Genomic DNA, 72,089 nt, shown 5'->3' on the forward strand with positions numbered 1-72,089 from the left:
AAGGGCAATACACAATTTCCACTCACGAATATGTAAGAACGCAAAAACACATTGGAAATACTCACAAAGCATTGTATTTGTTAAAACAACCACTTATGGCATGACTTGAGTACAAAAGCTTTTAGACAATTCTATTTTCGAAGTCATTTTAAAACATTTGAGTCGAGACTCATTTTATAACCTTTCTCACATCATTTCATTTCATTGGCACTAATGGCCATAATTATAAGATCATTCTTGGCACGTTGGCCATATTCAGTGTTTCATGCTCACCTTATCAATTTCAAATATCATTATCATCATTAACAACAAATACAATTCAAATAAAGGTGTGTAGTACACATGTGAGCAATTTAGAGTCTAAGGCATATAGAGATATTTCACAAAATTTGGCATATTAGCCTTCATTTGAACTTGACTTAAAGTCGAAACATTATTAATGCAAAACCCATATTTTAACACATCCTCAATTGGTAACATAACATGTATAAAGCATTTGGGATGCTTGTTGAACATATATCTTTCAATCCAATCTTACTCGGAATAGACAGTTTCATAATGAATCACTCCGGACTTACATAATTTACATGAATATCGTGGGATTCAATTCTAAGAGAAGAGTTTAGCCAACATACCTCAATCCTTCTCTTAATGATACTACAACGATCTACTATACTAAGCAACTTCAATCTACAATGATAACATCCAATGGAACCAATATTAGTAACAAATTCCATAGTTTAGGCCATTTATGCATTTTATCAAATACCTAGTAGGCATGAATCTCTACATCTCTTACCCATAAAATTAGTTCATCCAATTACTACTATTTACTAATAATTTATCCCACCATCATTCTTGAATAATCCATAACTCCAAACATCACATACACGACCATCCATCCACACCCAACCAACAAAATTCCATCAATTAATCATCTTTCAATCTCTACAATGGATATGTATTTAAATTGGGAACTTATGGCTTCCAATCACCATACCATAAGTTCCAATACTTAATTCATACTCATATTCCCATAATATATCCATACATGTAAGTCTAAGGGTGTAGGATTACCTTTTGGAAGAAATCTTGCAAAACCCTCCTTTGAGTTCTTGAAGAACTTTCTTAAAGATCTATGTATTTTATGGAGGATTGAGTTAGTTTTAGGATGGAATTGATGGAATGAAACATAAAATTAGTAGGGATTACTCACCTTGAAGATGGGGGGGAGTTGGAGGTCTTGAGAGAGTAAAGGAAAACCCCAAAGTTCGGTCAAGAAAAATGGGATAAAATGAACCCCGAATGAGTATATAGCGTTTCGGGCGTCACAGGCAGCGTGGGGCGCTACCTGTGGCCCAATTTCCAGAACCTCAAAAATCCCAGCGCCAGGGCTAGCACCCCACGCTACCCTGGGCGCTGGCGATGGGAAATCGTTTCTATTTCGCCCGAAAATGGGCATAACTCTCTCATACGATGTCCGAATTCGATGATTCTTTTTGCTACGGCTCCGTAATTTTAATACGGATCTAATGCTTAAATAAAAACTAAATTTTGATCTCGTTTGCTAAATGTGATACCACATATACACGAAGCAACGACATCGTTGAAACATTATTGATGTCAAAATAATGCGGTTCCACACCATAGGTCTCCTTTGATACTCGAATATGTTATTCCCGAATACGGTTGTCGCACTTTAAAATATTAAATTATTAGGAAATTTTAACAGGGCCTTACATTCTCCCCCGCTTAAGATCATTCATTCTCGAATGAGGAGTAGTGTCCGTCCCAAACACTTAACATAATTTATCTCTTTTCTCACATACCTCAAGTCCCCAAATTGACTAACTCTCAAATTGATTTTCAGAAATTTTGGCAGAGTCTTCCTTGTATTTGGGCCTAACCACCTGCCAGAGTAACACCAAAACCACCATAACATCACTTCCATAACTCGACAAAGCATAGCAATATATATCAACAATATTTAAAACAATATTACATACATCATACTCTTAGTTTGGACTATTTCCTTCAAAATTTTATAAGGCCTAATGTGACTACACATACTTTACCTTCCTTAGCAATTCACCCAATATATTCATAGAGAAAATCTTTAGAATAGCCCGTTCACTTTCTTCAACTCTAAATCCCTACGTCAAACACCCAAACTAAACCTTTGGAGACCTCCAATAATCACTCTAAGATGTGCTAGCTTGAATATGACCATAAAACTTCATATCTATTATATTTGATCACTGGATGATGATGCTTCTTTGGCATGTTTGAGCCTTCAACCCCCACTGGTTTCTATAATTATGAACAATGAGGTTCAATATTGGCTAAAATAATTCAAAATCCATCAAGGTACTGAGCACAACATTTCAGGAGGTTATATCTTAAGAAACATAAAGGTTACTACCAATAGTGCTGACATTGTTAATCATTATAATGACATCATTGATTCGACACATGAGGCATAGAGTTCCCTAGAGGCATAAATGATCATCTTGCCATATTTCATCATTAGTGAAACATCTATATCAGATTTCTCTTTCATATGACCTCATAGGAATTGAGTTCTACAAAATATTCCTTGATACAGTTACAATCTTATTAGTACTTGCAACTTGTCTTTTTTTTCCCCAAATTTTCCAACAAAAGACATTACTAGGTCAGTTTTCTTATGGGACCATCTGTTTCAAATGAATAACATCTACTAGCTTGCGCGCACACCCTGATAACATCAACCTGCATGGCATTGCCTCAATATGTAAAGTAACATCGTTCTCATACCTTTCTTAGCCACCATCTTTTCTCCTTATAAGTCTTATAGGATTTTAATAAACCACTCTACTTCCCTCGTGAACATTCTCACGATCCCTCTTTACTGCGAAATACTTCCCAAAACACATATCAACACCCTTCATATATATATTTATTTCAACAAAATCATTGGCCCAAACATGGACTTTTCTAAAACTTGAGATCCTCCTAAATTCTTCAACGACGCCTTCTTGTTCTCCTGATAAGTGTAGGAGTTAGTCCACCTAATTCCATCCTTGATGAGTAACTCACCTTATTCCCAGTATTGTAGTCACCAATAGTGTTTCCTGGTATTGCAGCGTAAGAGCTATCATGTTAAACATGTTTGGTTCGTAACAAGTGTTCATCATCTCTTAATCTATTTTGAACATTTTCCCTTGGGTCTAGATAATATGTTAGTACTATATTTCCTTTGTGACTAGAGCATTCACTCCCATCCCATTTTGCCCTTAATTCATAGTTGACAACCTTATTATGCCACACACGTGTTTGCCTCCCAAGAATTCGTAGTATCATTGTGCCTGGTTTGTTGAGTTTATCACACTACCACTTCATCACCAGTAGTCTCACTTTCCAATGTAATATGTAGACATGAACTCCCTCTATATCTTTTAGTTGATATTCAGTGTTACTCAAGTTGACTGCATTACAGTTGATCTTGTATATCTTCTATTAACACTTGTGCTCTAGGCGAGTCCATTATTCTGATACGAACTATTTTGCGATAACCATCTTGTTCATTCTTTTTCAATTCTTCTCACCTCATTCTTCCTAGTTAGTGAATAACCATGTGTTCTTCCATATATTACGTGTTCTTTTCCCTTAGTTGGGAATTCATCATGCTCGCCTCTCGATACTTGTTGGGATATCTGTGGGAAAGTGTGTTCATTCGTGTATCACTTAACACTTCCTTTCTTGTAAGATTCGTAAGAGACTCTCCATCAAGTCCCGATGCACTCTTGGGTTATTATAACATCACATTCATCTCTCCCACTCGTTCTGTCATTCTTAAAGACTTGGAATATATTTAGCTAAATCGCAAATCCGTGATTAACTCATTCTAAGAACTCGCAAGCCTTTCACATTTGACCTGTAGTTCTTCCTTGGGTTCCATTGTCCCTGACTTTCTAACAAGTATAAAAATCTTTTTGCAAACCTTACTCTTAGTTTCTAGTATTGTTGACCATGTCATGTCTATTGTCACGTACGAAGAATTTACATTTCTTAACCTTCCACATTATTTTTGTACTAGTGGTTTATCATCTGCATATCCTCTCAGAGAATCATACTACACATGTCTTCAACTAAATATCCAAACATCATAGTTACACGACCCAACTCTCGTTTTATTGAACTTAAGTAGCCTCACAATGGCCCTTCCCTCCCCACTTGGGGTAAATGTTTCACATTTTGACACAACTTTTGAATTTAGCAATTTGAGGAACACAAGTCCCACATCTCTAGTCCTCATGTATATGATTGACTATTAGGGAGATTTAAGTCCCCATGGTATTAACCTCATATGTCCTCTACTCTTATTCAGCCACATAGGCTTGGGATCCAAATCCCTCTTGTTAATATCCTTTTTGGAGTGTAACACCACTTCACACATTCTTGGGATTTTTATAATATTTATAGTGCTAGGGTCTTCTTATTGTGGGTTCAATTGACTCTCCTTTCATAACTTTTTGTCTCCCGTGAGAGACCTACACATTTATCATTACTCTCCAGGCCATGCCTTTCATATATCACGTGCCTATGTAACAAATTTGCATCTTAGAATCATACACATGGTTCCTACACTATCCACATGTACTAGTTAAGCTTAGGTCTCATTTATCACGTCAATGCCTCTTTGGAGGTGGGTAATCACTTCTAGCACTCTTCTCATATAAAGTATGCTCATGGTACTATATACTTGTCTTATATAGCCATACTATTCATTCAATATGATACATGTGCCATCTGTTTAATATTCAGGCCTTTACCTGTTTGTCATGTCACATGACAACATTACTTGGAATAAACCAAAAGAGCATTTAAACTTACCTTGAACCTCAACTCACAAGTCGGAGGAAGAACAGTTTCACAACAAGTTTCATCGCACGATTCAGAATATCAAAGAAGGGTATTATTCCTAAATGTCTAAGTAGCCTCCAACCTATAGATGTGGTCGACAACACACCGATAAGAAGGACTCTGTTAGACACGGCTCCGAGATATCCTAGGACACTTTAAAATCTTAGGCACTGATACCAAGTTTGTCACGCCCCAAAACTGAGGAGCGCGACCGACGCTCAACCGAGTGAACTCGACCGAGCAAGCCTGTTAGATTTCATTCTATTCAAATACATCCACGAATGGAGATAATACATATTTTCATTAATTATACAAAATGGTGTTCACGTCTACAATACCAATTCATTTCCAATAGCTTCATCATTTTTAATGTCTCGAATGGACAAGTAATACAACTACAACATAACATATTTTGTCTTTCCCAGCACCAATACACAATCCACACTATGTCTACGGAGCCTCTATGGATAAAGAAGAGTACAATGATAATGCCGGCAACAAGGCCCCGGCTATACCTTAAACGGAATACACAAGGTACAAAAGATACATGACCCCGGAATGAAGTGGGGCTCACCAAGTTAGTTGGGAAGAAGGTGCACTGCTATTATTGATCAATGTCTCCTGTTGTGGAACCACCCGCATCCATTGAAAGATGCAGCGCCCCCGGCAAAAGGGATGTTAGTATTGTCGAATAGCACTAGTATGTACATCTAAACACCCTCTCAATAGAATGACAAATAATACAACAAAATTATCATGATATCAAAGGAAGCTTTAATCAATATCAAACCTTAATTTAGGATCAAGACACTGTTCAAATAGATTTCCATATCTCACATTGGGAGATTTTTAATATCAATATACCATTATCCACAATACCATTATTCACAATAGCATTATTCACAATACCATTATTCTCAAAACCAATACCCCCGTACTCTTAGCACGGAGTCTGATCACGACCCGATCGGCTAGGCTATCTCATTAGAGACATCAACCACAATTTCTCTCAATATCAATACCACCGTCTTTAACACGATGTCCGATCACGACCCGATCGGCTAGGCTATCCATTAGGGACATCAACCACAATTACCATCAATACTAATACCTCCTTAAATTTAGTACGGAGTCCGATCATGACTCGATCGGCTAGGCCTTCTTATTTGAAGACATCAACCAAAATCTCAATTTCAATTACAATTTCCAGCACAATCACCACCATGTGTGCGGCATGATGTCCGATCACGACCCGATCGGCTAGACTGTCTTATTTGAGACATCAACCCTTTTATATCAATCAATCTTATCCCAATTAAGAAGAATAATTTTATCACATCAATCTCATCCCAAATAAGGGGAATAATTCTCAAAAATAACATAGGTACAAATGTATTTACCTCATCATCTTCCACATTGTATAAATCTCCACTAGTATTTTCAACCAATAATAACAATAATATTTCCTTGGCTCTTTTGTCCATTCACAAGATTTTTTATTCAAGGCGCGGTGGCCATATTTGTTATTCCACACTTTTATTTCTTCTCTTTCATATATCATCATCATCATAAATATCAACATACATATAATATTCCGGAAATCATAACTTTAAGGTCATTTGAAATGACCAATTTAAGCACTATAGATTTCTTTCCGAGAAGTGGAGTAAAACGATTGGCAATTGATGCGCAAGTTTAAATCATCAGCAAATAACACACCATTTATTCTTGACATATTTTCTCCTACAAAGGGCAATACACAATTTTCACTCACGAATATGTAAGAACGCAAAAACACATTGGAAATACTCACAAAGCATTGTATTTGTTAAAACAACCACTTATGGCATGACTTGAGTACAAAAGCTTTTAGACAATTCTATTTTCGAAGTCATTTTAAAACATTTGAGTCGAGACTCATTTTATAACCTTTCTCACATCATTTCATTTCATTGGCACTAATGGCCATAATTATAAGATCATTCTTGGCACGTTGGCCATATTCAGTGTTTCATGCTCACCTTATCAATTTCAAATATCATTATCATCATTAACAACAAATACAATTCAAATAAAGGTGTGTAGTACACATGTGAGCAATTTAGAGTCTAAGGCACATAGAGATATTTCACAAAATTTGGCATATTAGCCTTCATTTGAACTTGACTTAAAGTCGAAATATTATTAATGCAAAACCCATATTTTAACACATCCTCAATTGGTAACATAACATGTATAAAGCATTTGGGATGCTTGTTGAACATATATCTTTCAATCCAATCTTACTCGGAATAGACAGTTTCATAATGAATCACTCCGGACTTACATAATTTACATGAATATCGTGGGATTCAATTCTAAGAGAAGAGTTTAGCCAACATACCTCAATCCTTCTCTTAATGATACTACAACGATCTACTATACTAAGCAACTTCAATCTACAATGATAACATCCAATGGAACCAATATTAGTAACAAATTCCATAGTTTAGGCCATTTATGCATTTTATCAAATACCTAGTAGGCATGAATCTCTACATCTCTTACCCATAAAATTAGTTCATCCAATTACTACTATTTACTAATAATTTATCCCACCATCATTCTTGAACAATCCATAACTCCAAACATCATATACACGACCATCCATCCACACCCAACCAACAAAATTCCATCAATTAATCATCTTTCAATCTCTACAATGGATATGTATTTAAATTGGGAACTTATGGCTTCCAATCACCATACCATAAGTTCTAATACTTAATTCATACTCATATTCCCATAATATATCCATACATGTAAGTCTAAGGGTGTAGGATTACCTTTTGAAAGAAATCTTGCAAAACCCTCCTTTGAGTTCTTGAAGAACTTTCTTAAAGATCTATGTATTTTATGGAGGATTGAGTTAGTTTTAGGATGGAATTGATGGAATGAAACATAAAATTAGTAGGGATTACTCACCTTGAAGATGGGGGGAGTTGGAGGTCTTGAGAGAGTGGAGGAAAACCCCAAAGTTCGGTCAAGAAAAATAGGATAAAATAAACCCCGAATGAGTATATAGCGTTTCGGGCGTCACATGCCGCATGGGGCTCTACCTGTGGCCCAATTTTCAGAACCTCAAAAATCCCAGCGCTAGGGCTAGCGCCCCACGCTACCCTGGGCGCTGGCGATGGGAAATCGTTTCTATTTCGCCCGAAAATGGACCTAACTCTCTCATACGATGTCCGAATTCGATGATTCTTTTTGCTACGGCTCCGTAATTTCAATACGGATCTAATGCTTAAATAAAAACTGAATTTTGATCTCGTTTGCTAAATGTGATACCACATATACACGAAGCAACGACGTCGTTAAAACACTATTGATGACAAAATAATGTGGTTCCACACCATAGGTCTCCTTTGATACTCGAATATGTTATTCCCGAATATCGTTGTCGCACTTTAAAATATTAAATTATTAGGAAATTTTAATGGGGCCTTACAGTTCGCTGACAAAAATGCCACTCGGGAGGTTCTGCGGCCACACAATTCCATGTGTGTTCTGCAGATTTCTTCAGTTGGTAGGAGATGGGATTCTGCAACCGATATTTTAGGATTGCGGCTGCGAAGCAACTTTTGCGGCCGCATAATTCTTGTGTGGTCCGCACTTCAGCAAGGTTTCAGGACTTGATCTTTTTTACACTCTCTGAACTTGGAATCATTTGTCAATGCAGACCCTGTTTTGCGGCCGCACAATTCATGTACGGTCCGTACATTGGTCAAAATCATGTTGGGTTCTTTCGTTTGGTTTGCGGCCGCTAATGGAATTCTACGGCCCGCAATTACTTCTGCAGACCATACTTCTTTGCTTCTGCGCCCTTTATTGCATTGTGCTTCGAAATACTCCTTTTTGAGTCGAATTTCATCATAGGAGACCAAACTTCCAACATTCCTGCAATTTGCATAATTTCATTAGTTTCAGAAACATAAATCAACACTTTCGGACTAAAAAAATGTAAAAAGGAGCTAATAAGTAGTCAAAATCCCCACTTATCAATCACCCGCGAGTATATGTATAGTAAGTTCATTCAGTGATTTGAGGACTTCGAAATGGTTCTTGGCACGTTTGAGGACGAATGTTTGTTTAAGAGGGGGAGAATGTGATGACCCAAATGGTTATTTTAAGGATTAGTATCACGTTCGGTGGCTTAAGGTCTCGAGCAGCTTTGTATTATGTGTTATGACGTGTGTGTGTGATTGATTTTGGATTTCGGATGATTCGGGATTGATTTGGAAGAAGGATTCTTGTTTTAGAAGCTTAAGAGGTAAGAGTTGACCGGAGTTTGACTTTTATGTAGGCGACTCCAAAATGGCATCTTGATGGTTCCAATAGTTTCGTATAGTGATTTTGGTCTAAGGAGCATGTCCGGATGTTGATTTGGAGGTCCGTAGGTCGTTTCGACATGAATTGGCGAAAGTTGGAAAAAAAGGAAGATTTTGGAAAGTTTGACCAGGAGTTGACTTTATTGATGTTGGGGTCAGATCCTCGTTTTGGAAGTTGGAAAGGTCCATACTGTTATTTATGACTTGTGTGCAAAATTTGAAGTCAATTGGAGTTGGTTTGGTATGAATCGACATTAGTTTTGGAATTCAGAAGTTCATAAGTTTCTTAGGCTTGAATCAATACGCGATTTGTGATTCTAGTGTTGTTAGAGGCAATTTAAGGCTTCGAGCAAGTTTGTATCATGTTTTGGGACTTGTTAGTATACTTTGTTGGGGTCCCACAGGGCTCGGGTGAGTTTCGTATGGGTTTGGATAGTACCACGCTATTATTTGATATTTCGGCGTCGTTTCTTTTGGCATAAAGGGTACCATATTATGCAAAAGACCTTTGATTTGTGATTCGATTGAACCATCAGTTCCATATCGTAATTACAGAACCATAGCAACAAGCATTGTCGCATTTCGAGTCCGTATAAAAGACGACAAATTGCAGGTGTCAAATGCAATTTAAAAGCCTCAGGTGTCAAATGCGATTTATAAGTCTCAGGTGTCAAATGCGACTTGCTTGGAGAGGTTTCTAAAAATGGGGGTTTCACCATTTTTATCATATTTTGAGTTGTAGACTTCGAATTTTGAGCGATTGTTTAGGGGTTCTTCACGTGTTCGATTGGAGTAAGTGTTCTATATCCGAAATTGATTACATTTCATGATTTCATACTTATTTATATCATTAAATTAGTGAATCGAATGGAAGAAAATGGCAAATTTTGTAAAAATCTTTCAAAATGTAAAATGAGGATTTGAAGGGCGATTTGATGTCAAAAATTGATAATTTTGGTATGGTTGAACTCGTATCAGAATGGGTATCCGGATTTTATGAATTTTGTCGGGTTCCGAGGTGCGAGCCCGGGGTTGACTTTTTAGTTTTTGTTAAAGATTGAATCTTTATTATCCGGAATTATTTTCTATGAGTTTTATTTATGATTTGAAGTTATTTTGGCTAGATTTGAGCCGTCCAGAGGTTGTTTCACTCGAGAAGGCCATTTTAGAGTAACAGTCTAGCTTCTTTGAGATAAGTATCTTGCCTAACTTTGTGTGGGGAAAACTACCCCTTAGGATTTGAGTCATTTGTGCTAATTGTGTTATGTGAAGGTTGTGTACGCGAGGTGACGAGTACGTACTCGGGCTTATTTATGAAAATTTGACCATTTAGGGCTCTTAGGTTCTTGTGTTAACTCCTCCATTTACTAAATTCACCCTTACGTGTCTTATTTGAAATTGATTGATTCATGTTCTACCCTTGTTGCCAATTAAACTCTTATATGCCTAAATTGAAGTTGTTGCCTCTTTATTGCCTTGTTGTCTTTCCCGTAGTTGCTTAACCTTAATTGAAGTTATTATTATTTCTTCCGTAATTTCTTAACCTTAATTGAAGTTATTATTATTTCTTCCTTAATTCCTTAGCCTTAATTGACGTTTTGTTATCCCTTTCATTATTGACATATTCTTACTTGGGGTCATTAATTCATGTTATATCTCTTATCGTCGAATTGCACTCTTGTGGAATCATTGTTACACATTATCTCTCCCTTGATGAGCTATTCTTGTTAAGACCATTATTCCATGTTGTGTCTTTCTTTATGAGCTTGTTCTTCCGTTTCTTTGTGTTCTGAAGTTCTTTAGTTGATTTACTTATTGTACTCTTGTGTTATCGTTGTTGTTGTTGTTGTACCCAGTGTTGTTGAGCCGGGGGCTATGCGTGACTGTGGTATTGAAACTGTTTTGAGAAAATGTTGTGGCATATGGGCACATGTTGTAAAAGTTATTTTATTGTGTTGTTATGTTTTGGCACACATGGTATTGTTGAGAGGATTGTCAGGGTGTTCGCACGTGAGTTATCTGTGTTGTTGTTATTATTGATATTTGCACATGCGACATGACAAGGCGGGTTATATATGTGGGTTTGCACATGTGGCGAGACGAGGTAGGAATATTATTGTGCGCTTACAGCAAGACAAGGCATGCATTTACCTTATTATTGCGCACATGACAAGACAAGGTAGGTTATGTCGAAGAATAATTTGTGATGACTTGTAATGGCCTGGGGGAATTATTATTGTTGATATTTGTGTAGCGGTGTGCCTACTTTATGTGAGTTATACCTTGTACATTTTCTGGTGATCGTTTCTTATATGCCATTCATTGTCTGTACTCTTACTTGTTGACTTGAATTGGGATATCACTTGCACAAGCATACACATAATTAATCACCCATATCGGTTTAAGAAGAGGAATACTGATGTTATTGACCATTTACATGTAATCCCATTTACTTCCCTTCTGTGTGAGAGTTGTTCTATTGGCACGTGAGTTGTCTGTGTGGTCATGAATCATTATTATTGTTGGCACATGTAACGACCCAACCGGTCGTTTTGCCTTCTAGAATCCTGTTTCCCTAAATAAGACTCCCCGTATGTGCTTTTACTATTTTATGACTTGTGGGGATGGTTAGTTTGGTATTTGGAAAGGTTCGGGTTGAAATCGAAACACTTGGTTCTTTAGTTGGCTTTAAAAGGCTAAGTTTGACTTCGGTCAACATTTTTAGAAAACGACCCCAGAATCGGGATTTGATGGTTCCAATAGGTTCGTATGATGATTTTGGACTTGGGCGTATGTTCGAATCTGGTTTTGGACAACCCGGGAGCGTCTCGACGCTTAATAGTGAAAGTTAGCTATTTAAAGGTTTTAAGGTTCTTTAAATTTGGTTTGGAGTAGACTTTGGAGTAATCGAGGGTCGTTTGAAATTTTGAGCCTGTGAATAGTTCTGTATGATGATTTAAGACTTGCACGCAAAATTTGGAGTCATTCCGAGTAGTTTAAGTATGTTTCGGCGCGTTCGGAGTAAGTTTGAAGAATTTGAAATTCCTAAGTTGAATCAATTTGGTTTGAGGCATAATTCTTAGTTTTGATATTGTTTTACATGTTCCGAGGGTTCGAGCGAGTCCGTTTTAAGAATTCAAACTTGTTGGTATATTCGGGTGAGGCCCCGGGGGCCTCGGGTGTCAAACGGACGAGGCTCGGACCAAGTTTGGACTTTGTATCAATGGCTGAAGCTTCCAACTTCTGGTGTAACCGCACCTGCGCATGGACAGTCGCAGGTGCAAGCTCGTAGAATCAATCTTCTTGCCACAAAAACGGCCATAGGGGGATGCCCAGTGACCGCAGAAGAGGGGAAATGGACCGCACCTGCGAAGGCACCGGTTCAACGAAGGGCATCGCATGAGCAGACAAGGTCGAAAGTGCGGCGCAAGCACCGCAGAAGCGGTCACGCAAAAGCGAGACGCTGATCGCAGAAGCGGACAATCCAGCTAAGGGGAAGCCCACATCTGCGAGGTCCCTTCCGCATATGCGGAGCTGCAGAAGCGGGTGTTGAGCCGCAGAAGTGAAAATCGCTGGGCAGAATGTCTTAAAACAGGGATCAGCAATTTTTTAGCCCATTTTCTCCATTCTTGGGCGATTTTGGAGCTTCTTGAGAGGGGTGTTCACCTAGCAACTTGGAGGTAAGTTAATTCTACCTATTGTGAGTTAAATACATAGATTATGGGTAGATTATAACATGTAAATTGTGGAAATTAAGGGTCTAGATGATAAACCTAGGTTTTGATAAAAATGAGATTTTAACCATGCAAATGGTTATGGAATGGCATGAAAATTGTATATTTGAGTTCTTAAGGTTATGAGTGACGATTTCCTCTGAAACATTTCCGGAATTTGGGCACGTGGGCCCAAAGCGAATTTTAAGAATTTTACCAATTTGGGTTGGATAATTAATCTAATACTCTAATTTCGAATTGTTAAGCATGTATTAATTATTTTATACAACATTTGGCTAGTTTCGGAATTTTCGGCACCAAGTTGAGGCTTTAACGCGAAAATTGTGATCGGGAAGTGAACTTTGAGATGAGGTAAGTCTCTTGTCTAACCTTGTAAGAGGGAATTTATCCCATAGTTGTTGTAAATAAATAGTTGCTTCTAATTGTGGGGGCTACGTACGTACGAGGTGACGAAAGTCCGTGCGTAACTACTATTATGCTATTGTTCGGGTAGTTTTCATGAACTATTTGGAATTCTTGCACTATACTCGTTAAATTAAAATGCCTAATTTTATTAATATATGTTGGAGAAAGTGTGAAGGACTGCTAATAAAATTCGTATCATTTCTGTATAAAACCTCATTAATATGTAATTCAAATGTTTATAAAATATTCCTTCCCTTCTTTTGGAGCGGGCCAAACGCCTCGGCAGTAGATAGATGCATCTATGGATCATGCCGCACGTCCCTCGGCAGTGTATACAATACTCTGAATCTGGCAGTATGACCTGAGCATAAATCGTGCTTAATAATAACAATTACACGATGCAGCTTGTGAAGATAAGTGATTTATTAAAAATTATAGAATTCTGAAAGAGTTATTTATTTCCGCTTGCTAAGAAAATTATTGATATTCACATAAACCATGTTTATTTAAATATTTTTATTTTAATATTATTGACCCATAGTGAGTGTCAAAGGCAACCTTTCGTCACTACTTCTTCGAGATTAGACTTGATACTTACTGGGTACACGTTGTTTACGTACTCATGCTACACTTGCTGAACATTCTATGCAGGACCTGAGACAGGTGCGATAGGTGGTCCTACCAGCACGTACCCCTGATATCCCGAGGCTTAGCGGTGAGTTGCTTCCTGAGTCGTTTTGCAACCCTAGTCTCTCTCTCTCTCTCTCTCTCTCTCTCTCTCTCTCTCTCTCTCTCCCCCTCTCTCTTTTGTACCTTGTATTCTGTCTATTTCATATTCAAACAGTGGTTAGAAGTTTGTATAATTTACTAGATGCTCATATACTTGTGACACCAGGTCTTGGCACAGATGCTCAGAACTACTAGATGCTTAGAACTTTTTTTTATATTTTCTTAAATCTTGCAAGTAAGAAGAGTTTAATTACTCGGAAATTTATTAAAAGAAGAAATATATGTTTAATTCACTAGTTGGCTTGCCTAGGTGTGATATTGGGCGCCATCATGACCTATAGGTGAAATTGGGTCGTGACAACATGGTATCAGAGCACTAGGTTCATGTAGGTCTCATAAGTTATGAGAAGGCCTAATAGAGTCTTGCGAAACGATACAGAGAAATCTGTACTTATCTTCGAGAGGCTATAGGGTGTTAGGAAACTACCTTTCTTCATCTCCTATCGTGCAGTTGATGTAGTACTAACTTTTCTCTTATTCTCTCACAGATGGTGAGAACGTGCTCCATTGAGGTTCCAGACCGGGGAAGAGCTGCTCCCCCTGTTGTTAGAGGTTGAGGCTAAGGCAGAGCGAGGGCTCCAGCTCATGGTAAGGGATGAGGACGTCCAAGGGTTACTCCGGTTATGCCACAGTGGGTCTAGCAGAGGATCCTATCATTGAGGAGCAGGGCGAGGTACCCGCAGTAGAGAAAGTTCCAGTGGATTTCACATCTGTACCGGGATTTCAGGAAGTCATGGGTAGTATGCTCCGGTTCATGGATACTATGACTCATGCCGATTTATATTTATTTCCTGCAGACCCAACCACATCTGAGGCGGGAGGAGGAGCACAGACCCCTACCGCACAGGCTCATAGGCAGGCAACTTTTGTATATCAGGACCAGGGTGCACTACCCGTGGGCGGAGCTCAGCCAGTGGCAGCAGCCATACCTGAGCCCATACCAGTTGCGGTCGGCGAGCCGCGGAAGCTATTGGACAGATGAACCAGGCTACATCATCCTGTCTTTGGGGATGAGCGACATGAGGATCCCCAGGACTTCGTCAATCGGTACAGGTATAGATTGCACAACATGAGGATATTGAAGTCCCATAGGGTAGACTTTACTACCTTTCAGCTGAAGGGCAGGGCCCGTAGGTGGTGGCAGTCCTATCTTCTTGGCAGACCGGCAGATTCTCCTCCCATGACTTGGGACAGGTTCACCCGTATTTTCCTGGATAGCTATATTCTACCCTCCCAAAGGGAAGAGTTGCAGTTTTAGTTTGATCAGCTCCAATAGGGTCAGATGTCAGTGACCGATTATGAGGTGAGGTTCTCTAGGTTGTCTTGCCATGCACTTATAATACTCCCTACTGATGCGGAGAGAGTACGGCGGTTTGTTGCAGGTTTGCAAACTAGCATTCAGGCCACTATGGCCTAAGAGGTTGAGATGGGGACTTCTTATGAGCTGGTTGTGGAGATAGCCCGGAGGCTCGAGGGTGTGCGTCAGCGTAGCCGAGAGCAGGTTATGATAGATAAGCGGTTTAGATATTCTGGAGAGTTTAGAGGCGCCCCATCGGGGGGTAGAGGTCAGTTCGTGAGAGGTCAATCCAGCAGACCCCCATACCCAGCACCACCGCCTCTTCGGGGTGCTCCAGTGTGACCTTATTTCAGTGCTATGCCAGAGAGTTCTTACCGCCCACCAACTATTCAGGATTCTTCCAGTGGGTATTCAGGTCTTCAGGGCCAGACTTCAGGTCAGAAGTCCATCGTACCAAGGGGTTGTTTCGAGTGCGGGGATTTCAGTCATATGTGGAGATCCTGCCCCAGGTTTCAGGGTAGGACAGTGCATCAGGGTCAGCAGCCCATGATTACAGCACCAATTGTTCCACCGGCCGTCCGACCGCCCAGAAGCGGAGGGCAAATAGGAAGGGGTCATCCTAGAGGTGGAGGCCAGTCAGGTGGTGCTCCAGCTCGGTTCTATGCTTTTTCGGCCACACCAGATGCAGAGGCCTCAGATGCCGTGATCACAGGTATTATTTTTGTCTGCGAAAAAAATGCCTCAGTATTATTTGATCCAGGGTCTACATATTCCTATGTGTCATCTCTATTTTCTCATTTCCTGGGTGTTTCTCATGAGCCCTTGGATACTCTTGTTTATGTGTCCACTTCTGTGGGCGATTTTATTGTTGTGGATCGGATCTATCAGTCCTGCATTGTTACATTCTGTGGTTACGAAACTAGAGCAGATCTTCTGCTGCTTGATACGACCGACTTTGAGATAATCTTGTGCATGGATTGGTTATCTCCATATCATGCCATCCTAGATTGCCATGCCAAGACTGTTACCTTGGCGATGCCAGAGTTGCCTAGATTGGAATGGAAGGGTTCGTTTGTCAGTGCATCTAGTCGGGTTATTTCCTTTCTTAAGGCTCGACACATGGTCGAGAAGGGTTGTATGGCTTATTTGGCTTATGTTCGGGACACTACTGCAGAGACTCCGACAATTGATTTAGTGCTCGTAGTCCGAGAGTTCTCCTACAATTGATTTATGTATTGATTTGGCTCCAGGTACCCGGCCTATATCTATTCCACCGTACCGTATGGCTCCGAAAGAGTTGAAGGAACAACTTGAGGAATTGTTAGCAAAGGGGTTCGTCAGGCCGAGTGTGTCGCCTTGGGGCGCACCTGTACTATTTGTGAACAAGAAAGATGGGACTATGTGGATGTGTATTGATTATTGCCAATTGAACAAAGTTACCATTAAGAACAAGTACCCGTTGCCGCGAATTGATGATTTGTTTGACCAGTTGCGGGGTGCTAGGATGTTCTCTAAGAACGACTTGATATCGAGGTACCATCAGTTGAAAATTCGAGATTCAGATGTTCCGAAGACTGCTTTCCAGACTAGATATGGTCATTATGAATTTCTTGTGATGTCCTTCGGTTTGAAAATGCCCCGGCGGCATTGATGGATTTTATGAACAGGGTGTCCAGGCCATATATTGATTCATTTGTCATTGTCTTTATTGATGACATTTTGATCTACTCACGTAGTATGGAGGACCACAAGCAACATTTGAGAGTGGTGCTTCAAGCATTGCGGGAACAAAATTTATATGCTAAAGTTCTCCAAATGTGAGTTTTGGATAAATTCTGTAGCATTTTTGGGGCATATTTTATCGCGCAAGGGTATTAAAGTTGATCCCAAAAAGATCGAGGTTGTTCAGAATTGGCATTATCCCACTTCGGCGACTAAGATCAGGAGTTTCCTAGGGTTAGCAGGTTATTATCGTCGGTTCGTGGAGGGCTTTTCATCTATTGCAACACCTTTGACAAAATTAACCCAGAAGGGTGCTCCGTTGCAATGGTCCAATGATTATGAGGTGAGCTTTCGGAAGCTCAAGACAGCATTGACTTCAGCACCAGTGTTAGTGTTGCCTTCCGATTTGGGTATGTATACAGTGTATTATGATGTTTCACGCGTTGGCCTGGGTTGTGTATTGATGCAGGAGGGGCGAATTATTGCATATGCTTCACATCAGCTGAAGCCTCATAAGAAGAATTATCCGGTGCATGATTTGGAGTTAGCCGCGATTGTTCACGCTCTAAAAATTTGGAGGCATTATTTTTTGTGGTCTCCTGTGAGGTTTACGCCGATCATCGCAGCTTGCAGCATTTGTTCAAGCAGATGGATCTAAATTTGAGACAGCGCAGATGGCTTGAGTTACTAAAATATTATGATATTACTATCCTTCATCATCCAGGCAAAGCAAATGTAGTTGAAGATGCCTTGAGTAGAAAGGCAGAGAGTATGGGTAGTTTGGCCTTCATTTCAGCAGAAGAGAGCCCATTGGCTTTGGACATTCAGTCCTTGGCTAATAGACTTGTAAGGCTGGATATTTTAGAGCCCATCCAAGTTCTTGTATGTGTTGTTGCCCAGTCTTCACTATTTGAGCGGATCAAGGCTCGCCAGTTTGATGATCCACACTTGTTGGTTCTTCGAGAGATGGTACTACGGAGTGGTGCCAAGGAAGTTACTATTGGCAAAGATGGTGTTCTACGACTCCAGGACCGTCTATGTGTTCCTAATGTGGATGGGCTGAGGGAAAGATCCTAGAGGAGGTACACAGTTCTCGGTATTCTATTCATCCAGGTGCTACGAAGATATAACGTGACTTGAGGCAGCATTAATGGTGGCAGCGGATATAGAAGGACATAGTTGAGTATGTAGCTAGGTGCCTAAATTGCCAACAGGTTAAGTATGAGCACCAGAGGCCAGGTGGCCTACTTCAACAGATGACTATACCAGAGTGGAAATGGGAACGCATTACTATTGACTTCGTAGTTGGGTTGTCGTGGACCTTGCGGAAGTTTGATGCAGTTTGGGTCATAGTCGATAGGTTGACCAAGTCGGCATACTTCATTCCGGTTGTGACTACGTATACTTCGAGAGGTTGACCCAGATTTATATTCAGGAGATAGTTCAGTTGCACGGTGTGCCAATTTCCATCATATCAGATAGAGGCCCTCAGTTTACTTCACATTTCTGGAGAGCAGTACATAGTGAATTGGGGACACGTGTAGAGCTCATAACAGCCTTCCATCCGCAGACCGATGGACAGTCGGAGCGGACAGCTCAGATCTTGGAGGATATGCTCAGGGTATGTGTGATTGACTTTGGAGGTCAGTGGGTTCATTTCTTTCCTTTGGCCGAATTTGCTTATAATAACAGTTACCAATCCAGCATCGAGATAGCCCCATTTGAGGCTTTATATGGTCGACGATGTTGTTCTCCCATCGGATGGTTTGAGCCCAGCGAGGCTAAGTTATATGGTATCGATTTGGTGAAGGATGCCTTGGACAAGGTAAAGTTGATTCAGGAGAGACTTCATACAGCAAAGTCCAGACAGAAGAATTACACAGATCAGAAAGCGCGTGATTTATCATTTATTGTGGGTGAGAAAGTCCTCTTAAAGGTTTCACCGATGAAGGGAAAAATGAGATTCGGGAAGAAGGGCAAGTTGAGCCCAAGGTTTATAGGTCCATTTGAGGTGTTGAGACGAGTTGGGGAGGTTTCTTACAAGCTTGCTTTGCCTCCCAGTCTATTGGGAGTTCATCTGGTTTAACATGTATATATGCTCTGGAGGTATCATGCCGACTTATCACATGTATTAGACTTCAGCACAATTCAGCTAGATAAGAGCTTGGGTTATGAAGAGGAACCAGCTGCCATTGTTGATAGGCAGGTTCGCCAATTGAGGTCCAAGAAGATTTCTACAGTAAAAGTTCAGTGGAGGGGCCAACCAGTAGGGGAAGCGACTTGGGAAGCCTAGGAGGATATGCGGAGCAGATATCCACACTTATTCAGCACTCCATGTATAATTCTAAACCCGTTCGAGGACAAACATTTGTTTAAGAGGTGGAGAATGTCAAGACCCAACCGGTCGTTTTGCCTTCTAGAAACCCGTTCCCCTAAATAAGACTCTCCGTATGTGATTTTACTATTTTATGACTTGCGGGGATGGTTAGTTTGGGATTTGAAAGGGTTCGGGTTGAAATCGTAACACTTGGTTCCTTAGTTGACTTTAAAAGGGCTAAGTTTGACTTTGGTCAACATTTTTGGAAAATGACCCCTGAATCGGGATTTGACGGTTCCAATAGGTTCGTATGATAATTTTGGACTTGGGCGTATATTCGAATCGGGTTTTGGACAACCCGGGAGCGTTTCAGCGCTTAATAGTGAAAGTTAGCTATTTGAAGGTTTTGAGGTTCTTTAAATTTGGTTTGAAGTAGGCTTTGGAGTAATCGAGGGTTGTTTGAAATTTTGAGCCTACCAATAATTATGAATGGTGTTTAATACTTGCACGCAAAATTTGGAGTCATTCCGGGTAGTTTAAGTATGTTTCGGCGTGTTTGAAGTAAGTTTGAAGAATTTAAAATTTCTAAGTTGAATCAATTTGGTTTGAGGCATGATTCTTAGTTTTGATGTTGTTTTACACGTTCCGAGTATTCGAGTGAGTCCGTTTTATTATTTCAAACTTGTTGGTATGTTCGGGCGCCTCGGGTGTTGACGAGGCTGGGACCTAGTTTGGACTTAGGATCAATGGCTGAAGCTTCCAGCTTCTGGTGTAACCGCACCTACGCATGGACAGCCACAGGTGCGAGCTCTCAGAAGCGAGCTTCTTGCTGCAGAAGTAGCCCAGAGGGGGCTGCCCAGTGACCGCAGAAGCGGGGAAATGTATCGCACATGCAAAGGTGCAGGTGCGAATAAGGGCATTGCAGGAGCAGACAAGGTCGCAGGTGCGGCGCACGCACCGCAGAAGAGGTCTCGCAGAAGCGAGATGCTGATCTTAGAAGCGGACGAGCCGGCTAAGGGGAAGCCCGCATCTGCGAGGTCCCTTCCGCAGATGCGGAGCCGCAGAAGCGAAAATCGCTAGGCATAATGTCTTAAAACGGTGCTCAACCATTTTTGAGCCTATTTTTTCCATTCTTGTGCGATTTTAAAGCTTCTTGAGAGGGGTGCTCACCTAGCAACTTGGAGGTAAGTTAATTCTACCTATTGTGAGTTAAATACATAGATTATGGGTAGATTATAACATGTAAATTGTGGAAATCAAGGGTTTAGATAAAAAAACCTGGGTTTTGATAAAAATGAGATTTTAACCACGAAAATGGTTATGGAATGGCATGAAAATTGTATATTTGAGTTCTTAAGGTTATGGGTGACGATTTTCTCCAAACATTTCCGGAATCCGGGCATGTGGGACCGGGACAAATTTTAGGAATTTTACCAATTTGGGTTGGGTAATTAATCTAATACTCTAATTTCGAATTGTTAAGCATGTATTAATTATTTTATACAATATTTGGCTAGTTTCGGATTTGTCGGCACCAAGTTGATGCTTTAACGCGAAAATTGTGATCGGAAAGTGAACTTTGAGAGGAGGTAAGTCTCTTGTCTAACATTGTAAGAGGAAATTTACCCCATAGGTATTGTAAATAAATAATTACTTCTAATTGTGAGGGCTACGTACATACGAGGTGACGAGAGTCCGTGCGTGGCTACTATTATGGTATTGTTCGGATAGTTTTAGGACCCAATTCATGAACTATTTGGAATTCTTGCATTGTACTCGTTAAATTAAAATGACTAATTTTATTAATATATGTTGGAAAAACTGTGAAGGACTGGTAATGAAATTCGTATTATTTTTGTATAAAACCTCATTAATATTTAATTCAAATACTTATAAAATATTTCTTCCCTTCTTATGGAGTGGGCCGAACGCCTCGACAGAAGATAGATGTATCTATGGATCGTGTCGCACGTCCCTCGGCAGTATGAACGACACTTTGGATCGGGTCGTACGACCTCGACATAAATCGTGCTTAATAATAACAATTACACGATGCCTTGACATTTTATTGCAGCTTGTGAAGATAAATGATTTATTGGAAATTATAGAATTCTAAAAGAGTTATTTATTTCCTCTTGCTAAGAAAATTATTGATATTCACATAAACCAAGTTTATTTAAATACTTTTATTTTAATATTACTGACCCATAGTGAGTGTCAAAGTCGACCTCTCGCCAATACTTCTTCGAGATTAGACTTGATACTTACTGGGTACACGTTGTTTACGTACTCATGCTACGCTTGCTGCACTTTCTGTGCAGAACCTGAGACAGGTGTGACAGGTGATCCTACCGGTGCGTACCCCCGATATCTCAAGGCTTAGTGGTGAGTTGCTTCCTGAGTCGTTCTGCAACCCTAGTCTCTCTCTCTTTTGTATCTTGTATTCTATCTATTTCATATTCGAATATCATACACTTGTGACACCAGGTCTTGGCACAAACACTAGTAGAATTATGGTTTGAATTATTTTCTTGGTTTTATTTAATCAAAACTTTTTTTATATGTATTCTTAAATCTTGCAAGTAAGAAGAGTTTAATTACTCGAAAATTTACAAAAAGAGGAAATATATGTTTAGTTCGCTAGTTGGCTTGCCTAGCTATGATGTCGGGCGCCATCATGACCTATAAGTGAAATTAGATCGTGACAACATGTGAGTTGTCCATGCGGATATTTGATATTGTTACTCCCTTAGCATGTGAGTCGTCCGTGCAGTTATGAATTGTAATATGGCACGAAATTCCAAGTTATAAGGGTTCATGATTTGGGACCCATGAAATGTGACTATGAGATGAAGTACCTCGGAAAAGTCCTTGAACAAATCTTGTGAGAAAGTGGTTGCTCTTATTAGGTGTTACTTGTTTTTTATTACTTGGTTTCATCAAACTTAAACTGTATTCAGCTTACTCCACGACGTTATTACCTTTTGTGTCTCGTTGCTAATTGCTTCTTTTAGTTTCCTATTACCAGCATTGTTTTATTATTGTTATCATGCTTAGCTTTAGATTGATATTGTTCCTTGTTAGTTTCACATTCATACTTGTACAGGTTATTAAGTCTAGTAGGTATCTTGACTGTCCCTAGTCACTACTCTACCGAGGTTAGTTTTGATACTTATTGGGTACCGCCGTGATGTACTAATGCTACGCTTTCTGCACATTTTTTAATAGATCCAGGTACTACGGAGTTGGTTGATCATTAGCTAGTTGTTCGGACTTTGCTATGGAGACTCAAGTTATACCTGTCGTAGCGTTCGCAGGCCTCGAAGTCACCTTCTGATTTTGTACTTGTACTATTTATTTCTATTCTGAAACAGATGTACTTAGAAGACTTTCTAGTAAACTTAGTAGAGCTTATGACTTGTACTACCGATTTTGGGATTGTAAGTTTTGTATAGGAAATTTATGTTCATGTTTAATAGTGTTTTGTTGAGTTTGCCATTAATTCAATAAGTGTTAGGCTTACCTAGTCCCTAAGACTAGGTGCCATCATGACATGTAACGGAGGGAAATTGGCATCGTGACAGTTTTCTGATTTGGTGGATGTAATTCTTTTATCTTGTTTTTATATTTTACTGATTCATTAATATGTCGTTCGTAGCAGATTATTATGTTTTCCATTGATGTTGCTCTCTTCTTCTTTGTTTTGTTCTATACTTGGACATGGAACTAGAGATGGTAAATGGTGCAGTTGCGGGGCAAACCCGCATAAACTCGCAAAGATTTTAACTCGCCCCGCCCCGCCCATTTGCCATCTCGAGTTAAATGAGAAATGCGGGTTTATGCTGGTTAAAATCTTCGTGAGTAATGTGTTGGTAAGCCCCGAGGGTGCGAGCGAGTCCGTTTTATGATTTTAAACTTGTTGGTACGTTTGGGCGGTGCTTAGGGGGGCCCGGATGCCATTCGGACGATGCGCTGAAGTCATTTAGCCTTAGTTGGATAGTTGAAACACCCAGCTTCTGGTGCAATCGCACCTGCGGAAGGCCAGCCGCATATCCGAGCTCGCAGAAATGAGCCAGTAGCTGCAGAAGCGGCCCAACATAGGCTGCCCAGTGATCGCAGAAGCGAGGCAGGGACCGCACCTGCGGAGGCGCAGGTGCGAAGCAGGCGATCGCAGAAGCGGAATAGGGTCGCAGATGCGATGCGCTCACAGTAGAAGCGGGCTCGCAGATGCGAGCCGTTGGTCGTAGAAGCAGAGGAGGTCGACCTGGGCTTGGTTCGCACCTGCGTGGTTCTGTACGCAGAAGCGGAACCACAGGTGCTGCAGTGTCATCGCAGGTGCAAAAAATCGCTGGGCAGTGAGGTTCATTTACACCGGGAGTTAAACCATTTTTGACTCATTTCTTTTATTCATTGGGCGATATTGGAGATTTTGGAGAGGGGTTTTCACCTAGAACTTTGAGGTAAGCGATTTCTATACAATATGAGTTTAAAACATAGATTATGGGTAGATTTTAATATGTAAAATTGTGAAAATCATGGGTTTAGATAAAAAAAACCTAGGTTTTGATAAAAAATGGAATTTAACCACGAAAATGATTATGGAATGGGATGAAAATTATATATTTGAGTTCGTAAGGTTATGAGTAATAATTTTCTTCAAAAATTCCCAAAATCCGGGTACGTGGGCCAGGGAGTGAATTTTAGAAATTTTCCCATTTGGGTTGGGTAATTACTCTAATAGTTAAATTATGAACTTTTGAACATGTATTGACTAAATTATATAACATTTGACTAGTTCCGAGTCATTTGGCACAGAGTTGAGGCTTTAGAATGAATTTGAGGATCGGAAGTGAGCTTGAGAAAGAGGTAAGTCTCTTGCCGAACCTTGTAAAAGGGAACTCATCCCTTTGGGGTGCATTTTTGTCGTAAATTATTTGTGTGGAGAGCTACGTACGCACTAAGTGACGAGAGTCCATGCGTAGCTATATTACATGTGATGTCTGGGTAGTCTTAGGTTCACACCATGCCTTGTTTGCACTGTTATGTTAGGTACGCTTATTAATTCTCTTACATAGAACCGCGATTAAGGATTTTTAGATTTAAAATCCCCACTTTGGATTTCTTATGTTGGGAAGAATTGAACAAATTTTATAATAACTTTGAGGAATCTATGTTCACTCGCGTTGCAAGTATTTCCGCGAGCGAGGTAGATTGCTCTACTCTCATGGGAGTGGGTCGTTCGCCTCACCATGTTAATAGATGCATCTATGGTTCATGTCATTTGACCCTCAGCACTGCACACAGTATACATATATATTGTAACGACCCGGCCGGTCGTTTTGAGTGTATTAGCCCCGATCCCCTATTTACTGCATTCCCCGTATTTGTTTCTGCTTATGTGACTTGCTAGGATGTCTAGCTTTGGTTTCGGAGTATTTTAGGACACTTAGTCCCTAAAATGGAAGCTTAAGTCTTAGGATTTTGACCGTAGTCAGAATGGTGTAAAGACGACTCCGGAATGGAGTTCTGTCGGTTCTGTTAGCTCTGTTGGGTTATTCTGGACTTAGAAGCGTGTCCGAAATGTAAATTCTAGATCTGTAGCTGATTTAGGCTTGCAAAGGCAAAAGTTGAATTTCAGAAGTTTGACCGAAGGGTTCACTTTTTGATATTAGGGTCAGATTTCGATTCCGAAAGTTATAGTAGGTCCATAATATTGAATATAACTTGTGTGCAAAATTTGATATCAATCGGATGTGGTTTGGTATGATTCAGCATTGTTTGTAGAATTCGGAAGTTTAGAAGTTCTATAGGCTTGAATCCGGGTGTAATCGGTGTTTTAGTGTTATTTTGAGTAATTCGAAGGTTCGACTAAGTTCGTATTGGGTTAAATGACTTGTTGGCATGTTTGGTTGAGGTCCCGGGGGCCTCGGGTAGATTTCGGATGGTTAACGGACTTGATTTTTGAGTTGATGAAGCAGCTGAAGAGCTGCTGCTACTGGTGTAACCGCACCTGCGGAGTGGGCACCGCAGGTGCGAGCATACAAGCATGGCATGAATCGCAGATGCAGGCAAGGCCATGAAGGACAGGGGTCGCAGGTGCGAAGCATTTCCCGCACCTGCGGTAACGCAGATGCAGACAAGTGGTCGCAGGTTCGGGGGCAGCTAGGATAGAGTGACTCCATAGAAGTGAGGCCAGGGTCGCAGATGCACATTCGCAGGTGCGGAACCTGGAGCGCAGGTGCGGGCCCTGGAGGTGCAAGTGACTTCCGCAGATGCGGCATTTTTCACCGCAGATGCGGCGTCGCAGGTGCGACAATAGGTCCGCAGATGCGAAAAGTCTGGGCAAAAGCTTTGAAAGCAAGGGTTCGCGATTTTAGTCTTAATTCAACATTTTGGACTCGAACTTAGGCCATTTTGGAGAAGATTTTCGAGGTGATTATTGAGGTAAGCTTCTTGTAATCGTTTTGGATCATAAAACTTGTTTCCCCACTGATTTCCCCACCTAATTAGTGCGATTTTGAAGTAAAATTTGGGGGTTTAGGGCTTGAGAATTGGAGAGTGAATTTTGGGGATTTGGAAGACCAAATGGTGTCGGATTTTAATAAATTTGGTATGGTTAGACTCGTGAGTGAATGATCTTTCGGGTTTTGTGGCTTTTGTCAGATTTCGAAGCATGGGCCCGGTGATCGGGTTGAGCCTATTTTGGATTTTGGCTTATAATTCCGTGTTTTTCTTGTGGAATTGATTCATTTAGCCTATATTAATTATATTGTACTTCTTGTGGCTAGATTCGGGGTGTTTGGAGACTGATTCTAGGGGCAAAGGCATTTAGGAGTAGGATTTGCTCGATTTGAGGTAAGTAACGCTTTCAAACTTGGTTCTAAGGGTTCGAAACCCCGAACTATGTGTTATACGATTGGTATTGAGGTGACGCACATGCCAAGTGACGGGCGTGCGAGCGTGCACCGTGAGAATTGTGGCCTGGTTGATTCCATGGCACTGTATAGTGACTCTATTTTTTTGATACCCGTATTTTCATCTTGTGATAAAGTAATTGAGATGTCACTCATGCTAGATATCATGTTTAGGCTTTATGCCGGTATTGTTGGGACCCCTAGTGGTTGTTTCTTGATGTCATCTCACTGATTTCATTGATATTATGTACTCAGTCATGTTCATGCATTTCATATCATATCTCTGTCTTAGTTGTTATTTATTGATATATCATATCATTGTTTCGGGCTAGTTTTCATGATATTGTGAGCCCGTGAGAGAGACTGGAGAGATTGATGACTAAGTGAGGCTGAGAGCCTGATTATGAGCGACAGTTATGGGATCGGGCTGCACGCCGCAACGGTTATGCTGATTTTATGATAACGCTTGGGCTGTAGGAGCCCCTCCGGAGTCTGTACACACCCCCAGTGAGTGCGGTTGAAATTATTGAGGGATGGGTCTTCCTTGGACATGGATCTTGTCCGAAGTACGTGATACTTGGAGATGGATCTTGTCCACAGGGCAAGATTGGCCTTCCTCGGTACTGGGTGACTTATAGTCAGTGATGTATATGTTCCAGGATGGATCTTCCTTGGGCCGTATGGGCCATATATAGTACCGAGTGGTTGAGCATTCGAGAGTGTGAGCACATGAGGCTGACAGCATGGTGCATCACATACAGCATGTGCATTGGCATGTAGAAATAGTAGAGTTATATTCTTTACACTGTTCGGATCTGCTTCACTTTACTGTTTTGAGTTGCCTATTTAATTTGAAAGCATGCCTATGTTTCTGTTCAGTTATTTCTATTTTATCTGTACCGGTTGAGTTCGTCACTACCTTTCAGTCCAATGTTTGGACTTGTTATAGTTGGATGTACTCACGTTACTCCTTGCACCTCGTGTGCAGATCCAGGCATTTTTGGTCACAGCGGCAGTTACTGATTACGGCTTCAGAGTTCGGAGACTACGAAGGTAGTTGCACGACGTTCGCAGGACTTGACTCTCATTTTTTTATCACTAGTTATATTTTCAGTTTATTTCTCTAGACACTGTAGTGGACTGTATTCTGATTTAGATGCTCATGTACTCTATGACACCCCGGTTTTGGGATAGATTGTATCGTATTTTGGATATTTCTGTTTTCAAAAAGTCTTTCCTAAATTATTATATTGCTTCAGTCCTTATGTTCAAAGATTTTTCTGTGTTGAGATGTTGAGTTGTGGCTTTCCTAGTTCCACGATAGGCACCATCAAGACGGTTAGATTTTGGGTCGTGATAAGTTGGTATCAGAGCCTAGGTTACATAGGTCTCACGAGTCAGGAGCAGGTTTAGTAGAGTCTTGCGGATCGGTATGGAGGCGTCTGTACTTATCTTCTAGAGGCTGCCGAACCATTAGGAAACTTCACATTCTTGAATTATAGTCGTGCGAATCTTTTGATTCTGGTAACTAAATTTTTGTTGTTCTAATTCTCTCACATATGGTGAGGACGCATACTACGGGGTAGGATGGGCAGCCACCGGTACCACCAGTCAAGGCCGCGAGAGGTCAAGATCGCGGTAGAGGCCGCGGTAGGGGAAGAGGTGCAGCTCGCACCGCAGCTAGGGCAGCACCTGCAGATCCACTCGTTGCCCCAGTTCAGGAGCAGGCTCCAGTTGTGGATAAGCCTGTGGGACCAGCTCAGGCACCACCTGTGCCCATTGTGATTCCAGGCCTTCACGAGGCCTTAGCTCAGATTCTGACCATGTGCACCAGTCTTTCTTAGGTGGTCTCTATTCCAGCCGCAGCAGCCACTTCTCAGGCCAGGAGAGGCACCGCCGCCCGCACACCAGAGCAGGTGGTACAGGGACTCCAGACACCGGGGGCACTACCATCCTAGCCGGTTGTAGCTGCTTAGGACTTTGTGGTTCCTACTATGCCCGATGATGAGAAGCGTAGATTGGAGAGGTTTGGGAGGCTCCGGCCTCCATATTTCAATGGTGCAGAGGGAGAGGATGCGCAGGGCTTCTTGGACATGTGTCAGAGGATACTCCGTACAACCGGTATTCTAGAGAGTAGTGGGGTCTTGTTCACTGCTTTTCAGTTCTCTGGGGCTGCCTTCAGTTGGTGGGAGGCTTACAAGAGGATAAGGTCGGTCGGCGCAGCACCCCTTACCTGGCAGCAGTTCTTCGTTCTCTTTCTGGAGAAGTTTGTACCACAGTCCCGTAGAGAGGAGCTACGCAGGCAGTTCGAGCAGCTTCATCAGGGTGATATGTCCGTGATGCAGTATGAGATGAGATTTTCAGAGTTGGCCCATCATGATATCTGGTTGGTTACCACAGACAGGGAAAGGATCATGAGGTTCATAGATGGCCTCACTTTTCAGCTGCGATTGCTTATGACTAGAGAGAGTGTGTCTGGTGCTACATTTGATGAGGTTGTCGATATTTCTCGTCAGATTGAGATGGTTCGCAGCCAGGAGTGGATTGAGAGGGAGGCCAAGAGGCCTCGTGGACAGGGTGGATTCAGCAGTGTTCCTTCTAGGGGTCAATTCTACCACGGTAGAGGTCGTCCTTTCAGACATGCTCAGACGACTCGCCCGGTTCACCATGGTGCATCATCTGGCCATGGTTCACATAGCTATCAGCAGGTCCAGCCTTCATTCGGTGCACTACCAGCTCAGAGTTCCTCTCATGCGCCATCAGCTCAGGGCTCATCTGTGCCAGGACCTTCTAGCAGTTATTCTGGTGCTCGGGGTTCCCTTCAGTCCCCACCACTATTTGCAGAGAGGGGTTGCTTTGAGTGCGGAGATTTGGGTCATATCAAGAGGCATTGTCCCCGCCTTTCGGGAGGTTCATCTCAGCAAAGGAGTCGGCCTTCAACTTCGGAACCAGTTACTTCACCACCCGCCCAGCCAGATCGAGGTGGAGCTCGGTCAACTAGGGGTCGCCCTAGGGGGAGGCCGATCAGGTGGCGCTCAGGCCCGTTTCTGTGCACTCCCTGCCAGACCAGATGCCATTGTTTCAGATGTTGTGATTGCAGGTATTGTCTTAGTTTGCCATAGAGATGCCTCTGTATTATTTGACCCCGGTCCCACTTATTCATATGTGCCCTCGCATTTCGCTCATTATCTGGATATGTCTCGTGAGTCTCTAGTTTCACCTGTTCATGTGTCTACGCTGGTGGGCTATACTGTCATTGTGGACCATGAATATCGGTCATGTGTGGTGACTATTGGGAGTATGGAGACTAGAGTAGATCTCTTATTGCTTAATATGGTCAATTTAGATGTTATCTTGGGTATGGTGAGTTATCAGATGTTTTGTTATATGGCTTTGAGCCAAGTGGGGGAGTCTGCTAGCTATGATTTGATTGCACGATTTTGTATGGTACTAGTTTTTGGGCTGAGGCATACTTGTTAAATGGTTATTACTTGCAGAGGTTGATATCGGGGATGACTTGAGTAAGAAAATTTCTTAAATATGGGTTATATCGCACTTTATGAAATATCATGAAATGATTAATTCTTATTTGGAAGGATGTAGTGCGCACAGAGTGTGAATTTGATTGTTGGTGTTAAGGCAGGGTTACCCCTTCGAGCGTTGCTGTGCTAATGAGGCATGTGTCTTTCAGCCCATTTGGGCGGTGCAATTTAGAATCTAAAATTACATTTAATGGTGCCAGGAATTGCGGTAATTTTGTATGATTATTGATTCTACATTTTAGTATAAGAAAAGAAGAAGAAGAATTTTAAATTCGCATAAGGTATTTTCAGAGTGAGTGTTACAGTTGAGGTATTTATGGAGGTACTTAAGAAGAGTACAATGGCTTAGGGCCTTATGGTAGTGTATTGTTATGTTAGGGTGTCTTGTAGTGAGCTTTGGGTAAGGATCACGGAGTTCTGAAAAGGAGAAGTATCAAATTAAGGATAATTTAGAAGAAACTCGAAGTAAATAGGACAACTGGGTAGTAGGCTAGACCAGTATGGTGATGGCATGATAGATGTGGTGTGTTATGCAGAATTAAGATTTACATGTACAAGGTGACAGTTCATTCTTGAATGCAAGTTCACGAATTCTGGACAGAATGGTCAGTGTTGTATATTTAGATGAATGTTATAGTTGCTCGATAATCCCTGAGAGGGGTGCGCGGTTGAAAGGGGCATTTTGTTTTGATTTACGGATGTTCATTGGTATTGCGGTACTCTCCTGGTTGATCGACTACTGATATTCAATTTTGCTATGTGGCACGGAAGAATTTTAGGAGTATTCCTCGTGCGATGATCGTGTATGAGATATGTGTTAGATATTCTGGCGGTGGAGTTGGGATCAGATATGGGATTCGTGTGTTATATGGATTTGGAGACTGGGAGTTCTTAAGAGTAGGTTGTTTCCATGGTTGTGAACTGTGAAGTCATGGCTGAGGCTAGCTAGACGATAGTATGTTTTATGATTCAGTCATTGTGGGCTTTCAGAGGGTTATTTATCCATGTGTGGGTGCCCGAAGTTGATTTGGGGGTCCATTGGTAGGCCCAATTAGGATGTGTATTCTACACCGAGTCGGATTGATTGGCTCCATACTGCTATTGTTGAAGGATGTGCCATTCGGTTGTTGTTGAGCTTATTAGTGTTTTGATATGTTCGGTGATTTACTCTTATATGCTATGAGAGGTTGTGATACATTGGTTGTATGCACCCATGGTGCAGTTCTATTGGGGGCCTTATAGCGGAAATTACGTGAGATGGGTATTTGGGTGATGCATAAGTGGTTGCGCATTGGTTACGTTCTTTCGGGTTTGTATGGCATTGTGTCATTTGCTTCTCCAGGGTTATGGTAATGCACTTTGAGTACTTGATGTCGGATTGTGCGTAGTTATTGATTTTGAGCATGGTGGCTGAGGTATTTCATATGGATCAGTGTTTGGATGGGGTTGCGCATTGCGGCAGAGTTATGTTGAGATATAATCGTTGTGTTATATTCGTGTGTTATGGTTCTACGGTGTGATGGGTTTTTAGCATTGCGTTGGGGTGGTACCCTTCGAGCTTACGGGACGATTCTCATGTTTGAGTCATTTTCGTGATTGAGTACATTTGGAATGTTGCTTATTAGTGCACGGATTGCACGGGTTGTGGCTTTAGATAGTATTGGTGTGGCATGTCAGTAGAGTAGCTGGTATTTGATAAAATGAAGTCGTCGGATCTAGGGTGGGTGCTATCAGATTTGATTGTGGCATAATTGGAAGGATAATATCGAAAGTCGGCTTAAGAATTTGCTATGGCTCTTGCCGAAGGAGAGGGAGCTCCACGACTGATAGATCTGATGAATGGTTACGAGTCTCTGCGTGTTTCTTTCATCACCGGTGGTGTACGAAGTTTTTAGAATGGATTCTTGTTTGATATGAGGTTTATTACTGGCATGGGGTTATTTCGACCAGCTACGGTGATTAGAAATCATTGCTTCGAGCATTTGATCTATATGGTATTTGAAGTTTTGAGTATTTGAGTTATGGTTACGATTTTTGGTACAGCTTGTTCAGACTTATACAGTGTGTAGTTTGCGGCATTCTGACCTTATAAGAAATTTCGGATGTTAGAAATTGGATTCTAAGGCTTGTGGGCTAGGTAGAATTAAGAAATTTCAGTTATGTGGTGTTATCAAACCTATATGGGATAGGGTGACATGGGATCACCCCCGGGTACGTGCGTGGTAAGATGGAATAGTGATTTGGTAAGTTAGAAACAACTCTTGGCACGTTCGAGGACGAACGTGTGTTTAAGTGGCGGGGATGTAATGCCCGGCCGATCGTTTTAAGCGTATTAGCCCCGATCCTATATTTACTGCATCCCCCGTATCTGTTTCTGCCTATGTGACTTGCCGGGAGGTCTTATTTTGGTTTTAGAGTGTTTTGGGTCACTTAGTCCCTAAAATAGAAGCTTAAGTCTTAGGATTTTGACCGTAGTCAGAATGGTGTGAAGACGACTCCGGAATGGAGTTTCGTCGGTTCTGTCAGCTCCGATGGATGATTTTGGACTTAGGATCGTGTTCGAACTGTGAATTTGAGATCTGTAGCTGATTTAGGCTTAAAATGGTGAAAGTCGAATTATCGGAAGTTTGACCGGGTGGTTGACTTTTTCATATCGGGGTCGGATTCTGATTTTGGAAGTTGGAGTAGGTCCATAATATTGAATATAACTTGTGAGCAAATTTTGAGGTCAATCGGGCGTGGTTTGGTATGATTTGGCATTGTTTGTAGAATTCGGAAGTTTAAAAGTTCTATAGGCTTGAATTCAGGTGTAATCGATGTTTTGGTGTTGTTTTGAGTGATTTGAAGGTTCGACTAAGTTTGTATTGGGTTACCTGGCTTTTTGGCATGTTTGGTTGAGGTCCCGAGGGCCTCGGGTAGATTTCGGGTGGTTAACGGACTTGATTTTTGAGTTGATGAAGCAGCTGAAGAGCTATTGCTACCGGTATAACCGCACCTACGGAGTGGGTACCGTAGGTGCGAGCACGCAGAAGCGTGTCATGAATCGCATATGCGGGCAAGGACATGAAGGACAGGGGTCGCAGGTATGAAGAATTTCCCGCACCTGCGGTAGCGCAGATGCGGACAAGTGGACGCAGGTGCGGGGGGAGCTAGGATAGAGTGACTCCGCAGAAGCGAGGCCAGAGCCGCAGGTGCGGGACCTGGAGTGCAGGTGCGGGCCCTGGAGGTGCAAGTGACTTCCGTAGAAGTAGCATTTTTCACCGCATATGCGGTGCCGCAGGTGCGACAATAGGTCCGCATATGCAAAAAGTCTGGGCAAAAGGTTTAAAAGCAAGGGTTCGCGATTGTAGTCTTATTTGAACATTTTGGACTCGGACTTAGGCGATTTTGGAGAAGATTTTCGAGGTGATTATTGAGGTAAGCTTCTTGTACTCGTTTTGGATCATAAAACTTGTTTCCCCACTAATTTCCCCACCTAATTAGTGAGATTTTGAAGTGAAATTTGGGGGTTTGAGAATTGAAGAGTGGATTTTGGGGATTTGGTTGACCAAACGGTATCGGATTTTGATAAATTTGGTGTGGTTAGACTCGTGAGTGAATGGGTTTTTGCATTTTGTGACTTTTGTCGGATTTCGAGACGTAGGCCCTGGGATCGGGTCGAGCCTATTTCGGATTTTGGCTTATAATTTCATGTTTTTCTTGTAGAATTGATTCCTTTAGCCTATATTAATTATATTGTACTGCTTGTGGCTAGATTCGAGGCGTTTGGAGACTGATTCGAGGGGCAAAGGCATTTCGGAGTAGGATTTGCTTGGTTTGAGGTAAGTAACGCTTTCAAACTTGGTTTTGAGGGTTCAAAACCCCAAACTATGTGCTATACGATTGGTATTGAGGTGAAGCACATGCCAAGTGATGGGCGTGCGAGCGTGTATCATGAGAATTATGGCCTAGTTGATTCCATGGCCCTGTATAGTGACTCTATTTTGTTGATATCCGTGTTTTCATCATGTGATAAAGTAATTGAGATGTCAATCATGCTAGATATCATGTTTAGGCTTTATGCCGGTACTTTTGGGACCCCTAGTGGTCATTTCTTGCTGTCATCTCACTGATTTCATTGATATTATGTACTCAGTCATGTTCATGCATTTCATATCATATCTCCGTCTCAGTTGTTATTTATTGATACATCATATCATTGTTTCGGACTAGTTTTCATGATATTGTCAGCCAGTGAGTGAGACTGGAGAGATTGATGACTGAGTGAGGCTGAGAGCCTGATTATGAGTGACAGTTTTGGGATCGGGCTGCATGATGCAGCGGTTATACTAATTTTATGATAGCACTTGGGCTGTAGGAGCCCCTCCGGAGTCTGTACACACCCCCAGTGAGCACGGTTGATATTATTGAGGGATGGATCTTCCCTGGACATGGATCTTGTCCGAAGTACTTGATACCTGGAGATGGATCTTGTCCATAGGGCAGGATTGGCCTTCCTCGGTACTGGGTGACTTATAGTTAATGATGTATATGTTCTGGGATAGATCTTCCATGGGCCGTATACAGTACCGAGAGGTTGAGCATTCGAGAGTGTGAGAACATGAGGCTGGCAGCATGGTGCATCACATATAGCATGTGCATTGGCATGTAGAGATAGCAGAGTTATATTCTTTACACTGTTCAGATCTGCTTCACTTACCTGTTTTGAGTTGCCTATTTAATTTGAAAGTATGCCAACGTTTTTGTTCAGTTATTTCTATTTTATCTGTACCGGTTGAGTTCGTCAATACCTTCCAGTCCAAAGTTTGGACTTGTTACTTTCTGAGTTGGATATACTCACGTTACTCCCTGCACCTCGTGTGCAGATCCAGGCATTTTTGGTCACGACGACAGTTGCTGATTGCGGCTTCAGAGTTCGGAGACTACCAAGGTAGCTGCACGGCGTTCGCAGGCCTTGACTCTCCTTCTTTATCACTAGTTGTATTTTCAGTTTATTTCACTAGACACTGTAGTGGATTGTATTCTAATTTATACGCTCATGTACTCTGTGACACTCCAGTTTTGGGATGGATTGCATCGTATTTTGGATATTTCTGTTTTCAAAAAGGCTTTCCTAAATTATTAAATTGCTTCCGTCTTTATGTTGAAAGATTTTTCTGTGTTGAGATGTTGAGTTATGGCTTGCCTAATTCCACGATATGCGCCATCATGATGATTAGATTTTGGGATGTGACATATATATTTTGGGATCGGGTCGTATGACCTCGCCTTAAATCGTGCATAATAACACTTAGAGCCTAATTATACTTGATATTGTTTTTATTGGCTTGAGAGGTTACAATTATTTAACGATGGAATATGACTTGAGATTTACCTTTAGTGAAGGAATTATTTATTCACTCCATGTTTTGAGTTTTATTATTATTTACATAACTCATGCTTATTTAGAGTTTTCGGTATTTTTATTGTTAGCCCATAGTAAGTGTCGAAGTCGACCCCTCGTCACTACTGTTTCGAGGTTAGACTTGATACTACACTTCTGCACTAACCGTGCAGGATCTGAGGTAGGTGAATCTGGTTATCAGCCCGACGCACACTCTTAATACTCCGAGACTTAGTGTTGAACTGCCTTCCGAGCCCGTTTTGCAGCACCCGAAATCTTTCTTTTGTACTTACTCTCTGTCTTCTTTATTTCAAACAGTAGCTTAGTATTTTGTATATTCTACTAGTAGCTCATATACTTGTGATACCAGGTCTTGGAAATTTTTCTAGTAGGCACTTAATGGCTTTTGAGTATTTATTTCACCACACTTGATCTTATAATTGGTTGCGCTTTATTTTATTAAATTTCCCGTCTCTTCCTTATTTAATAATTTAAAATCAACTCTTTCGAAAACGTTAAAAGAATAGATACATGGTTAGTTCTTCGTTGGCTTGCCTAGCAGCGACGTTGGGTGCCATCACGGCCTATAGGAAAATTGGGTTGTGACAGTTAGTTCGGGATTTGGAAGGGTTTGGCTTGAAATCGGAATACTTAGTTCCTTAGTATTGGCTTTAAAGGGCTAAATTTGACTTGGGTCAATGTCACGACCTTATTTTCCTATAGGCTGTGATGGCGCCTAGCGTCGCCGCTAGGCAAGCCAACGGTGAACTAGCCATGCATTTATTCTTTTAATATTTTTGAAATAGTTGATTTTTAATTATTAAATAAGTAAGAGGTAAGAAATTTAATAAAATGAAGTATGAACGATTTTACGAACAGGTATAGTGAAATAAAATACTCAAAATCATCAATTGTCTACTTGCAAAATTCTAAGACCTGGTATCATAAATGTATGAGTTACTAGTAGAATATACAAAGTACTAAACTACTATCCGAATAGAGTAGACAGAAAATAAAATCAAAAGAGAGACTCCAGGTGCTGCAGGATGGACTCCGAAAGCAGCTCACCACGAAGTCTTGAAGTATCAGGGGTGTGCGCCGGGATAACTACCAGATGCACCTTCCTCAAAACCTGCACGATTAGTGCAGAAATGTAGCGTGAGTACATAAACAACATATACCCAGTAAGTATCTAGTCTAACCTCAAAGAAGTAGTGGCGAGGGGTCTACATCGACACTTACTATGGGCAAACAATAAAATACAAGAATTCTAAATAAGCATAGATTATGTAAATAATAAATACAACTCAGTAACAAGCCGTGAATAATAATTCCTTCACTAATAATAAATTCCAAGTCAAATTCTGTAATTTAAATAATTCTAACCGCTCAAGCAATAAAATAATATCAAGTATAATTAGGCTCCGAGTATTATCACGCACGATTTATGCCGAGGTCGTACGGCCCGATCCAAAATATACATACTGTGTGCACTGTCGAGGGTCAAACGACACGAATCATAGATGCATCTATTAACCTGCCGAGGCGAACGACCGCTCTCATAAGAGTAGAGGAAAGTTTTACCTTGCTGGCGAAAATACTTGCGACGCGAGTGAACATGGATTTATTAAAGTTATTATAAAATTCTTCAATTCTTCCCAAACATGATAAATCCAAACTAGAGACTTTAAATATTAAAATCCTTAATCTCAGCTCTATTTAAGATAATTAATATGCATAATCAACACAACAACACAAACAAAGCATGATGTAATCTAAGACTACCCAGACATCACATGGAATTTAGCTACGCATAGACTCTCATCATCTAATGCATACGTAGGTCCCTACACAAGTAATTCACAACAAATACACCTAAGGGGATGAGTTTCCTCTTACAAGGTTAGGCAAGAGACTTACCTCGTTCTCAAGCTCACTTCCGATCCACAAATACGCTTAAAATCCTCAACTCGGTGCCAAACGAACCGAAACTAGTCAAATGATATATAAATTAATCAATACATGTTCAAAAGTTCACAATTTAACTATTAGAGTAATTACCCAACCCAAATTGAAATATTTATAAAATTCACCCCCGGGCCCACATGCCCGGATTCCAAAAATTTTCGAAAATAAATATTACCCATAACCTCACGAACTCAAATATATAATTTTCACTCAAACCCATAACTATTTTCATGGTTAAATCTCATTTTTCACCAAAACCTAGGTTTGTTCATCTAAACCCATAATTTTCACAATTTTACAAGTTAAAATCTACCCATAATCTATGTATTTAACTTATATTAGATAGAAATTACTTACCTCCAATATCTAGGTGAAAACCCTTCTCTAAGAAGTTCCAAAATCGTCTAAGAAATGAAAGAAATGAGTCAAAAATGGCCTAAGTTCCGTATTAAATGAACCTCACTGCCTCCAGCATTTTCGCATCTTCGGATAATGGGCCGCATCTGCGACACTGCTTCTACGGACTAAGGTCCGCTTCTATGGAATGCTCTAGGCCCAGCACTGGCCGCACCTGCAGAGAGGAAACCGCATCTGCGAGCCTGCTTCTGCGGCTCGCCTCTCGCATCTACAGCCCAGGCATGGCCGCCCCGCTTCGCACATGCGGCCCTTCCCTCACAGAAGCGAGGCCACTTCTGCAGAACCCTTGCCACTTCTATGAGCCACAGTCAGCTGCCCAAAATAGCTTTTGTGGCTACACGCTCGCACCTGCTAGCTCGCATCTACGGTCAAATGCTCGCAGGTGCAGGCACACCAGAACTGGTGCACCACCAGCCTCTTTCAAGCTCTAACTCGATCCGTGCATCGTCCGCATAGCACCCGAGGCCTCGTCCAAACAAACCAACAAGTTTGTAAACATTATATGGACGCTCAAATTCTCGTAATGCGAAAAATAACGCCAAAACTAAGAATTACACCCCAAACCAAATTGAATCAACTTATGAACTTCAAGTTCTTCCAACTTGCTCTGATCGCGCTGAATCATACCTAAACTACTCGGAATGGTACCAAAATTTGTGCGCAAGTCTTAAATTACCATACGGAACTATTCCTGGGCTCGAAATCTCAAACGGGCCTTGATAACACCAAAATCTACTTCAATCCAAATTTAAAATACTTTAAAAACTTTTATGCGCCAACTTTCAACTTTATGCACTGAAACGCTCCCGGGTCATCCAAAACCTGATCCGAACATACGTTCAAGTCCAAAACTATCATACAAACCTATTAGGACCGTCAAATCTCGGTTCTGAGGTCGTTTACTAGAAATATTGACCAAAGTCAAACTTACCCCTTTAAAGCCAATATTAAGGAACTAAGTGTTCTGATTTCAACCCGACCCCTTCCAAATCCTGAACTAATCATCCCTACAAGTCATAAAATAGTAAAATTACATACGGGGAGTCTTATTTAGGAAAATAGAGATCTAGAAAGTAAAATGACCGGTCGGGTCGTTACAGTCAACATTTCTAGTAAACGACCTCAAAATCGGGATTTGGCGGTCCCAACAGATTCGTATGATGATTTTGGACTTGGGAGTGTGTTCGGAAAGAGTTTTGGGTCACCCAAGAGCGTTTTGGTGCCTAAAATTGAAAGTTGGCTTATTAAAGGTTTTTTAAGTTCTTTAAATTTTGTTTGAAGTAGGTTTTGGTGTTATTGAGATCTGTTTAGGATTCCGAGCTAGGGAATAGTTCCGTATGGTGATTTAAGACTTGCACGCAAATTTTGGTATCATTCAAAGTAGTTTAAGTATGATTCGGTGCGCTCGGAGCAAGTTGGAAGAACTTGAAGTTCATAAGTTGATTCGATTTGGTTTGGAGTACGATTCATAGAATTGTGTTGTTTTTCGCATTTTGAGGGTTTGAGTGAGTCCGTCTCATGTTTACAAACTTGTTTGTATGTTTGGACGACGCCTCAAGGGCATCGGGTGCTACTCGTACGTTGCACAGATCGAGTTAGAGCTTAAAAAAGGGTTGCTGGTGCACCAGTTCTAGTGTGCCTGCACCTGTGAGTTTTTGGCCGCAAGTGCGAGCTCTTAGCTGTAGAAGCGGCTTTGGGCATTTAGCCAGTGGACTGTATAAGCGGAGGGGCATGCCAGAAGCGGCCTCGCTTCTGCTATGAAAAGTCCATAGGTGCGAGAAGGCCGCAGATACGCTCCACCCTCCGCAGAAGCGGGAGCCCGTCCGCAAAAGCGGAGTCAGCTAGCCTGGGCTAGGACCGCACATGCGATGGCTTTTCTATAGGTGCGGTGCCGCAGATGCGTCCCCAGGTCCACAGAAGCGAAAATCGCTGGAGGCAGAAGCTTCATTTAAGTCGGGACTTAGACCATTTTGGGTTCATTTATTGCATTCCTTGGGCGATTTGGAGCTCTTAGAGAGAGGGTTTTCACCTAGCTATTGGAGGTAAGTAATTTCTATCCAGTGTAAGTTAAATACATAGGTTACCGGTAGAGTTTAACATGAAAAATTGTAAAAAGTTTGGGTTTAGATGAAAAACATAGGTTTTGATAAAAATGTGATTTAACCACGAAAATGATTATGGAATTGGGTGAAAAATATATATTTGAGTTCGTAAGGTTATGGGTAACATTTATCTTCGAATATTTTCGGAATTCACGCACGTGGGCTCAGGGGTAAATTTTTGGAATCTTCCAATTTGGGTTGGGTAATTACTCTAATAGTTAAATTATGAACTTTTGAACACATATTGATTAATTTATATAACATTTGACTAGTTTCGGGTTGTTTGGAACCGAGTTGAGGATTTAAAGCATATTTGTCGATCAGAAGTGAGCTTGAGAACGAGATAAGTCTCTTGTCTAACCTTGTAAGAGGGAACTCATCCCCTTAGGTGTATTTTTGTTGTGAATTACTTGTGTGGGGAGCTACGTACGCACTAGGTGACTAGAGTCTGTGCGTAGCTATATTCCATGAGATGTCCGGGCAGTCGTAGATTTACATCATGCCTTGATTGTACTGTTATGTTTATTATGCTTATTAATTGTCTAAAATAAAGCTGAGATTAGGGATTGTAAGGTTGAAACTCTCCAATTTATATTTCTTATTTTTGGGAAGAATTGAGGAATTGTTGTGAATTACTTGTGTGGGAAGAATTTAGCCTCGCTACTCTTCCGGGGTAGGGTAAGATCCGCGTACACTCTACCCTCCCTAGACCCCACTAGTGGAATTTTATTGGGTATGTTGTTGTTGTTGTTGTTGGGAAGAATTGAGGAATATATATAATAACACTAAGAAATACATGTTAACTCGCGTCGCAAGTACTTCCACGAGCGAGATAAATTTCTCTACTCTTTTGGTAGCGGGTCGTTCGCCTCGGCAGGTTAATAGATACATCTATGGTTCATGTCGTTCAACCCTCGGCATTGCACAAAGTATATTTTTGGATCGGGCCGTACGACCTCGGCATAAATCATGCGTGATAATACTCGTAGCCTACTTATACTTCATATTATTTTATGGCTTGAGCGGTTACAATTATGTAATGACAGAATTTGACTTGGAATTTAATCTTAGTGAAAGAATTATTATTCACTGCTTTTTACTGAGTTATATTTATTACTTACATAACCCGTGCTTAACTATAATTCATGTATTTTATTGTTAGCCCATAGTAAGTGTCGATGTCGACCCCTTATCACTATTTCTTTGAGGTTAGACTAGATACTTACTGGGTACATATTTTTTAGGTACTTACGCTACACTTCTGCACTAATCGTGCAGGTTCTGAGGCAGGTGCATCTGGTAGTTATCCCGGCGCGCACCCCTGATACTTTGAGACTTAGTGGTGAGCTATTTTCCGAGTCCGTTCTGCAGCACCTGGAGTCTCTCTTTTGCTCGTATTTTTTGTCTACTCCATTTCAGCCAGTAATTTAGTGCTTTGTATATTCTACTAGTAGTTCATACACTTGTGACACCAGGTATTGGAAATCTTGCTAGTAGACATATGATGATTTTTAGAGTATTTAGTTCATCACACTTGTCCTTATGATTGCTCACACTTTATTTCATCAAATCTCTCACCTCTCACTTATTTAATAATTAAAAATTGACCATTTCTAAAATGTTAAAAAGGGATAATTACACGGTTAGTTCACCATTGGCTTGCCTAGCGGCGATGTTGGGCGCCATCATGACCTATAGGGGGAATTTGGGTCGTGACCACATGGTATCAAAGCACTAGGTTCACGTAGGTCTCACAAGTTATGAGCAGGCCTAATAGAGTCTGGCGGATCGGTGCAGAGATGTCCGCACTTATCTTCGAGAGGCTATAAGGTGTTAGGAAACTACTCTTTATTCATCGCCCATCGTCCAGTTGATGTTGTGCTAAGTATCTTTCTCTTATTCTCTCACAGATGGTGAGAAAGCGCATGGCAGACGTACCCGATCATAGAGGAGCTACTCCCCCAATTGCTAGAGGCCGAGGCAGAGGGAGGGCTCCAGCCCATGGTAGAGGGCGAGGATGTTTGAGAGTTGCTCCAGCTATGCCACCAGCGGATCCAGTAGAGGATCTTATTATTGAGGAGTAGGGCGAGGTGCCTGTAGCGGAGCCAGCCCCAGTGAATTTCCTGTCTGCGCCATGATTTAAGGAGGTCATGGGCCGTATGTTACGGTTCATAGATTCTATGACTCAGGCTGGTTTATTTCCAGTGGACCCAGCCACATCACAGGAGGGCAGGGGAGCACATACCCCCACCGCTCGGGCTCTAGGGCATGCAGCTACCGTATATCTAACCTGGGGCGCACTACCCGTGGACGGAGCTCAGCCAGTTACAGCAACTGCACCTGAGCCTAGACCAGCTGCGACCGGTGATCTGCAGAAGCTATTGGACTGATGGACCAAGCTACATCCTCCTGTCTTTAGAGGTGAGCGACATGAGGACCCCCAGGACTTTATTGATCGTTGCAGGGATAGACTGCACAACATGAGGACATTGGAGCCCCACGTGATGGACTTTACCACCTTTCAGCTAGAGGAAAGGGCATATAGATGGTGGCAGTCCTATCTTCTCAGCAGACTAGCAGGTTCTCCTCCCATGACTTGGGACTAGTTCACACACCTCTTACTGGATAGATTTATTCCACCCTCCAGAGGGATGAGTTGCGATTTCAGTTCGAGCAGCTCTAGTAGGGCCAGATGTCGGTGACCGACTATGAGGCGAGATTCTCTGAGCTATCTCGTCATATACTTATGATACTTCCTACCGATGTAGAGAGAGTGCGGAGGTTTATTGCTGGTTTGCACTCTGCTATCCATGCCACTATGGCCCGAGAGGTTGAGATGGGGACTTCTTACGAGCTAGTTGTGGAGATAGCTCGGAGGATCGAGGGTGTCCGTCAGCGGAGCTGAGAGAAGGTGACGATGGATAAGCGGTTTCTATATTCTGGAGAGTTCAGTGGTGCCCCGGCTGGGGGCAAGGGTCAGTTATTGAGGGGTCAGTCTAGCAGGCCCACCTATTCAGCATCGCCGCCTTCTCGGGGTGCTCTAGTGCGACCCTATTTCAGCACCATGCCAGAGAGTTCCTACTACCCACCAGATATCCAGGGTTCCTCTAGTGGGTATTCAGACAATCAAGGTCAGACTGTAGGTTAGCAGTCCATCATTCCGAGGGGTTATTACGAGTGCGGGGATCCTAGCCATACAAAGAGGTTTTGTCCCAGACTTTGGGGCAAGGTAGTACATCAGGGTCATCATCCTATGATTACAGCACCAGCTTCCGCACCAGCTGTCTGGCGCCTAGAGGCAGAAGAAAGGTGGGTAGGGACCGTCCTAGAGGTGGAGGTCAGAGAGGTGGAGGTCAGACAGGTGGAGGCTAGTCAGATGGCGCTCAATCTAGATTCTATGCTTTTCTGGCCAGACCAGATGCCATGATCATATGTATTATTTTTGTCTGCGGTAGGGATGCTTCGGTACTATTTGATCCAGGGTCTACATATTCATATGTTTCATCTCTGTTTGCTCATTTCTTGGGTGTTCCTCGTGAGTCCTTGAGTGCTCCTATTTATGTGTCCACTCCAGTAGGCGATTCAATTATTGTGGATCGAATCTACGGTCCTGCATTGTTACTTTCTGTGGTTATGAGACCAGAGCGGATCTTATGTTGCTCGATATTACCAACTTTGAGATCATCCTGGGCATGGACTAGTTGTCTCCATATCACGCCATCCTTGATTGACATGCCAAGACTGTTACCTTGGCGATGCCAGAGTTACCTAGATTAGAGTGGAAGGGATTGTGTGTCAGTGCATCTAGTCAGGTTATCTCCTTTCTGAAGGCTCGATACATGGTTGAGAAGGGTTGTTTGGCTTAACTAGCCTATGTTCGGGATACTACCACAGAGACTCCGATGATTGATTCAGTGCCCGTGGTCCGGGAGTTCTCCAATGTGTTTTCTTTTGATATTCCAAGCATGCCACCAGATCGTGATATCGACTTATGTATTGACTTGGCTCCAGGTACCCAGCCTATCTCTATTCCACCATACTGTATGGCTCCAAAAGAGTTAAAGGAGTTGAAGGAACAACTTGAGGAGTTGCTAGCAAAGGATTTCGTCAGACCAAGTGTATCGCCTTGGAGTGCACCAGTATTATTCGTGAGGAAGAAATATGGTACTATGCGGATGTGCATTGATTACAAACAGTTGAACAAAGTTACCATTAAGAAAAAGTACCCATTGTCGTATATTGATGATTTATTTGACCAGTTGCAGGGTGCTACGGTGTTCTCTATGATCGACTTGAGATCGGGGTACCATCAATTGAAGATTCGGGATTCGGATGTTCCGAAGACGGCTTTCCGGACTAGATATGGCCACTATGAGTTTCTAGTAATGTCCTCCGATTTGACTAACGCCCTGAAGGCGTTTATGGATTTGATGAACCGGCTGTTCAGGCCATATATTGATTCGTTTGTCATTGTCTTCATTGATGGCATTTTGCTCTACTCGCATAGCATGAAGGAGCAGGAGCAGTATTTGAGAGTAGTGCTTCAGACCTTGCGGGAACAGAAGCTATATGTTAAGTTCTCCAAGTGTGAGTTCTCGTTAGATTTTGTGGCATTCTTGGGGCATGTTGTGTCAGGCGAGGGTATTAAGGTAGATCCTAAGAATATCGAGGCAGTTCAGAGTTGGCCTCGTCCTACTATGGCAACTGAGATTAGGAGCTTCTTGGGGTTAGCAGGCTATTATCGTCGGTTTGTGGAGCGCTTCTCATCTATTGCAGCACCTTTGACTAGATTGACCCAGAAGGGTGCTCCGTTCCGATGGTCCGATGATTGTGAGACGAGCTTTCAGAATCTCAAGATCGCCTTGACTTCAGCACCGGTGTTAGTGTTGCCTTCCGATTCAGGGATGTACATTATGTATTGCGACACTTCACGCATTAACCTGGGTTGTGTATTGATGCAGGAGGGGCGAGTTATTGCATATGTTTCACGTTAGCTAATGTCCCACAAGAAGAATTACCCTGTACACGATTTGGAGTTGGCCGTGATTGTTCATGATCTTAAGATCTTGAGGCATTATCTCTATGGGGTGTCCTTTGAGGTTTATACCGACCATCGCAACTTGCAACATTTGTTCAAGCAGAGAGATGTCAATTTGAGGCAGCGCAGGTGGCTTGAGTTACTAAAATATTATGATATCATCATCCTTTATCATCTGGGCAAGGCAAATGAGGTCGTGGATGCCTTGAGCAGAAAGGCGAAGAGTATGGGTAGTTTGGCATTTATTTCAGCATAGGAGAGGCCATTAGCATGGACATTCAGTCCTTAGCTAACAGACTTGTGAGGTTGGATATTTCAGAGCCCAGCCAAGTTCTTGCATGCGTTGTCGCCCAGTCTTCACTATTCGAGCAGATCAAGGCTTGCCAGTATGACGATCCACACTTGTTGGTTCTCAAAGAGACGGTACTACAGGGTGGTGCCAAGGAGGTTAATATTAGCGAGGATGGTGTTCTGCGACTCCAAGGTGGTCTATGTGTCCCTAATGTTGATGGATTGAGAGAAACAATTCTAGAGGAGGCACACAGTTCTCGGTATTCTATTCATCCAGGTATGACGAAGATGTATCGCGACCTGAGGCAGCATTATTGGTGGCGGCGGATAAAGAAGGACATAGTTGAGTATGTAGCAAGATGCCTTAATTGCCAGCAGGTTAAGTACGAGCGTCAGAGGCTAGGTGGCCTACTCAGTAGATGGTTATACTTGAGTGGAAATGGGAGCGCATTACTATGGATTTCGTAGTTGGGTTACGACAGACCTTGCGGAAGTTTGATGCAGTTTGGGTCATTGTCGACAGGTTGACCAAGTTGGCACACTTCATTCCGGTAGTGACCACGTATTCTTTAAAGAGATTGGCCAAGATTTACATTTAGGAGATTATTTGGTTACACGGTGTGCCTTCTCCATTATATCAAATAGAGGCCCTCAGTTTACTTCACATTTCTGGAGGGCAGTACAGAGTGAGTTGGGGACCCAGGTAGAGCTTAGCACAACCTTTCATCCACAGACCAACGGGCAGTCGGAGCGGATGGTTCAGATCTTGGAGGATATGCTCAGAGCATGTGTGATTGACTTCGGAGGGCAGTGGAATAGATTCTTTCCTTTGGCCGAGTTTTCTTATAACAACAGTTATCGGTCCAGTATCGAGATGGCTCCATTTGAGGCTTTATATGGTCTGTGATGTCGTTCGCCTATCGGATGGTTTGAGCCTGGCGAGGCTAAGTTATATGGTACTGATTTAGTGAAGGATGCCATGGAAAAGGTAAAGTTGATTCATGAGCGACTTCGCACAGCACAGTCCAGACAGACGAGTTATGCGGATCAGAAGGCTCATGATTTATAATTTATGGTGGGCGAGAAGGTTCTCTTGAAGGTCTCGTCAATGAAGGGGGTCATGAGGTTCGGAAAGAAGGGCAAGTTGAGCCCAAGGTTTATAGGTCTATTTGAGGTGTTGAGACGAGTTGAGGAGGTTGCTTATGAGCTAGCTTTGCCTCCTAGTGTATTGGGAGTTCATCCAATTTTCCAGGTGTCTATGCTCCAGAGGTATCATGCCGACAGGTCGCATGTGTTAGACTTCAGCACGGTTCAGCTAAATGAGAGCTTCGGCTATGAGGAGGAGCCAGTTGACAGGCAAGTTCGCCAGTTGAGTTCCAAGAAGATTTCTGCGATAAAAGTTCAGTGGAGGGGCCAACCAATTGAGGAGGCGACTTGGGAGGCCAAGGAGGACATGCGGAGCAGATATCCATACTTATTCGGCACTCCAAGTATGATTCTAGACCCGTTCGAGGATTAACGTTTGTTTAAGAGGTGGAGAATGTAACAACCTGACCGGTCATTTTGATTTCTAGATCCCCGTTCCCCTAAATAAAACTCCCTGTATGTGATTTTACTATTTTACGACTTACAAGGATGGTTAGTTCGGGATTTGGAAGGGTTCGGGTTGAAATCAGAATACTTAGTTCCTTAATATTGGTTTTAAAGGGCTAAGTTTGACTTGGGTCAACATTTCTAGTAAACGACCTCAAAACCGAGATTTGGCAGTCCCAGCAGGTTCGTATGATGATTTTGTATTTGGGAGTGTATTCGGATCGAGTTTTGGGTGACCCGGGAGCGTTTTGGTGCCTAAAGTTGAAAGTTGGCTTATTGAAGGTTTTAAAGTTCTTTAAATTCGGTTTGAAGTAGGTTTTGGTATTATCGAGGTCCGTTTGGATTCCGTGCTCGAAAATAGTTCTGTATTGTGATTTAAGACTTGCACGCAAATTTTGATATCATTCCGAGTAGTTTAAGTATGATTCGGCGTGCTCGGAGCAAGTTGGAAGAACTAGAAGTTCATAAGTTGATTCGATTTGGTTTGGGGTGCGATTCTTAGTTTTGGTGTTGTTTTTCGCGTTTCGAGGGTTCGAGCGAGTCCATCTCATATTTACAAACTTGTTGGTATGTTTGGACGAGGTGTCGGGGGCATCGGGTGCTACTCGTACGTTGCACGGATCGAGTTAGAGCTTAAAAAGGGGTTGTTGGTGCACCAGTTCTGGTGTGCCCGCACCTACGAGCTTTTGGCCGCAGGTGCGAGCTCTTAGACGCAAAAGCAGCTTTGGGCATTTGGCCAGTGGTCCGCAGAAGCGGATGGGCATGAGCAAAAGCGGCCTCGCTTCTGCGATAAGAAGTCTGTAGGTGCGAGAAAGCCGCAAATGCGCTCCACCCTCCGCAGAAGCGGGAGCCCGTCTGCAAAAGCGGAGTCAGCTAGCCTGGGCTAGGACTGCACATGTGATGGCTTTTCCACAGGTGCAGCGCCATATATGCGATCCCAGGTCCACAGAAGCGAAAATAGCTGGAGGCAGAAGCTTCATTTTAACTCGGGACTTAGACCATTTTGGGTTCATTTATTGCATTCCTTGGGCGATTTTGGAGCTCTTAGAGAGAGGGTTTCCACCTAGCTATTGGAGATAAATAATTTCTATCCAATGTAAGTTAAATACATAGGTTATTGGTAGATTTTAACATAAAAAATTGTGAATATTTTGGGTTTAGATGAAAAACCTAGGTTTTGATTAAAATGGGATTTAACCACGAAAATGATTATGGAATTGGGTGAAAATTATATATTTGAGTTCGTCAGGTTATGGGTAACATTTATCTTTAAAAATTTTCGAAATTCAGGCACGTGGGCCTGGGGGTAAATTTTTGGAATCTTCCAATTTGGGTTGGGTAATTACTCTAATAGTTAAATTATGAATTTTTGAACACATATTGATTAATTTATATAATATTTGACTAGTTTCGGGTTGTTTGGCACCGAGTTGAGGATTTAAAGCATATTTGTCGATCGGGAATGAGCTTGAGAACGAGGTAAGTCTCTTGCCTAACCTTGTAAGAGGGAACTTATCCCCTAAGGTGTATTTTTGTTGTGAATTACTTGTGTGGGGAGCTACGTACGCACTAGATGACTAGAGTCCGTGCGTAGCTATATTCCATGGGATGTCCAAGTAGTCGTAGATTTACATCATGCCTTGATTGTACTGTTATGTTTATTATGCGTATTAATTTTCTAAAATAAAGCTAAGATTAGGGATTGTAAGCTTGAAATTCTCCAATTTAGATTTTTTATTTTGGGAAAGAATTGAGGAATATATATAATAACTCTAAGAAATATATGTTCACTCGCGTCGCAAGTACTTCCGCGAGCGAGGTAAACTTCTCTACTCTCATGGTAGCGGGTCGTTCGCCTTGGTAGGTTAATAGATGCATCTATGGTTCGTGTCGTTCGACCCTCAGCAGTGCACACAGTATAATTTTGGATCCGGTCGTACGACCTCGGCATAAATCATGCGTGATAATACTCGGAGACTAATTATACTTGATATTATTTTATGGATTGAGCGGTTATAATTATTTAATGACAGAAATTGACTTGGAACTTATTCTTAGTGAAAGAATTATTATTCACTGCTTGTTAGTGAGTTATATTTATTATTTACATAACTCGTGCTTAACTAGAATTCCTATATTTTATTGTTAGCCCATAGTAAGTGTCGATGTCGACCCCTCGTCACTTCTTCTTCGAGGTTAGACTAGATACTTACAGGGTACATGTTGTTTATGTACTCATGCTTTGCTTCTGCACTAATCGTGCAGGTTCTGAGGCAGGTGCATCTGGTAGTTATCCCAGCGCACACCCCTAATACTTTGAGACTTAGTGGTGAGATGCTTTCCGAGTCCGTTTTGCAGCACCTGGAGTCTCTCTTTTGCTTGAATTTTCTGTCTACTCCATGTCAGACAGTAGTTTAGTATTTTGTATATTCTACTAGTAGGTCATACACTTGTAACACCGGGTCTTGAAAATCTTGCTAGTAGACATATGATGATTTTTAGAGTATTTAGTTCATCACACTTGTCTTTATGATTGCTCACATTTTATTTCAATCAAATCTCTCACCTCTCACTTATTTAATAATTAAAAACCAACCATTTCTAAAATGTTAAAAAGGGATAATTATACGGTAAGTTAACCGTTGGCTTGCCTAGCGGCGACGCTGGGCGCCATCACGACCTATAGGGGAAAATTTGGGTCGTGACACCTATGGTTTGGCAAAAAGACTAAAAGTAAGTCATGGCTACTTGACAGGACGATCATGTGCAAAGTAAAGTTATTTCATATCAGAAGGAAAATCTATCAAATAACGAAGTTAGCTAATCTTTAGCTGCAAGATTTCATCTTCAAATCATGTTAGGACTTTGGTCTCAGAATTTATATGTAAAATCTCTTGAAATTATAAGTAGAACCATAATCTCCTACGTAAGTTAGACATATTCATCTAAGATAAGAAAAGAATTTTGTCATTTAAAAAGAAAAAAGAAAAAAAGAAAACATGTACTATTGTATCAAACCAATAGAGTCATCTCAAGATGACTAAAAAGTACCAAGTATAGGGTGAGTTCAAACCTCTGAAAAAGAAGGCTCCGAATTTTAGCAATTTTAGTAGTAGATCCGCATACTTCATTAGTAAGTGGAAATATGTCTTAAATCTTATTGACCATTATGATTGCTTGTGGCCAAGACAAGTGATCTTTGTATAAGACGATAAAGTTTGTTCTTTAGCATCTGTTATAGCAAGAGTTGGCAAACAAAAGAAAATAAAACTTACAACATTCTCCTTCTTCCAAGCTTGTCAATTGATTCAATTGATAGTCACTAAAATATTAAAACTAACGCAAGTGCAGGAACGTTTTCGGGGCAGTTAATGAAAGAATGAGAGAAAGAAAGCATACCAAAATAGTTGACACAAATCTTGAAATTGGTGAAGTCGATCGTTTTAACTCCTTCAACGTATACTACAGTTTTAATGGACTTTAAACATCATCAAATTTGAGTCAGTCCTAATACAATGTATCTACTTTATTGTTTTCAAAGGATTAATTTACTATTTTGTATGCTTTTATAATTGAAATTATTTACTTGTATAGGAATTCTTGTAGGAATTAGATTGAGTTTAAAGGGTAAAATGATAGTTTAAATTTTTATGAGTATTTTGGTAATTTAATTTTCTAATTTGGATTTCACACTTATAATATAATATGATATGATGATAATGAATATGATGATTAAATATAAAGGAACTTAGCATTTGTTACTTTTCTTTTTACCCTTTAATTTTTTATCTAATATACTTTGTTACGAATATACCTCATATTTTACAAACTAAACATTTAACACCCCTGTTTAATGGAATTTATTTAAAATAATGTTTGTGTAGGATTTTCATTGTCCGAGGAGGTTAAGTGCATAATTTTAAAATACAAAAAATATATTTGCAATTAAGTCATATTACAAGGATGTTAATCTGAATGGGAGCCTTAGAGTAACAGTAAAGTTGTCTCCATATGTCCTTATAGGTCATGGGTTCGAGCCGTGAAAGCAGTTACTAATGTTTATATTAGGGTAAGTTGTCTATATTACACCTACTCGGGTACGATCTTTTCCCGGACCTTGCATAAATGTTGGTTGATTTGTGAACAAGACTACTTTTTTACAAGGATGTTAATCTGATTTTCCCTTTAGATTATTTTAGTAACTTCACTTTACTTGTGAGAATGTCAGAGCATGTATCTCGTTTATTATTTTTACCAAATAAATGGAAAATTCAATTTAAGACTGATGTCATGAATTTCTAGTATTACACAAGTTTTTCCTAGTTTGCTAACCCCCTCTTAAACACTCGAAGTCTTATTCTGAAATTGACCACTCAAATCTACTTGAAAAGTACTATTTGTTGAAGAGATTTTTACCTAGCTATATTAAAAATTTGTTTACCTATTTTCTCTTTGTCTTCTAGTTTTTAGTAAGTATCTAGGTTTTATTTATAAATTATATACATTACTCCTTAAAAGGCTTCATTCCCATTATTAGTACCTTCAATTAAGGGATTCAATTACGTCCAGAGGCGGCTCAACGGATTTAGGGACCTAAATTCAAGCTATATTAAGAGACCTCTTAAATTTATTTCGTAAAATTCATATAATAATGAGACACATAAAAATTTGCTTTCTGATCTATTGATCCATCAAACTATGACTAAATAAAGTAGCTAAGCCAGAGACCGTGAGTTAAAGTCAGAAAATAAAATAGTAAAAAATATGAAAAGAAATGAGGAAGACAAAATACGCTAACTACTAAGAGAAAACAATTATTGTTATTTTCTAACTCATCTTTATAACCTCAACAAAATAGATAAGTTGTTAAAACTTGAAATCTCATATTAATAATTATTATATAAATTTAAGTATATATTATGCTTAATAATATAGTATACTCTTAGTAATATATTTGGGGCCCTTTAGTTTTGGGGGGCCTAAGGCAATGGCTTTAGTAGCCTTATCTTTCGGCCGCCCCTGGTTACGTCCTTTCTTTTTTTTTTTTTCCTCTCCTCTTTTCTCTCCTTTTTTTTACATCAAAATCCCTTAATCTACGCCCAGAATCTCCATCTTCTCTCTTCCCACCATTGCCGGTAACTTTATATTATTAAAAAATCGTCAATTACATCGTTCTTTTGCTGGGAGACTGGACAACACTGAAAATGAAGAAACATTCAGATTGTTGTCAAAATTATTCCCAATGTCGTTCTATTAATGTCACGATCCAAAATCCCACCACAGGCGTCATGATAGCATCTAGTCTCTAAGATTAGGTAAGCCGATTTCCATTACATTTCGAAGACATTTTTTTTAAAATAGAATCTGAATTAAATAGATAATCAAAACCAACAGCGGAAAAAATATGAATATAACACCCTCCCAAGACTGGTAGTACTGAGTCACGAACTCTAATTGAATATATGAAATGATCTCAAGGATCGAATACGCAATACTGTTTGATTAATAATTAACAGTACAATAAAATGAAAAGACTTCAAGGGACTGCGACGGCCAAGCAGCTCTACCTTGAATCCTTGCGATCGCACTTTAACTCTGTCCGAGTCCGATAGCTCCAATACCTGGCTCTGCACAAAAATGTGCAGAAGTATAGTATGAGTGCCCCATGATCGGTACCCAGTAAGTATCAAGACTAATCTCAGTGGAGTTGAGACGAGGTACAGTCAAGACACTCACTAGTCTAATAGCCTATGCAATAAGATATACAAAATAATAGGAAACAAATAACAATAAGGGCAACAAGAACATCATTTATAACGCTCAACAATTTAAAAATATAAGTACACCCAATTAAATCAAGTATTTCAAATAAATATCTTTCACATATAATTCTTCCGAATAAATCTCTTTCAAATATAATTCCTTCAAATAAATATCTTTCAAATATACTTCCTTTAAATAAATCTCTCTCAAATATAATTTCTTCAAATAAATACCTTTCGAATGTAATTCTTTCAAATAAATCTTTTTGAATAAAAATCCTTCTAAATAAATATTTTGAATATAATTCTTTTAATTAAAAAGTCACCATGTGACCCTTCGTTTCATAATCATACAACTACGGGTCTCAGCCCATTTTTATATTTTTCATAAATACGGGTCTCAGCCCACTTTCATATTTTCACGATACTTCGTGCCTATAATTAAATCATCATATTTTCCCGCCACCTCGTGCCCTCATTTCATATCACAACTGCACGGACAATTCACGTGCCAATATCATCATTATTTACTCACGGCACCTCGTGCCCACATTTCATATCATAATCCACCTGGCAATGGCCACAGACCCCAATTTTAATACAAATCAGACTATTACCAATTTACCAACAACAAGACCAATTGCACAAGATATAAAAATAAACACAATGAAAATCACAACATCACATAAAAATTTCCAACGCAACAACCCCACATCATCACATATCATCTCTGACAATAGCCACCATTATCTCTCTTATAGCCACCCTTATCACTCCTATAATAGCCTCTTTTATCCCTCCGCCCTGACAATAGCAATAGCTACCCTTATCGCTCTTATAGCCACCCTTATCTCTCCTATAGCTACCATTATCTCTCCTATAGCCACCCTTATCACTCCGTCCAAACAATATTCCAATACACATAACAACAGTGAAATGCCTCCCTTATACTCACATAATATCAATAGTGGAATACCACCCTTATATCCTCAAATAACAACTCACACAATATAATAATTTACACGAAAAATTATCACGGCAACATAACAAAATCAATTCATATCACAATTTGCCCAATGGCCACAACCAATTTCAAAGATACAACCAATCAATTAATTTCAAAACAAATAGCCGAAGGCTCCACACAATGTGTATAAGACCTCAAAAACAAACCACATAGATAGAATTTACTCAGCATAGGGCAACGCCTTTATTAATCCACATTCTCTATAATTATATAAACACCTCTTATTAAGCTCATTTAATTAATTATTTATAGAGGAAAAATCCATAATGAAATTAAATTCCAAGAAATATCAAACCAACAAACTCACAAAATTACATAAATATTCAATTAACAATCACATCAAATTGTCATATAAAAATAAATTCAACAAACAAGGATTTAGGCACGGCAAATAAATAATTTAATAAATGTCAACGAGTATCCAATTTACTACATAATAATGCCTAAGACTTTAACCCAATAAAATTTACACATATAAGCCCGAGTACATACTCGTCACCTCGCGTACACGGCTTTTCATATTCCACAAATAGCACATAAGACTCGATGCCTAAAGGGTAATTTCTCCACTCAAAGTTAGGCAAAACACTTACCTTTTTAAAGTTATGCCGATATTCCAAAATTGCCTTCTTGCTTGAATTGACCTCCGGACCGCTCGAATCTAGTCATAATTAATTCTATACAATCAACAAAAATTATTGAATCAATTCCATAAGAAAATACTATATTTTTCAATAAAAATCTGAAATTAACTCAAAAATTAGCCTGTGGGGCCCATGTCTCGGAATCTGGCGAAAGTTACGAAACCCGACAACCAATTCAATTGCGAGTCCACCCATACTAATTTTATCAAATTCCGATAACAACTCGGCCTTCAAATCTTAAATTTTTATTTTTGAAAGTTTTACAAAAATCTTGATTTTTCTTCCATAAATTCACGGATTCATAATGTAAATGAGTATGGAATCATGAAATATAATCAATATAGGATAAGGAACACTTACCCCAATGTTTTACCGTGAAAATCGCCCAAGAACCGTGCTCCAACAATCCAAAATGAAATAAAGGAAATAACCATTTTTAGTCCTTAAGTTTCTGCCCATCCGTCACTAAAAGTCCATTTTCCATCACTAAAAGTCCATTTTCCGTCACTAAAATCCACACCAGAATTTGCTTGCACCAGACTTCATTCAATCGATCATAACTTTATGTAATAAATATCCAAATGATGAATGGTTTAACTTTATGGAAACTGAAATCAAAAGACTACAACTTTCATGTTTTGATAATTTTCTGATTCCTTATGAATTGCGAGATATAAGCTTCCAAAGTCGGCTCTACGCATCAGAAATTTCTGGCGAAACTTCCCTACCATCCTTTATTCAATCCATCATAACTTTCTGTACAAATATCCAAATAATGAATGGTTTAATATTCTGAAAACTAGAATCAAAGGGCTACAACTTTCACATTTAAAAGTTTTCAGATTCCTTATAGATTGTTAGATATAAGCTTCCAAAGTTGGCTCCATGCACCAGAAATATCTAGCGAACAGCTCTGCAACAGAAATTTCCAGCAACCCTCTTTGTCCGAAAACCATTCCGTTTACCTTTCGAAATCTATCCGAGACCCTCGGGACCTTAACCAAATATACCAACATGTCCCAAAATACAATATGAACTTAGTTGAGGCTTCAAACCATGCCAAACAATGCCGAAATTATGAATCGCGCATCGAATCGAATTATGAGTGTTTAAATCTTTCAACTTCTTTATTTTGCGCCAAAACATATCAAACCAATTCCGATTGACCTCAAATTTTGCACACAAGTCATAAATGATATAACAGAGCTATGAAAAATTTCAGAACTGGATTTCGACCCCCGATATCAAAAAGTCAACCCCCCGGTCAAACTTCTCAAAAAATCATCTTTCGCCATTTTAAGCCTAATTCTTCTACAGACCTCCAAATAATTTTCCGGATATGCCCCTAAGTTCATAATAACAATACGGAGCTATTGAACTCATAAAATTCCATTCCGGAGTCGTTTGCTCAAAAGTCAACTCTCCGACCAACTCTTTTCATTTTAGCTTCTAAATAAGGATTGTTCTTTTAATTTAATTTTGAATCTTCAGTAAATCAAACTCGACTACACCTGCGGGTCATAATACATATTGCGAAGCTACTCGAGACCTTAAGCTACTGAGCGGGCATTAATTCTTAAAACGACAAGTCGGGTCATTACAACTAACAAGCTTTGAAGCTTTGAATTCGATATTCATATTTTCAAATTTTATGATTTATTTGGATTGGATATTATTACAAATGATTGCGAATATACTTTGAAGTTTATATCTCAATTTTTAGGAAGATTAGTTAAGTTGGGTTTAGGTAAAATTTCATATTGAAACTCGAAAAAGAAGAAGATGCAGGAATTGTATGATAATTGTATCATAATTGTATTTGAATTGTATCAGATACATCAATGCCTAAAACATAATTATTGTATCGTACTTGTATCACAATTGTATCTAATTTGTATCTGGTACATTAATACCCAAAATAATACCCGATACAATACTAATAAATTAATATACAATATCATATATTTGTGATACAAATAGTAAAATTGGTCAAGAACTCACAACTACTCGTAATAATATATAATGTGTCACGACCCAAAATCTCACACGTCGTGATGGCGCCTATCTCAATACTAGGCAAGCCGAAAATCTCAATAAACCACAATTTCTCTCAAGATTGAAAATATAATATTTAAATACAATACAAACAATCTCCAAAACCTGGTGTCACTGAGTGCATGAGCATCTAATATGAATACAAGTCTGGACAATATAGTCTATAGTAGTCTGAGACCAAATACAGTGAACAAAGAGATAGAGAAGGAGAGACAAGGTCTGCGGAATACGGCAGCTACCTCAAAATCTCCTGAAAATCAACCGTGCGAAAGGATCAACACCCGATATGTCCGGGAATACCTGGATCTGCACACGAAGTGCAGGGTGTAGTATAAGTACAACCAACTCAGCAAGTAACAATAATAAATAAGGAACTGAAGATAGTACCGAGCTACACAGTTATGGTTCATTTCCAGTAATTCCAGCAAAAGAATAGACATGCTACCAAATCTGTCAGTTTAATGTCAAATCAATTTTTATACAGTTCATGTTCATGTAATTTGTATATCAACAATCTTTCAGAGATTTCACAACAATGACAGATAGCAACTAAGTGCAACAACAAATGGAAATGAAGTACAACCTCTTAGGACAACAATCACTCCCTGGGCTCCCAGCCCTCATCACTCACTCTCAATGGGTACTCGCGCTCACTAGGGTGTACAGACTCATGAGGGGCTCCTACAGCCCAAGCGTTATAAGCACGGACAACTCACGTGTTGCACGGACAACTCACGTGCCATAATATAAATATTTGGATCCGCACGGCCAACTCACGTGTTACACGGCTAACTCACGTGCAATAATAACATAAGGATCCGCACGGCCAACTCACGTGCAATAATAATATAAGGATCTGCACGGCCAACTCACGTGCTGCACGGCCAACTCACGTACAATAATAAGCCAATAAGGCCTGCTGCAAGCGGGCAGCCCCGATCCATAAAATATCCTCACAATCAGGCCCTAGGCCTTCCTCAGTCATAAATCTCTCCAGTCTCTCGGGCTCTCAATAATCATGAAATCAGCTCAAACAACAATGATATGATGTATTAATAATAATAACAGAGACTGAGATAAAATATGCAAGTAAAAACTGAGACTGAGTACATATAGCATTTAGCAGGCAATTCAACAAGTACGCGACCTCTGTGGGTCCCAACAGTACTATCACATAGCCTAAGCATGATTTCTAACATGATTTACAGTCAAATTTTATCAACACATAGAGAGCATATAGCTAACAACAAATTATTCAACTTTACAGTTTCCCGGGACGGACCAAGTCATAATCCCCTCGATGTACGCCTACACGCCCGTCACCTAGCATGTGCGTCACTTCCAAAATAATCGCATAATACCAAAATTCGGGGTTTCATACCCTCAGGACCAGATTTAAAACTATTACTTACTTCAAGCCGTGAAATTCTTATTCTGCAATGTCCTTTCCTCGTGAATTGGTCTCCAAACGCCTCGAATCTGGTCATAAATAATTCGTTTCAGTCAATAAAATTCATTGGAATTAATTCCATAAGAAAATAATAATTTTCCATAAAAATCCAAAAATTAGCTCAAAAATCGCCTGTGGGGCCCACGTCTCGGAACTCGACAAAAGTTACAAAATCCGGAAGCTCATTCAACCAGGAGTCTAACCATACCAATTTTACCAAAATCCGACCCCAACTCGACCCTCAAATCTTTAATTTAAACCAAGAGGGTTTTCAAATTTTCCCAACTCAATTCACCAATTAAATAATAAAAACAACCATGAATTCGGGTAATTTAACCAATATTGAGTTAAGAACACTTACCCTGTTGTTTTCTCTGAAAATCACCCAAAATCGCCTTAAATCCGAGCTCTAAATCGTCAAAAACTTAAACTCACTGCCCAGGCTTTTCTTCTTCGCGAACACAGTCAGTACCTCGCGTTCGCGAAGCACAAAATATCTCTCGTCCAAATTCCTCCTTCACGAACGCGACATCACCTTCGCGTTCGCGAAGCACAAAATGCCTCTGCCTCAATGACTTCTACGCGAACGCGTTCAACCCCTCGCAAATGCGATGCTTTGTTCCCTCTCACTACGCGAACGCGACACCCTCTACGTGAACGCGTAGACCAATTGCCTGAGGTCTTCGGCTGCTTCCTCTCTTCTTCGCGAACGCGTAACACCTCTCGCATTCGCGATGCACACCCAGTCCACCCTTCGAGAACGCGTGCTTCTCTTCGCGAACGCGAAGAGCAAATATTTCCAGCCTCTCAGTTCCTCTTGGCGAACGCAAGGCTCCATTGGCGAACGCGATGAAGGAAACCAGATGGTGCATCAGAAAAATTCCAGCAGATTTCCAAGTCCAAAATCCAACCCGTTAACCATCTGAAACTCACCCGAGCCCCTCGGGTCCTCGACCAAATATACCAACAAGTCCAAAAACATCATACAGACTTAGTCGAACCCTCAAATCACCTCAAACAACGCTAAAATCATGAATTACACCCCAATTCAAGCCTAACGAACTTTGAAATTTCTAATTTCTACAAACGACTCTGGAACCTATTAAATCACGTCCGATTGACCTCAAATTTTGCACACAAGTCATAAATGACATAACAGAGGTATTTCAATTTTCAGAATCAGATTCTGACCCCGATATCAAAAGGTCAACCCCCCGATCAAACTTCTCAAAAATTAAATTGTCGGTATTTCAAGCCTAATTCCTAAACGGACTTCCAAATAATATTCCGGACACGCTCCTATGCCCAAAACCACCATACGGAGCTATTGGAATCATCAAAATTCAAATCCGAGGTCGTTTACACATAGGTCCATATTCGGTCCACTTTTCTAACTTAAATTTTTCAATTATGAGACTAAGTGTCTCATTTCACTCTGAGTTCCTTCCGGACCCGAACCAACTAACCCAATAAGCGATAAATCAATTGCAAGACATAAATTGAGCAGTAAATGGGGGAACGGGGTTATAATATTCAAAATGACCGGCTGGGTCGTTACATTCTCCCCCCTCTTAAACAAACGTTCATCCTCGAACGGGTTTAGAATAATACCTGAAGTCTCAAATAAGTGTGGATATTTGTTCTGCATCTCCTGCTCAGTCTCCCAAGTAGCTTCTCCGACTGGATGGCCTCTCCACTACACCTTCACTGATGTTATGTTCTTTGACCTCAGCTTTCGAACCTGCCGGTCTAAAATAGCCACCGGCTCCACATCATAAGTCAAATTACCGTCCAGCTGTACTGTACTAAAATCCAGAATGTGAGACGGATCCCCAACATACTTTCGGAGCATGGATACATGGAACACTGGATGAACACCTGATAGACTAGGTGGCAAAGCAAGTTCATAAGCCACCTCCCCAATTTTCTTAAGTATCTCAAAAGGCCCAATATACCGAGGGCTCAACTTGCCCTTTTTCCCGAACCTCAACACACCCTTCATGGGTGAAATCTTGAGCAGAACCTTCTCCCCAACCATGTGAACAACATCACGAACCTTCCTGTCGGCATAACTCTTCTGTCTAGGCTGTGCCGTGTGAAGCCGTTCCTGAATCACTTTGACCTTCTCTAAAGCATCCTGAACCAAGTCAGTACCCAATAGCCTAACCTCACCCGGCTCAAACCAACCCACCGGAGACCGACACCGTCTCCTATATAAAGCTTCATACGGAGCCATCTGAATGCTTGACTGGTAGCTATTATTGTAAGCAAACTCTGCAAGTGGTAGAAATTGATCCTAAGAACCCCCAAAATCAATGACACAAGCGCGTAGCATATCCTCCAACATCTGAATAGTGCGCTCGGACTATCCGTCCGTCTGAGGGTGAAATGTTGTACTCAACTGAACCTGTGTGCCCAATTCTCACTGCACTGCCCTCCAAAACTGTGAGGTAAACTGCGTACCCCGATCTGAAAAAATGGACACCGGCACACCGTGTAGGCGAACAATCTCGCGAATATAAATGCCAGCCAACCGCTCCGAAGAATAATTAGTACCGACTGGAATAAAATGCGCAGATTTGGTCAACCGATCTACTATCACCCAAACAGCATCAAACTTTCTCAAAGTTTGTGGGAGTCCAACTACGAAGTCCATGGTAATATGCTCCCACTTCAACTCCGGAATTTCAAGTCTCTGTAGCAATCCGCCCGATCTCTGGTGCTCGTACTTTACCTGTTGACAATTTAAACACTGAGATACAAACCCAATTATATCTTTCTTCATCTGCCTCCACCAATAGTGTTGTCTCAAATCCTTATACATCTTCGCGGCGCCTGGATGAATAGAGTACCGTGAACTGTTAGCTTCCTGGAGAATCAGCTCGCGCAAACCTTCTACATTAGGTATACATAGCCTCCCCTGCATCCATAATACACCGTCATCTCCAATAGTGACTTCCCTGGCATCACTGTGTTGAACCGTGTCCTTAAGGACAAGCAGATGTGGATCATCATACTGGCGCTCTCTGATGCGATCATATAAAGAAGACCGAGAAACCACACATGCCAAAACTCGATTCGGCTCGGAAACATCCAATCTAACAAACTGATTAGCCAAGGCCTGAACATCCAAGGCTAAAGGCCTCTCTGCTATCGGTAAGTATGCTAAGTTGCCCAAACTCTCCACCTTATGACTCAAGGCATCGGCCACTACATTGGCCTTTCCAAGATGATAGAGAATGGTGATATTATAATCTTTAAGAAACTCCAACCACCTTCGCTGCCGCAAGTTAAGATCTTTCTATTTAAACAAATGTTGTAGACTTTGATGATCGGTACATACCTCATACTGGACATCGTACAAGTAATGCCGCCAAATTTTCAAGGCATGAACAATAGCTGCTAACTCAAGATTGTGGACTGGATAAGTCTTCTCATGTACCTTTAACTGTCTGGACGCATAGGCAATCACCCTACCGTTTTGCATAAGTACTGCGCCAAGACCAATCCGCGACGCGTCACAATACACAGTATAAGACTCTGAACCTGTAGGCAACACTAATACTGGAGCTGTAATCAAAGTTGTCTTGAGCTTCTGAAAGCTTTCTTCACATTCATCCGACCACCTGAATGGAGCACCTTTCTGGGTCAATTTAGTCATAGGCAATACAATAGACGAGAAACCCTCCACAAAACGACGATAATAACCGGCCAAGCCGAGAAAACTCCGAATCTCAGTAACTGAGGATGGTCTGGGCCTATTCTGAACTGCCTCTATTTTCTTTGGATCCATCTTAATACCTCCACTGGACACTATATGTCCCAAGAATGCCACCAAACTAAGCCAAAACTCACACTTAGAGAATTTGGCATAAAGTTTCTTCTCTTTCAGCCTCTGTAATACAATACCCAAGTGTTTTGCATGCTCCTCCTAGCTACGTGAGTACACCAGAATATCATCAATGAATACCACGACAAATAAATCAAGATATGGCTGAAATACGCTATTCATCAAATGAATAAATGTTGTTGGGGCATTGGTTAGACCAAAAGACATCACAAAAAATTCATAGTGGCCATAACGAGTCCTGAATGCCGTCTTTAGAATGACCAAATCCCGAATTTTTAATTGGTGATACCCACAACCTCAAATCAATTTTGGAGAATACCCTCGCTCCCTGAAGCTAGTCAAATAAATCATCAATACACGGTAATAGATATTTATTCTTGATTGTAACTTTGTTCAACTGCCTGTAATTAATGCATATCCACATAGTACCATCTTTCTTTTTCACAAGCAGAACTGGTGCACCCCAAGGTGAATTACTAGGCCTAATAAACCCCTTTTCAAGGAGTTCCTGAAGTTTCTCTTTCAATTCTTTTAACTTAGCTGGTGCCATATGATACGGAGAAATAGAAATGGGCTGAGTGCCCTGCACCAAGTCAATACCGAAATCAATATCCCTGTCGGGTGGCATACCCGGCAGGTCTGCAGGAAATACATTCAGAAAGTCTCGCACGACCGGTACTGAATCAATAATAGGAGCATCTGCATCAACATCTCTCACAAAGGCCAAATATGACAAGCATCCCTTTCCAACCATACGTTGGGCCTTCAAATAAGAAATTACCCTACTAGGAACAATATCTAGAGAACCCCTCCATTCAACCTTTGGCAACCTTGGCATCGTCAACGTCACGATTTTTGCGTGACAGTCCAGAATAGCATGACATGGAGACAACCAATCCATACCCAAGATTACATCGAAATCAACCATACCGAGTAATAAGAGATCAACCCTAGTCTCCAGTTCCCCAATAGTTATCACACACGACCGATACACACGATCCACAGTAATAATATCGCCCACCGGTGTAGATACACAAATAGGTGAAACTAAGGACTCACGGGGCATATCCAGATAATGAGCAAAATATGATGATACATATGAATAAGTGGAACCAGGGTCAAATAATATAGAAGCCTCCCTATGGCACACTGAAACAATACCTGTGATCACTGCGTCTGAGACAACAAGATCTGGCCTAGCAGGAAAAGCATAGAATCAAGCTTGCCCGTCTCCAGATCGGCCTCCCCCTCTTGGGCGACCCCTAGCTGCCTGACCCCCACCCCGAGATGGCAGGACGGGTGGTGTAACTACAGGTTCTAGTGCCGTCAATCGAGAACTTTATTGTGAAACCCCACTCAACAGCCTAGGACACTCTCTCTTGAAATGACCAAATTCTCCGCACTCAAAACAACGCCTCCTCTGATGGAACTGTTGCTCCTGATAACCCGAGGAATGACCTGCAGAAGCCTGTGCAGATGAGGCATGATGAGAACTCTGCGCTGGTAGTGCACTGAATGAAGATTGGCCTGAGTGAGCACTGTAAGAACCATGGCTAGCTGATGCACCACGATGAGCTGGACAACCCGTGTGAGCGGGTCTGTAAGAACGACCCCTACCACGGTGAAACTGACCCCCTGAAGGAACATCGTTGTAATCACCCGGACCACGAGGCCTCTTAGACTCTCTCTCTCTCTCCACGTTCCTGGCTACGAACCATCTCTATCTCTCGAGTATTGTCCACTACCTCATCAAAAGTAGCACCAGATACTCTCTCCCTAGTCATAAGTAACCGCAGATGATATGTGAGGCCATTAATGAACCTCATAATCCTCTCCCTATCAGTGGGAACCAACCAGATTGCGTGATGAAATCTTATCTCATACCGCGTCATGGACATATCACCCTGATGAAGCTGCTCAAACTGTCTGCGCAACTCTTCTCTGCGGGACTGAGGTATGAACTTCACCAAAAAGACCATGGAGAACTGATGCCAAGTAAGGGTGCTGCGCCAACAGGCCTACGTCTCTCGTAAGTCTCCCACCATCTGAGTGCAGACCCAGAAAACTAAAAAGTAGTGAATGAAACCCCACTGGTCTCCAGAATACCCGCTGTCTGAAGTTTCCGTTGATACCTATCTAGAAAATCCTAAGCATCCTCTGACTCAGTACCGCTAAATAGTGGAGGTCGAAGCCTCTAAAATCTCTCAAGTCTCATCTGCTCATCATTTGCCATAACAAGAACTACCGGGGCCTGAGCAGCTGCAACCGGCTGGGCTGGTAGTGCCCCCAGTATCTGAAGTCCATGTACTACCTGGTCTGGAGTACGGGAAATGAGGGTATGAGTACCTCCCCCAGCATGAGAAGTGGCAGGTGCGGCCTGAGCCGAAACAACCTGAGCAAGACCAGTGCAGGCTGCCAATATCTGGGCCAAAGTCTCTTGAATGCCTGCAATCTCAATGGGCACAGCTGGTGCCTAAGCTGATCCTGTCGGCTTAACTATATCTGGAATCTGCTCCTGAGCTGGAACAACTGGTAGTACTACAAGTGTTGTTCCAACTGTGGTACGAGCTACACCTCGACCTCTATCTCGGCCCTGCCTCTACCACGGCCCCGGCCTCTCGCAGCCCTAACTGGTGGAACTGGTGGCTGACCGTCCAATCCGGTAGTACGTGTCCTCACCATCTGTGAGAGAATAGAATAGCAGAAAATTAGTTTCCAGAATCAATAAATTCGCACGACAGAATACAAGAAAGTGAAATTTTCCTAAAGGTTCTGCAGCCTCTCGAAGATAAGTACAAACGTCTCTGTACCGATCCGTAAAACTCTACTAAACCTGCTCATGACTCGTGAGACCTATGTAACCTAGGCTCTGATACCAACTTGTCACGAACCAAAATCTCACCCGTCGTGATGGTGCCTATCTCAATACTAGGCAAGCCGAAAATCTCAATAAACCATAATTTCTCTCCAGATTGAAAATATAATATTTAAATACAATACAAACACTTCCCAAAACCTGGTGTCACTGAGTACATGAGCATCTAATATGAATACAAGTGTGGAAAATATAGTCTATAATAGTCTGAGACCAAATACAGTGAACAAAGAGATAGAGAAGGATAAACAAGGTCTGCGGAACACTGCAGCTACCTCAAAATCTCCTAAAAATCAACTGCACGAAAGGATCAACACCCGCTATGTCCGGGAACACATGGATCTTCACACGAAGTGCAGGATGTAGTATGAGTACAACCAACTCATCAAGTAATAATAAAAAATAAGGAACTGAAGATAGTAACGAACTACACAGTTATGGTTCATTTCCAGTAATTCCAGCAAAAGAATAGACATGCTATCAAATCTGGCAGTTTAATATCAAATCAATTTTTATACAGTTCATGTTCATGTAATTCGTATATCAACAATCTTTCAGAGATTTCACAAAAATGACAGATAGTAACTAAGTGCAACAACAAATGGAAATCAAGTACAACCTCTTAGGACAACAATCACTCCCTAGGCTCCCAGCCCTCATCACTCACTATCAATGGGTACCCGCACTCACTGGAGTGTATAGACTCATGAGGGGCTCCTACAGCCCAAACGCTATAAGCACGGACAACTCACATGCTGCACGGACAACTCACGTTCCATAATATAAGTATCTGGATCCGCACGGCCAACTCACGTGCAATAATAATATAAGGATCCGCACGGTCAACTCACGTGTTGCACGGCCAACTCACGTGCAATAATAATATAAGGATCCGCATGGCCAACTCACGTGCTTCATGGCCAACTCACATGTAATAATAATATAAGGATCCGCACGGCCAACTCACGTGTTGCACGGCCAACTCACATGCAATAATAAGCCAATAAGGCCTGCTGCAGGCGGGCAGCCCCGATCCATAAATTGTCCTCACAATCAGGCCCTCGGCCTCCCTCAATCATAAATCTCTCCAGTCTTTCGGGCTCTCAATAATCATGAAATCAGCCCAAACAACAATGATATGATGTATTAATAATAATAATAACAGAGACTGAGATAAAATGTGCAAGTAAAAACTAAGAACATACAGCATTTACAGGCAATTCAACAAGTACGCGACCTCTGTGGGTCCCAACAGTACTATCACATAGCCTAAGCATAATTTCTAACATAATTTATAGTCAAATTTTATCAACTCATAGAGCATATAGCTAACAACAAATTATTCAACTTTACAGTTTCCCGGGACAGACCAAGTCACAATCCCTTCGGTGCACGCCCACGCGCCCGTCACCTAGCATGTGCGTCACCTCCAAAATAATCACATGATACCAAAATCCGGGGTTTCAAACCCTCAGGACCAGATTTAAAACTGTTACTTACTTCAAGCCTTGAAATTCTTATTCTGCAATGTCCTTTCCTCGTGAATTGGTCTCCAAACGCCTCGAATCTGGTCATAAATAATTCATTTCAGTCAAAAAAATTTATTGGAATTAATTCCATAAGAAAATAATGATTTTCCATAAAAATCCAAAAATTAGCTCAAAAATCGCCTGTGGGGCCCACGTCTTGGAACTCGACAAAAGTTACAAAATCCGGAAGCCCATTCAACCACGAGTCTAACCATACCAATTTTACCAAAATTCGACCCCAACTCGACCCTCAAATCTTCAATTTAAACCAAGAGAGTTTTCAAATTTTCCCAACTCAATTCACCAATTAAATGATAAAAACAACCATGAATTCAGGTAATTTAACCAATATTGAGTTAAGAACACTTACCCCGTTATTTCCTTTGAAAATCACCCAAAATTGCCTCAAATCCGAGCTCCAAATCGTCAAAAACTGAAATTGGGACGAAGTCCCATTTTCAGAACTTAAACTCACTGCCCAGACTTTTCTTCTTCGCGAACGCGGTCAGTACCTCGCGTTCGCGAAGCACAAAATATCTCCCATCCAAATTCCTCCTTCGCGAACGCGACATCACCCTCGTGTTTGCGAAGCACAAAATGCCTCTGCCTCAATGACTTCTACGCTTCAACCCCTCGCGAATGCGATGCTTCATTCCCCCTCACTACGCGAACGCGACACCCCCTACGCGAACGCGTAGACCAATTGCATGGGGTCCTCAGCTGCTTCCTCTCTTCTTCGCGAACGCGTAACATCTCTCGCGTTCGCGATGCACACCCAGTCCACCCTTCGCGAATGCGTGCTTCTCTTCGGGAATGCGAAGAGCAAATATTGCAGCCTCTCAGTTCCTCTTCGCGAACGCGAGGCTTCATTCGCGAACGTGATGAAGGAAACCAGATGGTGCATCAGAAAAATTCCAGCAAAGTTCCAAGTCCAAAATCCAACCCGTTAACCATCCGAAACTCACTCGAGCCCCTCGGGACCTCGACCAAATATACCAACAAGTCCTAAAACATCATACGGACTTAGTCGAACCCTCAAATCACCTCAAACAATGCTAAAATCATGAATTACACCCCAATTCAAGCCTAACGAACTTTAAAATTTCTAACTTCTACAAACGACTTCAGAACCTATCAAACCACGTCCGATTGACCTCAAATTTTGCACACAAGTCATAAATGATATAACAGAGGTATTCCAATTTTCAGAATTAGATTCCGACCCCGATATCTAAAAGTCAACTCCCCTATCAAACTTCTCAAAAATTAAACTTTCGGCATTTCAAGCCTAATTCCTCTACGGACTTCCAAATAATATTCCGGACACGTTCCTACGCCCAAAACCACCATACAGAGCAATTAGAATAATCAAAATTCAAATCCGAGGTCGCTTACATATAGGTCCATATCCGGTCCACTTTTCTAACTTAAATTTTTCAATTATGAGACTAAGTGTCTCACTTCACTCCGAGTTCCTTCCGGACCCGAACCAACTAACTCGATAAGTGATAAATCAATTGCAAGACATAAATTGAGCAGCAAATGGGGGAACAGGGTTATAATATTCAAAACGACCGGCCGGGTCGCTACATAATGTTTATACAATTATCTTATATTTGTAATTCAATTCCTGCAACAATTATGATACATATTGATGTGTGGCTATAATTTCATTGTTTCGTAAATTATTTGCCTTGCATTTCATATGCTTTAATGATAAACTACACTTTATTTGTGCGTAATGGAGTCTATTTTGTGTGTAGGTGAATTGGTGATGAATGTAGAGCAAAAAGGAATACTTAAAGTCTAAAACGTGCTCAAAAACAACTGTTGAAAAGAAGAAGGAAAGAAGTAAGCAGCTGACAAATGAAAAGTTGGCGAAGCCAGGCCTAGAGCAGGCGTTAGAGCAGGCTGGGAAAGCTCTTTAGCTCGCGTGGGAGCTGGCTAAGCGAGGCTTGGAGCGAGGTCCACCAGGCTGTGAAGCTGGCGAGGCGAGGTAGAAGGTGAGCTCAAGAAGGCATTACACCTCGCGATGCCAGGCCTGGGGCGAGCCTAACCAGGTGTTATGCCTCGCAAGGCCAGGTCTGGGCGTGCACATTCAGAGCTTTGAAGACTTATTTCATCACCTGGTTTAACTAGAACTTGTCCTATGTATTTAGGTCTTTTCCTACACATATAAATAGACCTAAAAATGCTACTTTTGAGCACTTTTGCAACCGGAGGCAAGGATAGCTCGTGAAACAACCGTTGGGAGTTAGACTCATCGATTTCTACATCCCTTTATCCTTACTTTGTAATTAAATTATGCAAAATACTTTGGATATTGTGACTATGAGTATGAGTAGCTAAACTCCTAATCTAGGGTTTTGATGGAACCTATTGGAGGATGATTTTCTTGTTACGTTAATATAGATTTGTCATAGTATTTTCTCTATTTATTCAACTATATTATTATTGTTGTTGATTGAAGGGCCCTCAATCGACTGTGCCTATTTAGTGTGTATTACTCGGGAGAGAGTGCATATTTAGGTAGTTGTTGAACAACATCACTCCTAATGTATATGCGGGATCAATACGAAGGATTTAAGGTGGGATTAGGGATAACGAAACCTTGGTACGATCTGAGTGAGCCGTAATTAATTCTTGCTGGTGTAATTCGGGAAAGTATGTCTAGTAAATTGTGGTAATTACTCGGGAGAGAGTTACGATAGTCAGAATGCTCATGATCGATAGAGAAGACTTAAGCAAATTTATAGAAAACGTAGCGAAAAAGATTCCAACAATATGGGAATTCACAACCTTAGATCATTCTAATTCTTATCTATAGCCCGTAGTAGTTAGTTATTAATTGTTGCACTTTCATTACATAATAATTAGTTAGTAAACATCTAAATTGTTACTTAAATATTTCTGAAGATTGATTGCGTGAGTTCATGCAAGTCTAGTAGTTGAGTTTGATAGGTTAATTCCCTGTGGGATTCGACTTCGGACTTATTAGCCGGAATATATTTGCAACGACCGCTTAGTCCTTTTTATAAGGCATAGTTGGGCGTGATCAAATTTTGGCGCTGTTTCCAGGAAATTAACGGTGTATTAATTGCAGCTAAAAGAATTGCTAGAATTCTTAGTGTAGTCAATTTTCTTCATTTTAAACCAAATACATTAAAATTTTAATGTTCATAGTCTTGGGTGTTACAGGTGCATGCCTAGGAACTCCTCGAGAACTGGTGAATTGTTCGAAGTATTATCAGATCCTGAGAAAGTTTTCAAGGTATTGAATCGTGCAAACAAGAAGGACAAACAACAACAGAACTCAACAAAATGAATCTAACTAGACATGGATGACATAATAGAAAATCCAAATAACAGAAATAATGCAAATGACCCGAACAATCAGGGTGTGGCGCCTCTTGTGCCAGAAGCAGCCTTGCATGATTGGGCACAACCCACTGCCAAAAATCTGGCGACCGCAATTGCAGTCCTTCAAATACAAGCGAAATCATTTCAAATCACAAACAACATGCTACATTTGTTGCAGAACAAGGGACTGTTTTCAGGGTCTTACATTGAAGATCCTCAGCAGCATCTAAATAATTTCCAGTCGATATGTGTCACACAAAGGCAACCTAATGTGACACCGGAAGCAATAAAGTTGTTATTGTTTCCATTCTCGGTGACGAGAGAGGCTTAGAAATGGCTTAATTCACTCCCCATAAACTCCATCACTACGTGGGAGGAATTAGTCAAGCAATTTGTAAATAAGTTCTACCCACCCAATAAGACTGCCAAACAAATTGATGAGATATTGAGCTTCAGGAAGAGACCAACAGAAACACTATAAGAAATGTGGGAGAGGTTCAAGGGTATGCTGGTTAAGTGTCCACATCATGGCATTCCAGAGCAAATGTTGGGGCAGAGGTTCTACATAGGATTGGCAGACAGCTTAAAGGCCAATGATGATGCTTCAGCGGGTGGAGCATTTTTGAGCAAATCATTCAGAGAATGCAAGATCATACTCGATAAAATGGCTCAAAACTCAGGATGGATGACAAGAGACTCTGCGATCACTCCTGTAGTTCACTCTGTGGCTTTGGATCCAAACAACTTTATAGCCGAAAATATGGCCACTCTGATGACACAAATGAGTATCATCACCAAGAAGATCGATGAATCAGGCCAGAAGCAGCAGGTACACATAGTTGATGTGACTAATGGGGGCTTATGTAGACCATGCATTAACCAACCATATGCATGCTCGTTGAGTGCGTAAGGTGACAACCAGCACTATCAGGAAGATATGAGCTATGTGGCCAACTATAGGGGCAGAGGCAAAGTGGTCAGAATTGGGGGCAACAGAATCAACAATATAGACCAGCACAACAGCAGTACAATAACAGCAACAATCCTGGAGCTATACGACCACAGGGTCAAGTGGTGCCTTACCAAAGGCAACAAGGTTACAACCAGCAAAATCAACAGCTGGCTTATCAACAACCTCAACAACAATAGATTGTGAGACAAGATGATGGGTTCACTAAACTTATGGGAATGCTGGACAGCAACAACAGAATGTTGCAACAACTGATTGGGTCCTCTGGAAAAATGCAAGAGAGAGTAGACTCATATGAATAAGCGATAAAGGGTATTGAGATTCAATTAGGACAGATTTCTGTGGCTCTAAACAAACGTCCCCAAGAGACGTTACCTGTAGACACACAAGTCAATCCAAAAGATCAGGGCCCGAAATAGCTTATGGCAGTGAGTCTACGAAATGGTAGAGACCTAGATCTGGAGCAAGAGATTGCTCACGAAAGCCGACCTACAGAAACACTTGTGCCAGTACCCATTGAGATAGATGATTCAACAGGGTTAACTGAGGTGATGGTACAACATTCACAAGAGAGCACAAGAAAAGAAAAAGAGGTTGCAAAGGAGACTGAGGTAGCACAAGAAACGACAGTAGAAGCAGTGCCTGAGCAAGATAAAACTCAAATCACAGGAAAGAAGCAACCTCCAGCACCATTCCTGCAAAGATTAGCAAAATATAAGAAGGACGAGCAATATAAGAAATTCATGGAGATGTTGAAACAAATACAGGTGAACATTCCACTGATTAATGTGTTGCGAGAGATGCCTGGTATGCCAAAATGATGAAAGATTTAATGTCTCGGAAATTCGACTTCTAAGACCTGTCTATTGTTACATTGACACAAACCTGTAGTGCAGTCATGACGAGACCCATAACTGAGAAGTTATCAGACCCGGGGAGTTTCACAATCCCATGCACGATAGGCAGCTATGATTTTGCTAAAGCATTGTGTGATTTAGGGGCAAGCATAAACTTGATGCCCTTGGCTATCTACAAAAGGTTAGGCATTGGAAGAGCTAGACCCACGTCCATGTTACTACAACTAGCCGACAGGACAGTGAAGAGGCCATATGGTATCCTTGATGATGTATTAGTATAGATTGGGAAGTTTGTGTTCCCGGCAGATTTTGTCATTCTAGACTGCCGGGTTGACGAGGAGATTCCCATAATTTTGGGAAGACCATTCTTGGCCACTGGGAGCTCTAATTGACTGTGAAACTGGAGAGCTCAAAATAAGACTAAATGATAAAGAGATAACATTCAACGTGCAGAAATCTATGCGGCGACCAAGTGAATTTGCTAACCGCTCTCTAATAGAAGCCATGGATGTAATTTTGGAGGAGGAAGATGAGACCTTGAACGCTAAAGACCCTCTAACAGCCTGTCTCTTGAACTTAGATGAAGTAAATGGAGAGGATTTGGCGGAGTGGGTGTTGGCCCTTGAAGGCCAAGGGTTTTGGAAAAGAGAGTTCGAATTTGAGCCTTTGCACTTAGAAGAAAGAAAAATTCCTCCAGCTAAGCTATCGATAGAAGAGCCACCAAAGTTAGAACTGAAACCTCTACCACCTCACCTCGGGTATGCTTTCTTGGGACCTAACTCAACTTTACCTATTATTATCTCATCTGGTTTGTTAGATGTGCAGCAAGAATAGCTTTTGCAAGTATTGAGTGAGTGCAAAACTGCAATTGGTTGGACCATTGCAGACATTAAGGAGATCAGCCCGGCCTTCTGTATGTATAAGAT

At 41.1% G+C, this 72,089-nt stretch overlaps 1 protein-coding gene and 1 non-coding gene across 2 annotated transcripts; one reads left to right on the plus strand and one right to left on the minus strand.

Moving 5' to 3' along the window:
* Nucleotides 1-28,444: 28,444 nt before the first annotated feature.
* LOC138909470 (uncharacterized) lies at nucleotides 28,445-41,946 on the plus strand. Its single transcript, XM_070200668.1, has 3 exons — nucleotides 28,445-28,720; nucleotides 28,967-29,401; nucleotides 41,773-41,946. The coding sequence occupies exons 1-3, from the start codon at nucleotides 28,445-28,447 to the stop codon at nucleotides 41,944-41,946; spliced, it is 885 nt and encodes a 294-aa protein (XP_070056769.1).
* Nucleotides 41,947-69,763: 27,817 nt separating this feature from the next.
* LOC117276730 (small nucleolar RNA R71) lies at nucleotides 69,764-69,870 on the minus strand. Its single transcript, XR_004507000.1, has one exon. It is a non-coding gene; the product is annotated as a small nucleolar RNA R71 (small nucleolar RNA).
* Nucleotides 69,871-72,089: the final 2,219 nt, after the last annotated feature.

Source organism: Nicotiana tomentosiformis, chromosome 4 (assembly GCF_000390325.3).
Source record: "Nicotiana tomentosiformis chromosome 4, ASM39032v3, whole genome shotgun sequence".
In the NCBI taxonomy this organism is placed as follows: domain Eukaryota; kingdom Viridiplantae; phylum Streptophyta; class Magnoliopsida; order Solanales; family Solanaceae; genus Nicotiana; species Nicotiana tomentosiformis.

What these genes read in the sequence shown, in the direction of transcription:
- LOC138909470 (XM_070200668.1), top strand. Translation starts at nt 28,445, where the DNA reads ATGCCCGATGATGAGAAGCGTAGATTGGAGAGGTTTGGGAGGCTCCGG. An exon ending in TTCTCTTTCTGGAGAAGTTT is followed by an intron (nt 28,721 to 28,966) that starts GTACCACAGTCC and finishes ATTTCTCGTCAG; the next exon opens with ATTGAGATGGTTCGCAGCCA. An exon ending in GGCCTTCAACTTCGGAACCA is followed by an intron (nt 29,402 to 41,772) that starts GTTACTTCACCA and finishes ATTCTCTCACAG; the next exon opens with ATGGTGAGAAAGCGCATGGC.